Source organism: Lissotriton helveticus, chromosome 1_1, assembly GCF_964261635.1.
Source record: "Lissotriton helveticus chromosome 1_1, aLisHel1.1, whole genome shotgun sequence".
Taxonomy (NCBI): Eukaryota; Metazoa; Chordata; class Amphibia; order Caudata; family Salamandridae; genus Lissotriton; species Lissotriton helveticus.
This window is the reverse complement of record NC_136057.1, coordinates 1,936,710,860-1,936,782,948: the sequence shown is the minus strand read 5'-3', so window position 1 is coordinate 1,936,782,948 and position 72,089 is coordinate 1,936,710,860. Positions and strand designations below refer to the sequence as shown.

The following is a 72,089-nucleotide window of genomic DNA, read 5'->3' as shown; positions in this document are numbered from 1 at the left end:
AGCATTGATGATATTTCTAGGAGTAAGAGGTGTAAATGTTTGTGATTCATATGTTGAGGAGGTGTTGGCGGTGGAGTTTGCACAAATTCCAGAGAATGTCCAAACTGCACCAGCTGGAGAACCCAAAGATCCGTTGTGATCTGATTCCAATTTTGAAGACAGTGGGATATTTTTTCTCCTACTTTGGAAGGTGGAAAAGAAATGGAGACTGGCGGTAGAGAGAAGTCATTGGCGACGAGCGGAATCCTTCTGTCGTCCGGCTCTTCCGCGAAAAGAAGACTTGTTGTATGAAGTCTGCGCCTGTTCTCTCTGCTGAAATTGCGGTCTGTATTGTTGGTTAGAGGAGGAGTATGAAGACCTATATTGCTGATAGCCTCCTCTGGTAGAATATTGCCCTTTACCCCTTGAGCCTCGAAAAGGGGTGCTTTTATATTGAAGGGTACCCAGAGCTCTGGACATATCTGTACCTTTTTTGATACCCTGTAGGGCCTCATCAATATGGGTACTAAAAAGGAGTTGTCCATCATAGGGCATGTCAAGGATCTTGGTTTGAATTGCAGGCCTGAATGTCGTTGCCTTAAGCCACCCTTGGCGCCGCAGGACTGCCGCCCCAGCCACTTGGCGGAAACCAGTGGATGCGATGTCCATCGCACAGTCTACAATTTCAGAAGCCGACCTTTCACCCACCAGAAGCACCTTTCTTGCTTCTTCCTTAGATTCTTGCGGCAAGGACTCCAAGTACTGTGCAATATCTGACCACATCTGCCTGTGGTAGCGTCCCAATAGCGCTAATGAGTTCGACGCTCGTACTGTTAGCGCTGACATGGAGTAAAAAGGCTTTCCAATATTGTCCAGGCGTCTGCCCTCTTTATCCGGGGGTGCTGAAAGTGGGGCAGAAGGATTTTTCGATCTGCGTTGAGCTGCCTGAGTAATAACTGAATCAGGCTTGGGATGTCCAATGGGGCAGGCTGGAGCGTTGTCTGGAGCCTGTATTTCTTGTCCAATCTTGGCAAGACTGGAAGAACTGTAGAGGGATTTTGAATTATCTTGATGACTTGATCCCAAATATAGTCTATAATAGGCATAGACCTAACAGATTTTTTTGAAATCATAAAGGAAACAGTCCTGTTGGTGAGAAGGCATTGGCAATTAGAACCGTTGTGCTGCTCTTTCCAGAAGATTATGGAAACCTATATCTTCGGGAGGCGAGTCTGCCTGTGGAGGCAACGGCGATGCTGGAAGAGGGATAACATAGTCGTCCCATTCGTCGTGGTGTGACTGCGTATCCTGAATCTCCCCCTCTTCTTGTTGTTCATCATCGTCATCATCCGTAGATGGAAGAGGCGGCACAGGCACCTCAATGATAGAAGGCGGTGGAGGGGGGGACTTGCTTTCTCTGTGGCAGAGAGAGAACTGGAACAGGAGACGACGCAGAGGTAGGGAACCTCTTTTTGTAGTCAGAGATCATAAATTACAGTTCAGAGACCAAGGCTGAAGGAATACAAACCATCTGTGGCTGTTGATGATGGCTGTCCTCATGATAGTACGCCTGCTCATCCATGTCTTGATCATCATATTCAGAGTCTTCCTGATACTTAACATTAAGTTCAGAGGGACTTCTTGCAGCTCTAAACATACTGTTCTCATCCGAATCATCATCCTCATCCAAAAGGTGAGAGGGAAGTAATGGTTGAACCCTACTGGGTGAAGTAAGAGAGGGCGTCAGCCTCTGTTTCGTTATTTTTTGTTGAAAAGATGCAATTTCTGCCCTTGATTTAGGCGTCGTCGACGAGGCCGTTGTCGGTATAGACATCATCGACGAGGAATCCTCGATGGTTACGACAGACACTACCGTCGATGAGGGACCTCTTGTCGTCAAAGGGGTCGTCGACGGAATGGTCGGCGATGGTATACTCTTCGTCGACGGACGTATCATCGACGAGGCACTTGTCGCCGTCGAGTGAGTCGTCGACGCTGTTGGCGCCGTCGACGAGGATTTCTTTATTTTTATCGTCGACGACAAAGGTATACGTGCCGTCGACAAACCTGTCATCGTCGTCGACGAAAGGGATACCCATGAGACTGAAAATGTAGAAATGGTCGTCGTCGACGAAGTCACTCCAATTGGCTGTATGAGGAGATATTGTCGTCGTCAAGGCCATCGTCGACGAGGTGGTAGTCGACCGGGCTGAGGAAGGCTTTTTAAAAGTGTATTTCACTCTCGGCGGAGGAGTTAGAGGATCTGAAGCTGCTTTTTTCGACCCTTGAAGGGGAGAAGACTCCCTGGCAGGTAAATCTTTAAGCTTCTGAAGACTTTGAGCCTCTGAAGACTTTTGCTGCGTCTTCTTTTGAGGTTGCTGTGTAGAAGGACCTGGAGAAACATCTCTGGGCCTTTTCTGAGGAGTCTTTGAAGAGGATTTCGATGAACTCTCACTCTCCTCAGGGGACAAGGGGTCTTTGTCCTTAAGCCGCTGCAGCCAAGTTAAATGCCTTCCCTCACGATCTTTTAAAGTCTTCGTAGAAAAAGTACCACATACCTTGCAGTATTCAGGAGTATGGTCTGGATAAAGATAGTAGAGGCAGTCCTTATGCTGGTCCTCGAAATGCAATCTCTTCTTTTTGCAAGTATCACATGGCCTAAAAAGGCCTTTTTTAGGAGTATTCGACATGAAGACAGGAAAGACTTCACTCAGATACAGAAATATCCGAAGAAAATACCTTAAATCTAAGAGATAAGGAAAACCTGAGCAGAGCTCAGTGGAGACTCCCTTAGCACGACGTGCGGTAGAACATCTGAGGGACTGGAGCTCCTTCCAGGAAGGTTCCAGAGGGTGGTGGCAGCCGATTGGTTGCCCTCTAGAGTTTGGTCCTTATTACAAAAGGACCTGGATATGTCACTAATGTGAGGCCTTTGGCCTTTTACTCTATATGTCTAATGGGACATTACTTTATTTATGCACCGGGGACTCCCATCCGGACGACAGGGAATGATTCAGGCATGTGAATCTATGAAAGATACCCAAATACTGGATAACTACACAATCATTGAAAGGCACAGATTCCACCTACTCCTCGTATGCCGAAGGAAACTAAACTTTGGGCAGTGAATCGTGTCCTCAACAATTCACAGTTTCCAACGGGAGACAGGCCCAGTTAGGCAAGCCCTGGCCATTTTGGATCGTAGCTCAGAACCCCACCTAATAGGCATCCTACAAATGCATGTGTTAAAGATAAAGCGCATGATAGGTCACTGGCAAGACAAGAGCAAGAACAAAAGAGCCTGCCCCATTTTAGCCATCTGTTATTACCCCCTGCCCCCCCAATATGAGCCCAATACTTTTCTTAAATCCCAGAGGCCCTTGCTCTTTCTGGTTTACATGAGGTGGTATCAATTTTCACTATTAATAGTGAATGGCCTTTTAAGGTAAAAACAACACTGTGATGAAAGGACTCTCCCCATGCTACCATTGTTTTAGCGGTTAGGACAGCAGCATGGGCATGCTCAGCTCAGCTCTTTTCTGATTTGTGAGTATTGTGAAAAAATAGCTTTTAGATCTGTTTTCACAAGGTACTGTTCATTCTGATTTGCTCTGCCTGGCCACTCCCCACTCTCCACTTCCCCTGCCATTAGCTCTGCGCTTATTCCAGCAAGAGGCCTTTTATCCGAAGGCCGATGGGTGCCATTTCCTTTTCTAGACATCTGCTAATTCAACCTCTCTGTATGCCGCCTCAAGACAGCAAAGTGTGTTGATTGTGTCTGCTGGATACTGGAACTCATTTCTGCCCTGCTTGCCTTGTTCATCCAAGTACTCAGGCCTCGGACCCTGTACCCATATTTTCCAGAAAAATCAAACTACACCCTACTGCTTTAAGGCTCATCGCAATGCCTTGGGCTAACCTACATGATTCCTGCGAACTCTGTCTCATCCTGCTGACTCTTAGCATTACAAAGACATTACAATCTGATTTCATCAGAAAACAAATCATGCCTTTATGATCCATTCGTTATATTCTTCTTGATAATCAGAAATTCCCAATTCCCTTCATAGGTACCACATAATATATCCAGTACCTTCATAGTGAACTTCTAACCAGCACTAGCTGCCTGATACTCAGTAATCCATCCTGCACTCTCAATAATACTCCGAAACACGTTGTGTGGCTTTGTGGTGCTATGGAATACCAAACTATCCTCACCCTGATACTCAAAAACCCCTTGAAAGCACCCTGATACTACACAGTCCCTCAGGACCCGGCCCACTCTCGGTTTCATAGAAATCCACTAACCCTTCCAGGACCACGTTACTGATTCCATGCAGTCGCTTTATGACACTCTCCCTTATACTCCCAAAACATCAGCTGTTCTCTGGATGGTATTATGCAAATCGCTGTGTGCCTGTTTGCTAGGTTAGATCAGCAGGACCCTGTAGCTAGTCCTGTGCAATTCTTTCAGTTACCTCTCCCTGTAACCATACTGTCCCCAATTTGCCCTCTACTATTAATGTGCGTTCCTCTTCACCACATTGTTGCTGAGACTCAGAAATGTATTAAACAGATTGATGCAGAAAGAGAGTGGATAGGGAGCAGGATAAAGGGCTACGGTTCGAAATGGGTGTGATACATGTCTTTGAAGAGCAAGGATTTCCAAATTGTGCACAAAAAAAGTAGAAAAGGACAGATTCTAATGGCAGGGGAAAGCAAGTTCCAGATCACTCAAGAGCCGGCACACAGTGTATGAGCAGAAAGCTTTGTTTGGCAAAATGTCAACATTTTAAAGTGAAGAGGAAGAGCATCTTTGCTTCTAGTCATGGTGGAGGCTCCAGCGGGCAGCATTTTGTGGCTGTTTAGGAAGGGTAACTAAAGACACCTGCTTTGTAGGTCATGAAGACGAGTTTGAACGCTATGCAGAGATAAAGGGTTTGAAGTCTGTTGACTCGCAGCTTCATCTCAAAGAGTCAAACTTGCAAAGTTTTTTTTTGTTTGTCTTTTTAAGAGGGACCTTTCCTATTACCTCAAAGGGCCACTCGGAGGAGTGGAAACACTGCTGACGTTTGGTAAAAATCCCCTGTCCACTGCTGCAAGCCTGCATCTGTGGGTAGACAAAGTCAAGCCTTTAACACACAACTCTGCATCAGGTGGTATCACCCCCACACTCTGCTGTCCCACCGCAACAGATGAAGCTACCCCGACTGCGGCCACCCCAAGCCAACTTGTCACCAACACTTTTGGCTTCCACGTCCCTGCACCTCTTACCTGCACAGATGGTTGTAGCAGATGCTATCTGCTTTTCCCATGCACCTCTCCTGCCTGCGAGACATTGTGACAAAAAAGTCAGGTACACTAGATACCCTGTGGCACTAACTACTCCATTGGCTAGGTCGGCTATACCCTGGAAACTTTGATGACACCGCGGAGGCAACATTTCCCAACTTCATGGGTATAGCTTCTCCACCCCTAATTTTCGTAGTGAGCAGGAACTAGTGTTATAAGCTCAACAATTTCAGGTCCCAGAAACAGAAAGGTCACAGGCTGCAGAAAGAAAAGAGAATAGCACTGCCTCGTCCAGTCTGATAAGAACAAGGGCTCAAGCAGTGGTACATAAGCCAGACAGGGAAGAAGATTAAGCTGGAAAGAATAGAATAGCCAGATATAATTGACTGATTTTGCTTGGAGAACTCAGTGAAGAATCATTGAAATCCAGAGATTTTATCAACACAAAATTAGAATTAACACTCAAAGTAGCAACAGACGAAAGCCAGAGAGTCACCCAAAGAAAGGTGAAAGAAGAAACTCTGTTTTCGAGAATATGAGCTTGAGAAACAATATGCAGTCCTATATGGCATCCTTAAAAGCATTAAACATCAACAAGAAATGAAGCATAGCGACAGATCTGGTGTACAGAGGTGCCTTTTCTGTGCAGTTCTGTAATAGCATTACCATGCATGAGTGGTAAGACTGAGAATCATGGCAAAATTATAAATGTATTCGCATGGGCGGATGTCTATGTGATAACTGTACCCAAGTTATGCCCATGCTTACAAAAGTCACGGGAGATACAAGCTCACTGTAATTTCCTTACGCGCCTTGAGACCCCTACAGGTAGGTATCCGCGCTATATAAATTGCTGATTGATTAATTGATTTCTAAAGTAACAGAGGGAACAAAGTTCACACAGTACATTCTGCCATGTCACAAGTCCAGTTTCACAGTTACTGCGAAAACCTGGCTCAGCAAGCAAAAATTAAGCATAAATAAGGAAGTTGGAGAAAACAAATGTTAAGCGATATAAATATATATATATATATATATATATATATATATATATATATATATATATACATAATCCATTGATCAGGATTTATGAAAAATGTTGCTTGTTTTTATACAAATCTCACCTTAGCCTAGAATTGGGGTCTGACAAAGCCATGGAGCATGCGAATGGCTAAGAAACTCCGATCTCCTTTTGAACACACTGAGTGCTTCTAGAAAGAACAGCAGAAAAACACCCCTCCCCCACCCATCCATACATGTACAACCCCCAGTGGCTCTATTAATTCACCACAATCATTCGAGTAACCTACGACAGATATTAAATTGTGTCTATTATTCTATAACTGGATCCCTGAATGTTCTTCTAAAGCCTCTATCTGATATCAAGAAACCCTTCAGTGTTTTTTTCACAGATATCCAGCATTCTCTGCAGTGCTTCCTCAAATTTACTAGAACACATAGAGATAATACAGTGCTGCATCTGTTCATTCTTTCACTGTGACATGGAAAACATCCTAGACCTGTGTCCGTGGCTGAATATATAGTTAACACTGGTTTGGCATTGTTGATTTAATTCGGGTTCCTCTTGGAACATCTTCCGTGATCCCATCATACACATCCTTCCTCTCCCAAGCTCACGTCTAACAATTAGAAGTGCATTCTGCATTTGCAACTTCCCATTGTCGCCTTCCCCAATCAACACAGGAGCCGGGAGCAGGTTACTACACAACCTTTATTCAGCCCTGCCTGCTCATAACTAACTTCCCAGTCCCGGTTCCCTGCTCCTCCCTTTCCTGCTCCTCCCACCAGTCTATCCCAACCACTAGACTGCTGCACACGATACTACATCACCCCCTTTCTTAACAAAATAGAGTTGACTTCAAACATGTTTATAGTTTCTTGACTGGCCGCACAGGTCTGCGGATTGTCCGCATGGGTCATAGACACGTTGCCGTTCCAGGCTTGGTCTCAGTCAGCTCCTCAGGCACTGGCAAGGTATAGTCTGTTGGAGACACTGCATTGTTCGAGCTGTCGGCTGCCTTGACAAGAGTATCTTTGACTGCGGGAGTGCGCCTTTGAAAGTGCGAGACATTGTATGTGATCCTCTGGTTCTCAGATTCGTTGCGATTTCCAATAATCTTCCGAGTTATCCACTCATTTACAGATTCTGATGCGATCGTGGTTGCCTTTTGTGAAGTGACAGTTGGTGGCTCAGCTCGATAGCGGTAATCTATCTTTCTTGGTAGCTCTCGTTCGACTGACGCTCGATCTCCTTCACGAGTGGACGGTGTTCTGGTTCTCTTCCTTTTGTCTCTTCCAGTCAGGGGCAGCAATGTCCTCTTGTTCCGAGTTGTGCATACCAGTCAGTAAGGCACTATCTGACATGGGTGGCTCGGTTTGGTCTCGGGACTCATTTGTTGACCCTGTTTGTCTCACCCACTCCCACTTGCATTTGAGACTGGTGGACTCTTTGATCATCCGGGCATGTGTATGTTTCTTCCTTATCCACCCATTTTGCCTTCCTTGCTGAGTGACAGAGTAGTCCTTTTTCACCCGGTGGGTGCTGTCCCGTATATCTGGTTTCCTTCTGCAAGCGCGTTGAGTCAGCCTCGCGGACCCCTTCAGGGGTGCCGGTATATTCTTTGTGTCTTGAGATGACCGTGACTGACATGACGTGTTGTATTGTGGGGTGATCAAATATTTTGAGTCATTTACGTGAGATATGCTGCTCTGGACGGGGAGAATGTTCTCTGATTCTATTGTGTATTTTGGTGATTGGTGCCATGAGCATTGTAAGGACCTTGACTCGGTTGACCGGAATGACCGTACAGACATGTTTTCTGAATTGGAGGAGCCTTTTGCTGATTTCCTCCGAGAACGTTTCTTTGAGAGCGTTTTGACAGATACATTTCTTGAGCTGGTAGTCTGTGATGACATGCTCCTGGAGTCGGAGTTATCTGTAAGACATTTTTGTGAGTGTAGCTTTTGAGGTGTCTTTTGTGTTACTGCTGTGGATAGGTTATTTGCTAGCCACGCATTTATTTCTTTGGTCTGGTCGTGGAGCATTTGGTCACTGTCACTCTCACATGACATTAACTGTCTCTCCCCAGTTTTCTCATTGTCGTGGATGTCTTTAGTGCTCATGCCTAACCCTTTCCGGTGCCTGAGTGGTTTACCCTGCCTCATGTGATTTGTGTCTTCTTCTCGTTTGTTGGGTGCACTAACGGCAGTGGCACTTGTGTAGTGTGTCTTTCTGCTTGGTGCCTCTTCAGAAGTGTTTACACCATTTGATGGGCAGTGGGTTGCTCGAGTGTGTTCGTATACCGGTGTCCAGAGTTGGCGTGACTTGTCCACTCGTCTGTATTTGGTCCTTTCCACATATCCATCGAGCAGACTGTCATCGGTCTCCTTTGTGTGGTCTGTCTCACTTGATGCTTCATCCGAATAGTTTGTGATGTCTGTTGAATGATTCAATGAAGACGTATTAGTGAGGCTGTCGTAATCATCTTTCACTGCCTTTTGTATTGTTAACTCAGGGTGTTTCACGACACTTGGTTTCTTCCGCTGTCTTGTCTCTATTCTGCCTTCGCCCTCCCTCTTTCTGGTTTTGATTGTTGCTTGGGCTTTTTGCACAGACATGAGTGACGTCTCCATCCCTTTATCTTCATGACTTGCATTCAGGTGCAGTTCTTTTGCTGATTGTCTTGCTTTAACTCGCTCTCCAACGTCAGCCCTCCTGATGATTTCTTGTAGCGAGAACTGCCCTTGAAGGATCTTGCGTTTTGTTTCAGGTTTTGAGCAACCATCAATTACCCGGAGTCGAACTGCTTCCTCATCTGTAAATGTGTTGAAATGGCAGTGGTGCACTAGACTTTGTAGCCTTGTTATGAAGTTTGGTTATGATTCTCCGGGTTCCTGCCGTGACGCGTTGAAGGCGATGCGTTCATGATCCACGTCGTCCTTTGTGTCGAAATGAGCGCGTAGCGTCTTTTTGTGTTTTCCATAGGACTCTGTGTCTTTTGCTGAAAATGCTCTGATTAAGCGTCGGCCTTCGTGACCTATAAGCTGACGTAGCAATAGTAGACGTTTTCCGTCCCTTCGCTCACCGGTTGTTTCAAGAAAGTCATCCAGTGATTCCAGCCACCTGTTCCATTGGTGACCCAAACTCTGATTGTTGGTCTGCGTCACTGGGGGTGGTATTTCAATGCACGGTTTGGATGTGTGTGTTTCTTCTCTCACCGACATGATGGTGAAATGTATAACAATGTCACATGACTGTTCCCTTTTTTTCCTGTCTTCTTTTGCTGACCCCCCCCCCGGCCGATAGTCTTTGTTTGGTCGTTTCCTTTGATTTTGGTAAGATTCGCTGCGCTCGGGTGACTATTGTATGTTGTCTGCACCTGGCGCGACTGTCTCGGTATGCTTCAGCGAGTTAGGCTTGGATCTCCTGAGGTCAGATGGCCACCATTCAGCTGCACCATGTGTGACTCGTGGCTCTGCTAGTTCCCGCTTTCGCTTCTTCTACTTTTAGTTATTTGTCTTCACGTGGTTCTGAAGTTTACTTTGGTACTTGCCTTTGCTCGTGCTTGTTCCGTTCGGGATCCTCATTTGCTTGTGTTTGCTGTATTCGAGGTTTTGTATTGGCTTGTGTTTGCTGTGTTTATCGTTGCCGTGACTTGCGCTTGTTGCTAAAGTCGCTTCGATTCATCACAATTCTTGTTGCTCGTATCAGTTATTGATTATGCTCAGGTCGTCTTTGTTCGTTACTTGTGCTTGTTTTCTTCTTTCCTTTTTGCATTTAATTGGGTTTGTTGATTTTGCTCTCTTGCAGTCGCTCGTGTTTGTTCACTTTATTTTTGTCCGTACTCGAGCTTGTTTGTCTTTTTTGTTGCTTTTGCTCGTGCTTATTTTCTTATTCTGTCCCGTGCATTTGCATGTGCTTATTCTGTTTGCTATTGCCAGTGCTTGTTGGTTGCATTTATCAGTGCTGGTTTATTCTGTGCACCAATGCTTGTTTACTATGTTTCAATGTTCACTTTCAAGCTCTGCTTGCCTGACTTAAAAATGTCCGCTTGGGCATTTGAAACAGGGGTGTCTCTACAGGCTGCCTGAGTTCAAGATGGCCGCCGTCACTGAAGTCTCAGTTCACACGAGACTTCCTCCCCATTCATTCCAATCAGTGCTGATTCGTCCAGGACTCTCCGACAGCCGGTCTCAGAGGCAGCAACTCTTCTCCAGGTCCCTTCACCTTTTTGCAGCGCTGCAGCATACAGGTGAGGTCGGGGTGGGTTACCACCTCACTTTTCTTCGGTCGCACGCTCACTCGGCGACCACATACCTAACCTCACGCATCGGGGGTGAGCTCCCGATTTTGGGCGCCAAACAGCGCTCGGCTTCAGGCGGCTCCAGCGCTTTCTTTGGGACTCACCCTTGCACCGCCGATCGTGGCAGTTTGTCCTCGGGCGCTCTGTGGCTTCTGGGCGCTCTCTGGCTTCTCTGCTGCTTTCGCGCCGTTTTCTTTATTTCCGGCTGTTTCTCCCGAATCAGGGACGCTCCGGGTGGCCCTCCACCAGTGCAGGCAGCTTATTGCGGTCACCGGTCGTTGGATACTGGGGCAGCATTCAGGTGCGGCGTGCGGAGCATTCAGTTTTTACGCTCTACACACGCTGCGCCGACACAGGCTGCAGGCTCTCTGTTCTTTGGCCGTTCACGGCAATGTGGGCTTCAGTACTTATCCCACCCTCGTCGCCATTGTCGCCTTCCCCAATCAACACAGGAGCCGGGAGCAGGTTACTACACAACCTTTATTCAGCCCTGCCTGCTCATAACTAACTTCCCAGTCCCGGTTCCCTGCTCCTCCCTTTCCTGCTCCTCCCACCAGTCTATCCCAACCACTAGACTGCTGCACACAATACTACACCCATGTACCAATCCAGTCAATCTCAATTCCTCATAAATATGTTAGGCTCTTGAAGCACAAGTGGTAATATCTTCAACAACATCCACTACATGGCATCTCTTGAAGGACTGACAGATGGTGGCCAGGAGTCTGTCTGCAAAGTGGCTGCAATCAGGCTAGGATTTCCATCTGAACAGGCCTTCACACTACAATGAAGGACATCCTCGGACTTGGAGGCTGAGGATCAGTCAATGACTCTATTTGAACTCTAGTCAGAGTCGCTGAATTCCTAGCATTGATGCACCGTTGACGGCGGACTTTCTCAAATGACTGTTGCTTGGTGTCAGTAAGATCCTGAAGTGCAGGTGTATATGGCAGAGAAGGTGCTTTGAGCTGACCTGGCCTGCACAGTGATGTAAGCTGAAAAAACTCTGCTCTTTTTGCCTGTTCTCGGCGCCTGTGAAGCTTAAAGCGTGAAAGAGATAGGAACCTCTGGAGCACTAACCATGCGAAAATGTGTTGGCTACCTGCTGGATCATTTTGTACTGCAAGCTGTCATTGGATCTATTGCTGCATGACCACTAAGAAGCCAACACACATAACGCCGGAGATAGAAAAATATACCCAGGCTTTATTCATAAAACTTACAAATCCATCATAGTATTTTGTCTTATTTTTTATTTGTTGCTAACGTAGCGAGAAGCCATCTTGAAAGCTTCTCTGTTGCATCAACGAGAAGCCATTGTGTGCTTTCTCTGTTGCTGTTCTTTTAAGGAGAAACCATTTTGTGGATTCCATATTTCATAGCATAGGGGCCGGAGAGGCTACCATTTTAAACTACTTTATATTGCTTTTCTGGGAGAAATGCTTATCGTAAATAATGAGACGTTTGTGCTCTTTAACTACCTTGTGTTGTATTTTCTAATATCTTCATATTTGCATGTTTTCTAGTCCTTCCTGTTAGTTTCTTGGCACACATTAAACCGATTCTTGTAGTCTATTAAAATATTGTTTCTTTTTTTATAAACCGTCTGTTTACTATCTTTTTTTGAAACTATATTAACTTTTATTGTTTGTTTTCTTCTTAATTGCACTTGTCTGAAACGACGCTGTGTGCGGGCCCAGATACCAGAATAATATAAATAGCTTGCTTACTTTAATCAGTTAGAGTCCTCTGTAGGGGTTGGCAGTTGGTCCGTTGGTCTGTCAGAGCAGTGAAGGGATTTACTCCGCTGCCCTTGCAGAAGACCACTATTTTAGAAAATCCTCGAGGCAGGTGGAAATCTTTACAACAGATATCTATGACAAGCTGGGAATTGTCTCGAAGAGTGTGGATACAATTTTTTTTAGCTTTCCGGTTTGGCACTGCCTGGCTTGCCATGGTGGTCCGAAAAGGAAAATGTATGGCAGAAAGTCCACCCTAAATATGGCGGATGGTCTGAGGTACTTTGACTAATGGTCCAATCTCAGTTGGGCCATCGGTGAATGGTTTCTGTTGGCAGAGGCAGTGTAATTTTCGCCTGAATAAGCATTGTAGCTCACCTGACTCTAAATAGAGAAGGTGGACTGCAAGTTTGGGTGACAGGGTACTCTGCCACATTTGTGGGGGAGTACCCTGCTCACCAAACTCTAAATACACCCTAATACTCTAGACTTAGCTGAATTCCCACTGGGCTCCGAATGACAGTCAAGTAGATTCAGTGAGAGCAAGGAGATCAAACAGAACCCAGTGCCCTCTCTCTAGCAAGCCCTTCAGTTCTTCATCTTCAGTTTCCCCAGTGCCGTCTTAGTGATACTCACCCATCATCTCGCTGCCTTCTCACTGAGGCAGACAGTTGTCCTTTGCAGCTTTCTTGCTGATGATGAACAATTCACTGCAGCACTCCTTCACCCTTAGTTAGAAGTCTCCTGAGGCCTACCAGACTGGTGGACTGCAGACACTTAATCCCACTTCACTTGCACTCAACAGTTCCCCCATTTCCTCTCAGTGCTATTCTCCTCTCACCTTCAGCACTGAAATCCCCATGGTTTCTCTCATTGATCTCTTGTTGCACTCTTCACTGACAGGATACAGTTCCCTCAAGCTCACCATAAATGACTTCAGGTATCCCCATTAACCCTCGTGCTTAATCCATTCCAGTGGTTGCAGGCAGTGGGCACTGCCACTCGTGTTTGATGGCTTTTTATTGTCAGGCCTTGACCCAGAAGAGTGAGAAAGGCAAAAAAGAAAGAACGGGGAGGAAAAGAAAGATATGAAAATGGACAAGGGATGAAAAAAATTGCAAGAGCGAGAAAAATATGCACAGAATTTAGGGTGGTAGAAGAAATAGTCATGATGAGGAATTAAGACTAAGAAGCTTTGGTGTTCAGGAAACCTGACTTTTAATAGTTCTGGGAGTGGGCTCCCAAAAAAAAGCGTGACCCTTCTCTTGTATTTTTTATATGAGTTCAGCACTGGTGATTTATCCCTGTTCCTCTGTTAATACTCCATATTCAAGCTCTCTGCCACAGTGGTGGAGGGTGATCAGAAATTCAAAAGCTGTGCTCCTTGAGTATGTATGTGGACTCTTTTAGGATGGTGGTATATGCAGGCTATCTGAACCTACATTGATGTTGAGTTTTTTTCCTTTTCTTTTCATTGCTCCCTCATCACCTTCCTCCCACACTGTCTTGTTCTCCTGTATATGCACTCTCTGCTTCCCTTCTTTCTGTAAATCTCTCTACACTCTATCACTCTTGCTGTACTTCCTTCTACACTTACTTCTCTTTTGGTACCTGCTGTCCATTTCCTCTGTGGGTATATCTCTCTACAATCTAATACTCTGTTGTAACCCCCACCACACTTGTTTTTCTCTCGGTACATGTTTCTACACATTCTCTCTCTGTACATATCCTCTACCTTTACTTCTTTCTCTGTACCTCCTTTCCCCCCTTGCTTCCTTCATTCCCTCATTTGGATCCCGTCTGTACAGAGATCCCTCAGTGCGCTGGCTGCAGTCAACATATCTTGGACAAGTTTATCTTGAAAGTCTTGGACAGACACTGGCACGGATCCTGCCTGAAGTGTGCAGACTGCCAGGTACAGCTGGCAGACAGGTGCTTCTCCCGAGCAGGCAGCGTCTACTGCAAGGAAGACTTCTTCAAGTAAGTACTCCTTCCCTAGCTCCATCTATTTACCACAAAAGAAATAAAAGCTTGTAGTCTTTATAGGCGTTACTTCAAATACCATTACTTCTCCAGGTCATTACCCTGATTCTCTCTTCCTAACACTGCAAATACCATAACTTGTGCCCATTCACTTCAACCTACCAACACTTCAACTCCTCATCCCTAACTCTATCTCTAATGTCACCTTATCCTGAATGTAATTACATATTATTTTATTTGAATAGTAATGCTAACCCTAAACATACTATTACATTGAATAAATTCAAAGGAATACATAAATAACTTAACTTAGTCTAGGCAGAACACTCAATTACATTATATTTTAATAAATTGAATGAATAATAACCACAAAACAAAATGAAAGTACACTAGATTATATAATAACTGAAATATTAGTAATCATAGCCCTCATTTATACAAAAATAAATTTGACATCTATACCAATGCTAATCATACACCCAATTAAAAGTGATAGTAAATTAAGTCAATACAAGCTCTAAACCTATTGTATACTAAACCAGTACCATTAGTCTAATCCTAATGCTAACGCGAACCTCAGCATAAATTATATTATTTTACATTAGTCTAACTATAGATTGCTTAATTAAATTACAAGAAGTTAAATTAAAACTAACCCTAGCCCTTAATTAAGGACATGCATATTAAATGAAACTAAAAAAAGTGGATATCATTAAGTTCACATGCGTTGACTGAAGTAACAGGATGTCTCAGTAAAGTCAAGTCAAACTGTAGAAGAGACAATCGGTGGAAAATGATGGCCTGATAAAGTCACGAAGGTGAATTAATGGAGAACAGTGCATATCCACGATATGCAGCACAGTGTAAAGGCTGTATACTGAATGTGTCACATTCATCCTTCAATTCATTCTCCATGCCTCACTCTCTTATCGATCTAAACTGATTTGCGCATGATGTACAAAGAGCCAAAGTCATGTTTTCCAATTAGTTTAAAACTGAGATGACAAAGAAAGTCACTAGTATCCAGCTGCTTTTCAGCCTCAAGAGTTCGAAAAAAATGTAATCTAATCTCGAAAAACCTCAGACAAAGAAATGTGTACGTGTCTTACTTGTTCTGAATTGTCAGGAAATAGTGGAGGGCTACGGATCAAGCAGAGGTCCGGCGAGTTGTGAGGGACCAGAAAAATTCCAAGAGAAAGTTAAGTAGTGGGGTGGGGGGCAGGGGGATGTTCTGCTTTGTACTTCAAGCATGCCATGACACGTCATATGGTCCTCAAATCCAATGCTCCAAGCACAATAAATGCTAATGTGGTGTGAAGTTTTCTGCAGTCAGACACTCGGTAGAGTATGACGGCTAAGAGTAAATGAAAAGTTTATGCCTGTTTTTGTAGAGGTGTACACTGGCCCTACAATAGGTGTGTACAAAACAATGTATGCAAACGGTACTCAAAACAGCAAAAGCACAGATTATCATTCACCCAATTGATGCAGATTTGCATAAAGACTCTGTATTTTCATCTGTGATCACACAAATCTTAAACAGGAATCCACTCGCTTAAAAAGGATATTTGAGGGGTAACTAGACATAATATCGAAAAAAAATATAGAATGGACAAAATTTCGAAGTAAAAATATAGAATTGACAAAATATCGAATGGGCACAATATAGTGGTTAAAAATATCGAATTGAAGTTAAGTAATATAATATCGATTGTCAAAATATAGAAGTCAAAATATCGAAGTATATAATATAGGCATTAAAATATATCGAATTTTTAGTAATATCAAATTTTTTAGTGTTTTGTATGTTAGTATATGTGTGAAAAGTGTATATTATATTTGTAATGTATGTTTAATTTATTTTAAGTAATGAATTTTATGTTATATATATTTGGACGTAATTTAATTCTGTAGCGGGTTGTGGGTTTATAGGGTAATAGGGTGGGAAGTAATTTATTTATATTAAATAATAATTTTTAGAAATTACTAATTTTTAATTTAATTTTGCTTTTTAGTTCTGTAGTGGGTTGTGGGTTTATAGGGGAATAGGGTGGGAAGTCATTTAATTGTAATTAATTAAATATTTTAATTTATTGGTATTCATTTTGAATTTATTGGTAATTAGTTTTTATTAATTGAGAATTATGTTTATTTTATTAATTTATTTTCCGTAGCGGGTCGTGGGTTTACAGGGGAATAGGGTGGGAAGTAATTTAATTATAATTAGGTAAATAATTTTTATTTATTTATTGGTATTGCTTTTTCATTTATTGTTAATTTGTAATTGGTAATTAATTTTTATTAATTGGTAATTAATTTGTATTCATTGGTAATTAATTTGTATTAATTGATAATTATGATAATTGTATTTATTTATTTTCTGTAGCGGATTGTGGGTTTATAGGGTAATAGGGTGGGAAATAATTTAATTGTAACCAATTACATAATAAAAATACTTTTTGTGTATTGATAATTTACTGTTAATTATTAATTGGTATTCATTTTTATTATTAATTTGTTTTTGTTATTGAAAATTAATTCGTTAATTATGAATAGGCAATTCATTTTACTAACTAATATTTATTTGTATTTCTAATGGATTAATTATTACATAATATTAAATTGGTAATTAATGTTAATTAATGTTTTATTGGTATTGATAATTAATTTATTTTTATTAATATATTAAATCATTACTTTCCCTACTGTTAAACTTACTAGAGTGGGAATAGTCATTTTTACCCCTAGGCTATCCAACGCTTTCCATACTGCTGCACTCACTGGAGTGGGAATAGTAATTTTTACCCCTAAGCTATCCAATTCTTTCCCTACTGTTGCACTCTCTGGAGTGGGAATGGTAATTTTTACCCGTACGCTATCCAACGCTTTCCCTACTGTTGCACTCACTGGAGTGGGAATAGTAATTTTTACCGCTATGCTATCCAGCGCTTTCCCTACTGTTGCATTCTCTGGAGTTGGAATAGTAATTTTTACCCTCCCGCTATCCAACGCTTTCCCTACTGTTGCACCCTCTGGAGTGGGAATAGTGATTTTTACCCCTAGGCTATCCAACGCTTTCCCTACTGTTGCACTCACTGGAGTGGGAATAGTAATTTTTACCCCTACGCTATCCAATTTTTTCCCTACTGTTGCACTCTCTAGAGTAGGAATAGTAATTCTTACCCCTACGCTATCCAACGCTTTCCCTACTGTTGCACTCACTGGAATGGGAATAGTAATTTTTACCCCTACGCTATCCAATTCTTTCCCTACTGTTGCACTCTCTGGAGTGGGAATAGGAATTTTACCCCTACGCTATCCAACGCTTTCCCTACTGTTGCACTCACTGGAGTGGGAATAGTAATTTTTACCGCTATGCTATCCAGCGCTTTCCCTACTGTTGCATTCTCTGGAGTTGGAATAGTAATTTTTACCCTCCCGCTATCCAACGCTTTCCCTACTGTTGCACCCTCTGGAGTGGGAATAGTGATTTTTACCCCTAGGCTATCCAACGCTTTTCCTACTGTTGCACTCACTGGAGTGGGAATAGTAATTTTTACCCCTACGCTATCCAATTTTTTCCCTACTGTTGCACTCTCTAGAGTAGGGATAGTAATTCTTACCCCTACGCTATCCAACGCTTTCCCTACTGTTGCACTCACTGGAGTGGGAATAGTAATTTTTACCGGTATGCTATCCAACGCTTTCCCTACTATTGCACCCTCTGGAGTGGGAATAGTCATTTTTACCCTCCCGCTATCCAACGCTTTCCCTACTGTTGCACTCACTGGAGTGGGAATAGTAATATTTACCCCTACGCTATCCAACGCTTTCCCTACTGTTGCACTCACTGGAGTGGGAATAGTCATTTTTACCCCTACGCTATCCAACGCTTTCCCTAATGTTGCACTCTCTGAAGTGGGAATAGTAATTTTTACCCCTACGCTATCCAACGCTTTCCCTACTGTTGCACTCTCTGGAGTGGGAATAGTAGTTTTTACCCATACGCTATCCAACGCTTTCCCTACTGTTGCACTCACTGGAGTGGGAATAGTAATCTTTACCCCTACGCTATCCAACGCTTTCCCAACTGTTGCACTCTCTGGAGTTGGAATAGTAATTTTTACCCATACGCTATCCAACGTTTTCCCTACTGTTGCACTCACTGGAGTGGGAATAGTAATATTTACCCCTACGCTATTCAACGCTTTCCCTACTGTTGCACTCACTGGAGTGGGAATGGTCATTTTTACCCCTACGCTATCCAAAGCTTTCCCTACTGTTGCACTCTCTGAAGTGGGAATAGAAATTATTACCCCTACGCTATCCAACGCTTTCCCAACTGTTGCACTCTCTGGAGTGGGAATAGTAATTTTTACCCATACGCTATCCAAAGTTTTCCCTACTGTTGCACTCACTGAAGTGGGAATAGTAATTATTACCCCTACGCTATCCAACGCTTTCCCTACTGTTGCACTCTCTGGAGTGGGAATAGTAATTTTTACCCATACGCTATCCAATGCTTTCCCTACTGTTGCACTCACTGGAGTGGGAATAGTAATCTTTACCCCTACGCTATCGAACGCTTTCCCAACTGTTGCACTCTCTGGAGTTGGAATAGTAATTTTTAGCCCTACGCTATCCAATGCTTTCCCTACTGTTGCACTCTCTGGAGTGGGAATAGTATCAATCAATAAAACTTTATTCGGTTATTTACAACTATGAAAGTATACAGTAAGCAGCATATCAAACAATAAGATATCAATAAGAACCATAAAATATACAATACAATTCTTAAGCTTATAGTTCACAGATCCTTAAAAGAAGAAATAAATATCTTAAAAAGATTCTTTTAAAAACAAGCTGCCCTTTCTTGCGTCATTTCGACCTTCAAGTATGTCTTGTGCCATACTTCTATCCATAAATACTTCATACTCCCAATCGCTTACAAGATCTCTAATTCATCAATGCTCTTTACATTTAAGGAACTCTTTAACTTTAATCAGATATTTACCAGTTGCACAGGCTATCTAAATTCATCATTCCCACTAGGAGATTTATAGCTTGCATCCTATGTTTAATATCAAATTTTTTACAAATCGGTCCTAAAATCTCTTTTCGTAAATCTACCGTCCTTCAGCAGTCTAACAGTATATATAAAATATCACACGTAGTGCCTAAAGTGCAAGTGCATTTTCCATTACTGGTTATCAAAGTTTTTTACCCCTTTGTTCATATAACACGGGTTTATCCCAATTCTCAAACGTAGCACTTCACGCCTTAACTGGCAACTAGGTAACCTGTCAATGTACGAAAAATGTAGGTCATTTTTCCAGGCTGAAGCCATATGAGAGACTGAACTTTTCCGTGCTAAGTACTCTTGATCAAGGATTTGAGAGACTTCTAAGCCCAGGTTCCTAAGCTCTTTTTTGTCTAACTTAGGATCAAGGGACTGGGGGCCCCACTTTAGGTGAAACACACCATAACCTTCGTTAATTGAGGCTCTCGTCTCTTTTGCACAGGACAGTTCACTATTAGCAATTTCTTTCTTGCACCACTGTGAGATTTTTAGGTCCTCACCCAAACCTAGCCGCTGCCAGAAACGTAAAAAAGACATACAGGCTATGATACTCCATCCAGTTGTTCCCATTTCTAATCTTGCCGCCTGTACCATAGATGAACTTGGTAACGCAAACAAACATTTAAGGATATTTCCCTCCTCTTTATCCCAGCTATTTTTGCCACTTATATAGAGTATCTCTGCGTCATAAAAGAATTGTGGAGGGACCATTGCTTGATAAGCCTTTAACATCGGTCTATCAGACATTTCACCATATACACTGTTAAATCTTTTTAAGCCCTTCACTGAAGCATAAGCCCTCATTTTTAATGTGTCAAGATGGGTATGCCAATTGAGACTACTCGCGAACCACGTTCCCAGATATCTGTATTCCGTGACTTTTTCCAGCAACTCAGTGCCCAGATACCATGAGAACTTTCTTTTACTTCTTCCAAAGCACAGGAATTTGGTATTTTCCATGTTCACAGCTCATTTTTAGGTCTCGCCTGTCGATGCGCATGCGCATCGAGCTTGCGAGCCTATTGCGGCTTTAACAACGTTTAACTAAGAAGCAAGGAATCGTGGCGATTCCTTGCAGTGCCCGTGACTTTTAAGCTCAATGCGCATGTGCATTGAGCTTAAAAGCGCGTGCACAGCCACAATCTCCCTCAGCCGCATTCCTCCGACACCTTTTGAAGTGAAGCTTAGCTTCACTTCAAAGGCCCCGGCTTCTTGACACCGACATGCCGCTCTCCCCGCTCCGCCCCCTCGCCTGCCCGCCGTGTGCATTTCTCCTCCACCCCCTCCCCACAGCAATGCCCTCCGTCTTGTTTGGCTTTGAAATTCTGGACACCCTACTTCAAAGCCCCAGGCACCCCATCTGCTGCCTTCCGCCTGGCATGTGTTTGGTGGATCCCAAAGGCGACGCTACACCGGTTCCCTCTCTTGCTCTCCTCCCCCCTACTCTCTCGTGCTCCCCTGATACCGTCACTTGTTCTGTCTCCTCAGATGCGGCTACCTACTCCTCCCCCCTGCTTGTTATTCGAAGGATGCGTGCTTTTTAACATGCACTCCACTGCAGATAAAAAATAAATAAATAAACGTGGGATGCCGTATCTCCCTCTGCCCCCACCTGCCCTTTGCCTGCCTCGGTTTACTTATGGCGGTGGTATGTCAGGTCTGTTAAACCTTTCCCCCTCTGTCGATACTTTCAACAATGCGCACAGTTATACACAGGGTGCTGCCGCTTTAAATTACCCCTGCACAAAGCTCGCTGACTGCCTGCAGATTTCAAACTCCCCCCGGCCGTTCAATAGACTTGGCGGTTATCATGCAGTAAGAATACTGTAATTAGTTTCACTTTACAAGAGGAGGTAGCTGTATGCTTTCAGAGTTTGGGCAATTATTTTTAATAGAAGTCTGCGCACCTTTTAATAGCAAGCACTCGCACAGCGGATCAAAATAAAAGCCTTGTAGCGCTTCTCACAGAATTTACATGGTTGGGTCAAGGGACTTTTAAATATTTCTGGCTTTTCACTATGACGCCTGCATGTGGCTCACGGTGGGCTAATAGGTTTTAATCCTGCACAGTGGTAAACACTTCCACTTTCAAACAGTGCTGCTGGGCGGCAGCTATCAAACACGTCATACGTGTCCACTATTCACTGTAAGCATGGGTTTATCACTCTGCTTAGAGCATCACTGGCATGTTTTTTTTCCCATTTTGTATATATTTGTGATAGCATGAACACACACACAAAAACACACACAGTTTTGGCACTGACTATCGCAAGCGCATGTAAAACTCACGGTTATCATTAACAGAATGGATTTTTATAAAAGCACAACAAGGGTCTCTTTGACTCTGTAACCTTTTGGTGCGCACACACGGACTATATCGCTTCTACACAGTAAATTTTCTGGCTGCACTGTCAGCACAACATATAGATCGTGATTACCAACGCCACTCATCCATTTGCAAAACGAAAAATGTAAAACTCTTCTATTGCGAGACCTATTGGCTATGCCAATGCTTGTTTCATTTGGCAATATTCTTTAAACATGTTTAATGTTCTTTGGAGACCAATCTCCGTCTGATCCATAATGACCAGATTATCAGCATATAATTAGCAGGGTATATGGTTTCCTCCTATTTTCATGCTAGCCCCTCTAACCTTTCTTAACTCTAAGGGCAGGTCAGCTATAAACAGGGAAAAACCAGGGGGGCCAGCACACACCCGTCTTAGCCCATTACCAATCTGAATCCTCCTGGATAATCCTCCATTCACATCCAGGATTATCTGGGCCCAATTATTAGTATGAAGGGCTTGAATCAGGGCCAGTAAATAGTTTTGAATTTTGTACCCTAACAAGGTTGACCACAGCTGCCCCCTGTTCACCAGATTGAAAGCTGCGCGGAAGTCCACAAAGCAGCAGAACAAATTGCCCCTCTGCTCAATCGACTTCCGCGCAATGGACCAGAGAGCAAAACAGTGATCAACAGTCGAATGACCCTCTTTAAACCCTCCCAGTTCTGGGGGCACTATCTGTTTTTCTTCTGTCCAGTAATTTGAGCAGACCCAGGATTACTTTAGCAAACACTTTTTCGCCTATGTCCAAGAGATTTATTAAACTGTAGTTTTTAGGGGAATTTACGTCACCTTTCTTATGTATAGGTCTTATAATTGCCCCTTTCCAACTATCTGGCATAAACCCTGTATTAAGAATCCCATGGGGGACATATTCGAAAAGAACTCGGACCACCACTCTGGGTTTGTTTTTATAATCACAGCCGGCAGATTGTCTGGACCGGCTGCTCGGGTTAGGTTTAACCTGGATATTATACTTCTAATATGGTTGGGGGAGAAGTGCTCTTTTATTTCTTCCCTTACACCTGGCCAAACGAAGGTATTTATTTCGTCCATCCTTGGCCAATTCCCATAGATTTCCTAAAGATAATCCGCCCACTTATCCTCCGGCACCGAGCACTGCAAAGACCCTAGTAATTTACCAGTGTTCTCTTGTACTAATTTCCAGAAGCCTTTCACATTTTTTTCTCCGATTACCTCGAGTAACTTCACCCAGCATCTGTCCTTATAAGTTCTTCTTGTATCTCTAATAATTGCTTTATATTTTATCCTTATTTTCTGGAGGCTAAGTAACAGATCGTCATTGTATCTCCCCCTAAGGCCTCTTTCCTTTTGCCTAATACTAACTTTTAGTTTGCGACAATCCTCGTCAAACCAAGGCTTATTATTAGTGTGTTGATTTTCCTTACTTACTAACCCAGGTTTACCCCATTTCATTTTTATCCTGAGACTTTCTACCAATTGTCTTATTATATCTTCATACCAGGTAATGCCCTCTTCTGGTTGCAGTTTTTCTAGTATGAATGTCATCTGGACTTCCCCCAATTTTTTTTATATGTTCTTCTGTGATACGAGTTGTAAGTTGCTTTGGGTATTCTACCTGTAATTGTATGGCTTTTTGTATCCGAGGCACCCTTTTTGCATATAGTTTAATCACTAAAGGGTAATGATCACTGCCTTCCACCCCTACTACTTCAAAATGTTTGACTAGTTCAAAGCTCCAAGCTTGTAAAAACATATAATCTATCGGACACATTTGCTGCCCTGTTGTAAAAGTACGCTTAGCAGGTCTATCCGCCTCCTTTCTACCATTTACACACACCAGGCCTAAAGCACACAAAAGTTGTCCAAGTGCCACATCTTGAGGCGAGATGTCACTGCTAGGGAACTTAGCGGTCTCTATATTATAGGCTCTTAACAAATCTCTAGACCATGAGTCTGTTTTTGAGGGATTTAATCTGTGATTAAAATCACCCAAAATCAAAAGCACATCTCTCGGGGAGATATCGCAAAGGCCCTCCAAATCCTTTTTTAGACTTTCCAGGTGTACCTTGTAATCTTTCCCTTTTCCCTTCTGTATATACACGTTGACAATACATATGCCTTCGTAACATGGATTCTTATTCAATGTCAACACTCTGCTACCTAGCACCCACTTACATTTAAGTTCAAGGGATTCTATTTTCCTAGCGATCTATGTAGAAACTAGTGTCAGCTGCCCCCCCGATGGTCTACCAGATGTGTTCTTGCTTGCTGGCTTTACGTGATGGGTGAATCTTTCAGATATTAGGGTTTCATCGCACAGCCAAGTCTCCTGTAAACAGACTATGTCAGTATTCTTAAGAATCTTTTTGAAACTATCCTGGAGCACTATTCTTTTATAGACATTAACGTTCCAGGATACTATGGACAGGCTGTGCTACGACCCTAACTCCTAATCAATATCACTCAAATACCCATTTTCTTCACAGTGGGAATAGTAATTTTTACCCCTACTCTATCCAACGCTTTTCCTACTGTTGCACTCTGGAGTGGGAATAGTAATTTTTACCCTCCCGCTATCCAACACTTTCCCTACTGTTGCACTCACTGGAGTGGTAATAGTACATTTTACCTTCCCGCTATCCTACGTTAAAAATATTGTATCTTTTGTATTAATATTACGTTAATATATATATATATGTGTTAAAAAATAAAACTGTATGTTTATTTTTTTTACTTACATTAATTATGTATTAATTTTAAGGTTATTTAAGTATTTTAAAGTATGTTTTAGTTAATTATATTTATTATTTCATTAATTTCAAATTACTTTTAAGACATTTAGAAAAATTCGATATTTTGACTAACTATATTTTTTACAACGATATTTTTGATTCGATATTTTTGTACTTACCTGTTTGTAGATAGGAATTCGATATTTTTTCATTCTATATTTTGTCAATGATATTTTGGTAAGTCTATATTTTGGTATTCTATATTATGCCAGTGATCCATTTCAGAGTATATTTACTAACGTTTGGACAGGCTCTCGCATGGCGGAACGCAATGCTGCGCTCTACTCCACTCCACTCGCAGGCTTTATTAATGTATAATAAATAGATGCTACTTTTTTGTTGCAATGTGTTGCATTGAACAAAGTGAGCCCCCAAGAAAATATTGAGCAAATATACCCCTTCATGTTTTTATAAAACTTAAGTCCATATTTGCTCAGTACAAAGGAAGCACATACTTGGGAATGGAAAAAGGGAGGGCATAGGGTGAACAGTGGTTTCTCTAGCAGACAGGCCGATGACTCTCAACCTGCTAACTCCCACTCTCTCAATTCATTATCACCCGCTATGTCCTCACAGATCTAGCATTATAACATGCTGTGTGGTTTAATCTGCTAGGTCAACAGATGACGCTGTTGTCTACTCATGGTCATTTTGGATGAAAATCCTCAAAAATGTCCTATCTTTTCTGTACCTTGCTGAGAGGCTTCAGTTGTTACTGTGCAGTTACCTTGGCTGGATTATTGCATAGTCCTTTATCCGGGTGCACTAGCATATTTTAAAAGGGCTCTGCAGATAGTTCAGAAGGCTGCTGCTTAAGGGTCTCATATGGGTAGCACAAGGAAATATATGTATCCAATAATGCCCTGCATCAACTCTATATTGCACTGTGTATTGCATTTAAAAAGAACGCATACGCTACACAAAATAAAAAGTGCACCAGCCTTATTATGATGTGTTTTTACCAAGTTTAAGGGTATGACCAAATTTTCATAAATTGCATTTTGAAGATTTTTTCCTCCGCTTTCACCATTTCAGTGTCTGTAATACAGTGACATTTTTGTTGACTTGACTTTGCTGCTGACACATCTGTAGACGGCTCAGTCCACCTGGAGGCAGCAGATTACCAGTACAAACAGTGGAGACAAGTGTACAACTGTGATGTTATATACAAAAACCAGGCCAGCGAATTTGCAGTCAACATCATATTGAAAAGTACTCCGGAGTGCACCCAAAACCCAGACCGATTTGCTAAAAATAAGAGATGTGTGGTGTAATTAAATAGAGCAATGTGATGAAATCAGCGGGTGAAAAGTGCGGATAAGAATCTGAGTAATGTGATAAATCGTATCACAGCTAAGCACTGAAACCATGCTAGTGAAAGGGAAGTCTGGAAAACACAACATTCTGAAATGAACAAGTTGAATTATAAACTGTTCATGTTCTGGTACAGGCTGTGGACAGTGGAAGAACTTGAAACCTATTGAGAGGCTTTGTCTGATATTTTTTAATTCCCTAAGGCTACATCGATCAGGTGGTTCACTTCCTTACGGGAACTACTGGGGAGTTGGGGATGAAGGCATTCTGGTCCAACCCGGAAAGTATGGCCCGAATTCAGAGGGCAAAGTTGAAAGAAATGTATTGGGAACTGATACTTGCAAAGGACCTGGTAAAACCTGTTACCAATCTGACTAATGAATTTTGAATTTTAAACCTGTCCCCTGTTTCGAGTTTAGCATTGATGAACAAAAGTTCCTTACCTGTAAACTGTGGTTCTCCAGTATTGGTGTCCTTCATAGATTCACATGCTTGAATATTCCCCGTCGTCGAAGTGGGAGTCCCACGGTAAATAACATAGCAATGCAGCCATAACACAGGCATATATACAAAGAGAAAGTAAAAACCATAGAGTTGTTCCTAGATAGACAACATATCACTTCTATGATATGTCTTAGTCATTATGTTTTGGTCCAAATTCCGGCCAATCAGGCGCCAGCACCCTCTTAGAATGTTCTCCCCAGAGGCTCAGGCCCTCAGATTTTTGTAGCACAGAGTAATATAGAGCCAGGAGATAAAGAGAGAGAGCCTCTGAGGGGAGGAGGGTGGGTCGCATGTGAATCTATGAAAGACACCAATACTGGAGAACCGAGGAGGAGCTAAGCTACGAATCAAGATGGCCGCGTAAGCTCCCGGCTCCGCTGACCTCCGCCAGCAGCTCGATTATCCTGTCTTCAATCCTGACCTTACACCTGATTTCCTTGTTTATGAAGGTCTACTGCTTCTAAAGGTGCAATCCCGAGATTTCTACCTCATCGGCTGACGAAGATACGCCGTGTTTCCATTCTCGGCCTAACAACGTGTGGAAGCCGGGGCCTCGATTTCTAGACTATCCGGGTCAGAGTTGAACAACATCGGCCGTGAGACCTGGACTGAGCCCGGTCTCCCGAAGAGGGCCTGAATTGTAGACTTTTTGTGACGATCCTTTGAACGATCTACACCGAGGACACACCAGCGTGCCACGCCGGCTGCTGTGGTGGGGGTCCGGTGCCTGGAGACCTTGCTGTCCTCCCGGGGTCGACGGGCTGGGGCCCTCTCTGACGGCGAAGGTGTGTTCTGTAAGACGAGGAGCGCCCATTACTTGATATCAGATTTGCGTGGCCTGCGACTCCGGAGCAGCCGGCCTCCGGGGTTCAAGTCCGGCTCTGTCGCCTATTGAGAGGGGATGGAGCGGACGGAAGGCGTGCCATCGCTGCAGGCCGTTGTGGCCGCCATTGGGGCGCTCCATTCGCACACAGTCGCTGTGTTCCGGACACTGATGGTGAAAGTGGACGGTATCCTGGAACCTGAGGACGACACCTCGATTGGTTTCCAGCTAGAGATGGTATCAGCGGTGCATTGCACATCAGAGGTCGAGGTCCCCGTGCATAACTCGGAGTTCATGAACCTTGACGGTCCCCTATTACCGACAAGCCAGCCCGTGCTTCTTGCTAGCGTCTCTTGCCTGATCCTGCTGCCGCCTAACGCATCTATAGACGGTCTTCCATGTGGCTACGAGTTCCTTGATGATGGTTTGGGATACTCGCTGTTTTTGGACACCTTTCCTCGTTCGAGCCGTGAACTTTTATCCTGTATTCGATCCTCCTGTGCTGACTTTTGTGGACGCTTTGCCTTTTCCTTCAAAATGGCGGCTCGAGTGGCAAAGACTCTTGCGACGGACCGTACTGGCCAGGGCTGAACTTTATCGCTGGGTTCCGATAAAATAGCTTTTAGCGATGCCGGGGTTGTGCCTATATTGTGACGAGAATTGGGTGGTTGTTGTTATTCTCCCCTGACTGGTTTGTATAATTGCTAAATATTGATTTTACCATGTCTAGGGGTGGTCGCTGTTGGTGGGGGGTACGGGAGACCGGGAGTGTGTTTGCTTTCTCCTCCTCCGCTTTCTCTTTTCCCTTCCTTTAGGGTAGTTCTTGGGCGACAGGCACGCTGCTAGTGGGGTTAGGCCGTAGCCATTGCAGGGGTGCAGGGTGGGGGGTTAGGGGTGTTTTTTTTGGTTTTTTTTACATTTTTTTATTTTGCCTTCTTTTGTTCTATGGCCCCTTTTGTCTTTTCTTTTTCCTTCTACGAGAGATGGGCTGTTTATTTTTCACGAATCCTTTATTGTCCCGGTGTCTTCGCTGGCTTAATTATCCTGTAACATTGTGGACGAGGTCACGCGGGTGGGATTGCTTTGATTGCTTAATGGATTGCTTATTTCCTATTTCCGTTATGTGTACCCGTGATGGGCCTTTTACTTCTTACAGTGATTATTGTTTGTATATTTCCCCCGCCTGGCCCTGTTCTGTATTTTACTGCGAAACACCTGATATCTGTATTGCCTGCTCTTGTCTTACTGTTAAAATAAAAAAAATATATTAAAAAAAAATACTGGAGAACCACAGTTTACAGGTAAGTAACTTTTGTTCTTCTCCAGTATTGGGGGTGTCTTTCATAGATTCACATGCTTGAATAAGAGTAGTGAGCAGTAGAATTAGAATAATACAAGGTACTGGTCAATCATCTTGATAATAATAATATAATGATAACGATAATCATGCACAGTACAAAAGACTGAAGTATTTAACAAAGAAAAAGAAAGTACCTTGTATATAGGAGGAGGGAAGCAACAGAGGCTCACCTTATTTAAAGAGATTTCGAAGTACTGCTTGTCCCACAGCTGAATCAGCGTTGTCCGCAGCATCTAGACAGTAGTGCTTCATAAAGGTGTGCCTGCTGGATGTTGCAGCTCTGCAAATGTTTTGAAGCTGCACACCAGCAAACAGCGCCGTAGAAGTGGAAACTTTTCTAGGAGAATGCGCTCTGACCGATGCAGGAAGTGGTTTTCCCGCTTGTTGATGGCAAAAGGTAATAGCAGAAGATATCCAGCGTGCAATTGTTTGTTCGGTGACTGGATAACCTTTCTGCATCATCCCATAGGCCACAAAATGCTGGTCAGACTTCCGTATAGTCGCTGTCTTTTGAAGATAGAATTTTAGACACCTTTTAATATCCAATGAATGAAGAGCTCTCTCTGCTGGTGTCTGAGGATTAGGAAAAAAAGACTTTAAAACAACTAGTTCATTGAGGTGGAAGTCCGAAGGCACCTTAGGGATGAAAACTGGATTGGTGCGTAATAAGACTGAGTCCTTAGTAAACTGAAGAAAAGGCGGCTTAGTAGTAAACGCCTGAATGTCACTGACTCGACGTGAGGAAGTGAGAGCCAGAAGCAGAGAAGTCTTCCAGGTAATGTATTTAAGATCAGCTGTATGAATCGGCTCAAAAGGGTGTCTCATTAGTTGTGCCAAGACAATGTTTAAATGCCAAGGAGGAGATGGTCTACGAATTGGTGGGAACATCCAGAAAAGACCTTAAAAAAATTGTTGGATGATTCTGGAAGATTAAAGAGAGCTAGAGCCATCCTGACGGAAATGTGAGATTGCTGCCAGAAAAACTTTTAAGGTGGCAAACGAGAGGCCTGAATAGCCCATTCCCAAATCTGTTGAGCCTGACGGGATAGTCGGACGGATCTTGTGCCCCCCTGCTTGTTTATGTAGTGCATGCACGTTGTGTTGTCCGTTCGAACCAACACCGATGCTCCCTGAATGATAGGACGGAACACCTTTAGTGCTAAATAGATGGCCAGTAACTCCAATAGATTGATGTGCCAGGTCTTTTGCTGAAAATTCCACTTTCCTTTTACTCTTAATCCTTGAAGGTGGGCACCCCAGCCCTCTAGAGATGCGCGTGTTGTGAGAGTGAAACTCGGAGCGTCCACCAGGAATGAACGGCCTGACAAGACGTTCCTTTCGAGAGTCCACCATTTGAGACCTTCTTTTATTCGAGAGGTGATGTTGACTATATCGTTGAAGGTTCCTGAAACTTGAAACCATTGTTTGTCCAACTCTTCCTGAATGGGTCTCATCTTCAACTGGCAGTGAGGGACAAGAGGGAAGCAAAGAGGATAACATCCCTAGGAAAGATTTCAACTGTCGAACAGAAGCTGACTTTTTTAACAGGAGGGAGGATGCTAATTTGTGGAGACGCAAACGTCTTTCTTGTGACACAAAAACTTTTGCTTGCTTAGTGTCCAGAATGGCTCCCAAGAATATTCTGTTTTGAGCAGGGAGAAATTAGATTTTTCCATGTTGAATGTGAGGCCCAGGGACTGAAAGAGGGACTTGCAGATTTGAGTGTGTTCGGAAGCCTGCTTGAATGATCGTGCCTTTAGCAGACAGTCATCTAGGTACGGAAAAATTTGTACTCCTTGCAGGCGAAGGTAAGCTGCTACCGGTGCCAGAACCTTGGTGAACACACGGGGAGCAGAACGTAGCCCGAAAGGGAGAAATTTGTATTGAAAGTCTTTCCCGGCTATCCTGAATCTGAGAAAATTCCTGTGCCTTTGAAGAATGGGAAGATGAAAATAGGCACCTTGGAGATCTAATGTGGTCATATATTCTCCTTGGGCGAGTAATGGGAGTACTTCCTGAAGGGACAACATGCGAAACGTCTGTCTCTTGATGTATTTGTTTAGGACACGCAGGTCCAGAATAGGACGTCATTCTCCTGATTTTTTCTGAATGAGGAAAAACCTCGAATAAAAACCCCTGCCTCTTTGGAGTTTTGGTACCATTTTGATCGCACCTTTTCTTAATAGAACTGAGAGCTGGTTTAAAAGTTCTTTGAGATGCGTAGGAGGAGGACCTCTTAGTGGACAGTTGGGAGGAATCTTTAGGAATTCTAATGCATGCCCTTTTGGTACAATATCCAAGACCCACTGGTCTGTAGTTATTTGTGACCATTTTGAATAAAAGTGTGAGATTCGACCTACAACCCGTGGACACTCGGTGGGGTGATAAAGGGTTGAAGATGAAAGTCATGTTTTCTTGGAGGAATCCTTTCCTCTGTAAGAGGATTTACCTCTGTACTGCCTGTATGATGAAGAGTGCTGCCTGTACGATTGTTGAGTCTGGAAGGAGTATCGCTGCTGATCTTGCTTATATTGGATTGGACGAGCCTCGAAAAGAGGACGAGGAACTACGACCTCTTGAGCCTCGAAAAGTTTGCATTTTAAATTGTAGAGTCCCAGGAGCACGAGCCCTGTCGGTGTCCTTTTTTATTGTTCGGAGGGCATCATCTATATGTTGGCCAAACAAAGATTCCCCGTCATAAGGCATATCTAATATATTTGCTTGAACTTCCTGATTGAAAGATGTCGCTTTGAGCCAGCCCTGCCTTCTGAGAACTGCAGCACCCACCAAAAGGCGGAAACCAGTAGAAGAGATATCGATGCAACAGTCAATCATCTCAGAAGAAATCTTTTCTCCCTCATGCAGGATCTTTAATGCCTCTGGTTTTGAAGACTCCGGTATCAATTGCACTAGAGCAGAAATATCCGACCACATTTGTCTATCGTACCTGGCAAGTATGGCCATTGAATTGGCTGCACGGATCGTTGTTGCAGCCATTGTTGAAATTTTTTTGCCTATGGCATCGAGACGCCTACCTTCACGGTCTGGCGGTGAAGCTATTGGAGACAAAGGGTTTCTTGATCGCCGCTGTGCCGCCTGAGTAATTATGGAATCAGGCTTTGTCTGAGAAATCAAACATGCAGGTGTATTTGTTGGAGCCTTATACTTCTTGTCCAGTCTGGGTAAGACGGCTGGAACAGAATTAGGATTTTGCATAATTTTTAATCCTTCTTGTCAGATAAAATCAATGATTGGAATAGAGCGAACTTGCTTTTGGGGCTGCTCTTTAAAATCATATAAGAAGCACTCTTCTTCAGTTGCTGTCATGGGAAGTTGAAATCTTTTAGCTGCTCTTTCCATGAGCGCATGAAAAGTGCCTATATCAACTGGTGGGGAATCTACAGGACCTGGAGGAGGAGAAGGCGTTTGAATTTGAGAGTTGTTCCATTCTGAAAGTATGGATCTATCATCCAGCTCCCCTTCCTCTCTCCCACCGTCATCATCATTATTGTCATCATCGTCGTCTTCAATTACCACTTGAGGGGTCTGTTGTTGAGACCTTGTCGCAGAATCCGAAGGTAACACAACTGGGTCCTTAGCGACTTGAGTAGGTGGTTGAGGTGCTGGAGAGGCTTGTACCGATCTTGGAAACCGGCGATTATAGTCATCTAGCATATATTGTAGATTAGAAATAAGAGTCAGGGGAATTTGTGTCATGAGAGGCTCAGGCTCAGGGTGTGAGTAATCTTCATTTTCTTCCTCTTCCTTCCTCCTCTAGGTCTTCTTCAACTGAGTCATAACATTTTATCAGTAATTCGGAAGGACTTCGAGCCGCTCTGAATCGCTCGTCATCATCAGAATCTTCATCACCTGAAGAAAATAATACTGCTGGAGGTTGAGAAGGTGTTTGAATCGGCAGTAAATCTTGTAAAGAAGAATGGCGTCGTTGAAGAAGAGAACTTGGTGACTTCAGGGGAACTAAAGCCATCGTCGACGCAGCCACCGTCGACGGAGCCACCGTCAACGCAGCCACCGTCGACGAAGCCACCGTCGACGAAGCCACCACCGTCGACAAGTCCACCACCGTCGACGAAGCCATCGCCGACGAGGTCGCCGTCGACGACGAGGTAAGCGCCGACGAAGCCTTTTTCTTCTTGTGCTTGGATGGCATTATCGACAATGTCAAAGGTATCGTCGACGAGATAGGTCTTACCCTAACTGATACCACCGTCGACGGCGAAGATGCCGACGACAGGATCAAAGCCGTCCTCATCGGTGATGATGTCGATGTCGTCAAAGTAGACTCGACGACGGCCGCTCTCGTCGACGGGAGAAGAGATGATGGAATCGTCGACGAGGATAGCAGTTTCTGAGGTAAAAACTGCGTAGACGGAGTCTTAGATGCCTGAGAGTCAGATCTCGAGGGCGAAACAGGAGAAGTAAGACCCTGAGGGGGAGAACTCACCCCTCTTGAAGTAGAAGGCTGGTCTTTGTGATGTTTTTTCACCACTTTAGGCTTAGGAGATGTCTTCTGATGTTCACTGCTTCTCTTCAGAGATGAAGAAGTTTTGATGGAAGACACACTCTCCACATCAGAGACAGGGTTCTCTGAAGTCTTCAACTTCTGTAGCCACAGAAGGAGACGGCCTTCTCTATCCTTCAAGGTCTTCTGTGAGAAGGTCCTACATATCTTGCAATCCTTGACTTGATGTTCAGGATACAGACAATAAATACATTTTTTATGAGGGTCTTCAGAATTAAGTCTCTGCTTTCCACAGCTACCACAAGGCCTGAAATGGGACTTCTTGGTGGCAGACATTCCAAAACTAGGTTCCTGAGAGATTTGAGAAGAAAAAACTGAGCAGAGCTTAGGGAGACTCCCTTCACACGACGTGCGGTAGAAAATCTGAGGGTCTGAGCCTCTGGGGAGAACATTCTAAGAGGGTGCTGGCGCCTAATTGGCCGGAATTTGGACCAAAACTTAATGGCTAAGACATATCATAGAAGTGATATGTTGTCTATCTAGGAAAAAAACTCTATGGTTTATACTTTCTCTTTGTATATAGGCCTGTGTTATGGCTGCATTGCTATGTTATTTACCATGGGACTCCCACTTCGACGACGGGGAATATTCAAGCATGTGAATCTATGAAAGACACGCCAATACTGGAAAAGACATAGTTCCTCCCTTGGCACGCTAACTTTTCTTACATTTCCGTTATAAGACTTTGCCCACCAGACTGTTCTGTTCCAAGTGGTGCCGTAGTGCTTTTACTGACAATCTGTGCCCTGCGTTTAAAGCCTCCCGGAATCCATTGTTCATTTACTTTTCTACTGCCCACACTATTCATCTCTGAGCAAAAATGGATACTCCCGCTGTGTAGATTTGCAGGTCCGGGTCATTATGTCGAGGTGATGAGACTCTTGTGTACAGATACTCTAAGAGTAATGGTTTTTGGCCTCTCAAGATTATGGTATGCAAGGTGGATCAGGCGTGGGAAATCCTTTGCATGAATCACTTTACTTTCTTCACAGTCATTGTACCCTGTATTTTGCACAACTATTTTATGGAACTGTTTTTTAACATGTTTATCTGATAATGTTTTTACACTTCTGTTTTTTATACTTGTGCTTCGTACATTTTTGGATCTGTGTGATCGAAATAAAGTTATGATGATGATGATGATGATGATGATGATGAAATGAACCAGAGGAAAGTGCGGAAGTGAACATTGAAACATGTTGCCAAGAGTAAAATCCTGAAACACAGAAAAGATCAAAAAGCATTTGAGGAAGTGTTAAGACCATGTAAAGGAAAGTGTTTAAATAAGTCACAGCAAAATGATAAGCTAGGCAAGAGCAAAGTACTTAACCGAAGCAGAGCCTATTCCTGTGCAGTTACATAGCAGGTTACAAAGAATAGACATATGAAAGATGTTATTAATTCCACTCAGTGGCACTCAAGGTTTAGAGAGGTCTGCGGTTTTCTTTCTTCCTCACAGTGACATACTGAAAAAGAAGGGCTGGAACCATTTCGGTCGTTTTTGATTCTGCATGGTGACATAGGAGGGTAGGCATGCCTAAGTGTCATTTATTCAATGCAGTGATACAGTTGAATAGAAAAGATAATACTAAACCTGGGTAGTACCATTGGACCCTATCAGAAGACTTTTTAACAATAAAAACACATTTCACCCATCATTGGCTTTTAAGAAGTGTCATTCAGTCTTCCCTATACATCCAAATTTAAAGGGTATAATCTTCATACTCTAAAAAAATAAAAATTGGTCATTAAAACCCAGGTAGCATAAAAATAAATATTTCAAAGCGCAATCTGAAAATTGTTAATAGACTCTGTGATATCAAATCCCAGGGGTGTTCGATATTCTCCTGTAGAGCTGTTTGCATAATTCATTACAAGAGGCAACTCTCAACATTAACAAATTCTCGTCCAAAATTATGCAGATTTGAGTAATTATGCTGCTTCGCTCTACTGGCAAACTACAGAATTGAACACAGGTGATGTGGAAATATTTATTTAAGTTTCTTAATAACATAATTTATTTATACGATTGCTTTTTCAGGCGCTGCCTTGTGACATAGACCTTTGTGTAGTGCTGCGGTAGCGAACGAGGGAGGGCAGGATCGTGCCTGTGGTGCCTTGGTGGTCTCCTGGATTTTAATCCAGGATCAGTATACCTCCGGGGTCATTCTGCAGTCACACTCGTCCTGCCCTAAAATAGCGGAGAGAGAGCGGCAGTTCGAGGCATTTCGATGAAGGCGGGAACGCTTTCTAGAAGATGCAAGTTTTCAGTTTCTTCTTGGAAGCGATATTGCTAGATGGCTAAATGTCCCTGTGTGTCCACAGAGTCTGGTCAATGAACATAGGCAAGAAAATAATTTCACTCGTGTAAAACATGTATCCGAACAGAAATCTGGAGGGAGATACACGGAGAAAGTCAGTATAAGTAAACAGTATAGGAACAGAAAAGACAAGGGATGACAAAAAAGAGAAAAATAATGGTGAGCAGTAACTTGGTAGGAAGGAAAGTAGAGGCAGATGAAATTGATAGACCAAGAAGAGATGAATGAGAAATGTGAAGTAGGGAAGAGACAGGGTGACCGTCAGAGGAGGAGAGGAATCGACAGAAAATAATCCCTGGGGAAGGGAAGAAATTGCGAACTGGGGTAGGTCCTGAGACAGAGTCACGCAACTGAGTGCAGTTGGTGGATGTGCCCTTAACTCTTTTCTCACCTATTGGTACCTGACCAGCTGTTTCTCTTTCTTGCAGGCGCTATGGCACCAAGTGCACAGCCTGCCAGCAGGGCATCCCCCCTACGCAGGTGGTGCGGAAGGCTCAGGACTTTGTCTATCACCTGCACTGTTTCGCCTGCGTCATCTGCAGCCGACAGCTGGCCACCGGCGACGAGTTCTACCTCATGGAGGACGGGCGGCTCGTGTGCAAGGAGGACTACGAGACGGCCAAGCAGAACGGTGAGTCAAATGACTGGTGATGGACATAGTACAGCAACGGAGAGTAAAGGCCAGAGAATGCAGAAAAGGTAAAGAGGAAAAAACAATAGGTGTGGGCAAAATGTTAAACTCCTCCACCAAATCTGGGCAGAAATAACGAAAGTTGCACTCTGAGAAGTTAGCTGAATTCCCCAATTCACCGAGCTTAGCTCGCAGGATAAGTCTGCAACAACAACTAAAACTTTGCATGAGATTTTTTTTTTATAGCAAAAAGCTTTTTGCAATAGGCTTTTCTGATGAACAATGTTTTTTTTCTAGTTTTGTTCTATTAAACATACCATTAGTGGACGTTTTCCCTTGGCATTGTTTTTTGTAAACTTTGGAAACCCTGGGAAGACTATCAAGTTTTAAAATACTTTTTCAACTGTGAAGGTGAAAGGACAGTGAAGGACACAAGAGAGTAAATGAATAAATAGAGCAGAGCAAACAAGGCTCTATTGACGAAGAGTAAAGGCAGATGACCGCAGAAAAAGGTAGATAATTTCCTATGGATCTGTTGTAACAGGACAAGGGGGAATGGCAGAAGAAGAGGGCTACCAAAGAGCAGGAAAGAGAAGCACAGACCTGCTTTCTTGTAGTCTCAAAAGTAACAGCACAAAGAAGGACCTGTGGAGTCAGTCAAGTCAAGTCAAAGGATTTATATAGCGCACTACATACCCGTAGGGTTTCAAGGCGCTTAGGAGGGGGGGGAGAATTACTTGTCAAAAATCCACGTTTTAAGTTGCTTTCTGAATGCTAGGTGGTTCTGGGTAAGGCGAAGGAAAGCGGGGAGAGAGTTCCAAGTTTTAGCAGCCAGGTATGAAAAGGATCTGCCTCCCATGGTGGTCTTGTTGATGCGAGGTACAGTGGCGAGGGCTTGGCTGGAGGAACGTAGTTGGCGGGAGGGGGTGTAGAAGGACAGTCGTGAGTTGAGGCATTCTGGGCCGATGTCGTAGAGTGATTTGTGTGCGTGGGTAAGCAGTCGGAAAGTGATTCTCTTATTGATGGGTAGCCAGTGGAGGTCTTTAAGGTGACCAGAGATGTGATCGTTGCGTGGGATGTCTAATATGAGTCTGGCTGAGGCGTTTTGGATTCGTTGGAGTTTCTTCTGGAGTTTTGCGGTAGTCCCTGCGTAGAGGGTGTTTCCGTAGTCCAGTCGGCTCGTGACCAGAGCGTGAGTGACTATTTTCCTTGTTTCGGAGGGGATCCAGCGAAATGTTTTTCTGAGCATGCGAAGAATGTTGAAGCAGGAAGAGGATACGGCGCTGACTTGTCTGTTCATTGAGAGTGAAGAGTCCAGGATGACGCCATGGTTCCGTGCGTGGTCTGTCGGGGTGGGTGCTTTTCCGAGGGCTTCCGGCCACCAGGAGTCGTCCCATGCAGAGGGGGATGTACCTAAGATGAGGACTTCTGTTTTGTCTGAGTTCAGTTTCAGACGGCTTTGTTTCATCCATTCGGCAACTTCTTTCATTCCTTCGTGTAGGTTGGTTTTGGCGGTGCTGGGGTCATTGGTGAGGGAAAGGATCAGTTGAGTGTCGTCAGCGTAGGAGATGATGTTGAGATTGTGTTGGCGAGCGATGGCCGCCAGGGGGCTCATGTAAATGTTGAAGAGGGTGGGGCTGAGTGACGATCCTTGTGGTACGCCGCAGATGACTTCAGAGGCCTTGGATTTGAATGGTGGAAGGCGGACTCTCTGGGTTCTTCCGGTGAGGAACGAGGTGATCCATTCAAGTGCTTTTCCTTGGATTCCGATGTTTCTGAGGCGCTGTAGAAGGGTGCTGTGGCAGACTGTGTCGAAGGCTGCGGAGAGGTCGAGGAGGATGAGGGCGACTGTGTCTCCATTGTCCAGTAGAGTTCGAATGTCGTCTGTTGCTGCGATGAGGGCGGTCTCGGTGCTGTGTTTTGCTCGGAAGCCAGATTGTGAGGGGTCGAGGGATTTGTTGGTTTCGAGGAAGGCGGCGAGCTGGTTGTTGACAGCTTTCTCGATGACTTTGGCCGGGAAAGGGAGAAGCGAGATGGGGCGGTAATTTTTGAGTTCGGTGGGGTCCGCTGTGGGTTTTTTCAGAAGGGCGGTGAGTTCAGCGTGTTTCCAGTCTTCCGGGAAGGTGGCGGAGTTGAAGGAGCAGTTGATGACGTCTCGGAGGTGCGGTGCTATGACGGAGTCTGCTTTGTTGAAGATGTGGTGAGGACATGGGTCTGTGGGAGATCCTGAGTGGATGGAATTCATCAGGTGGATGGTGTCCTCAGTGGAGATTGGGTTCCAGTCGTTAAGGGTGTTCACGGGGGGAAGATGATCAGCAAATGGTAGGGTGGGTTGGTTTCCGGGTTGGTTGTCAAAGCTGTTGTGGATGTCTGCAATCTTGTTGTGGAAAAATGAGGCTAGGGAGTTGCAAAGGGTTTGAGAGGGGGTGATGTCGTTGGAGTTGGCCGAGGGATTGGAAAATTCCTTGACGATGTTGAAAAGTTCCTTGCTGTTGTGGGCGTTGTTGTCAAGTCGATCCTTGAATGCTGTTTTCTTGGCTTTTCGGATTAGTTGGTGGTGAGTGCGGGTGGCGTTTTTGAAGGCGTCCTTGGTGCTGGTGGTTGGGTCTTTTTTCCAGGCCTTTTGAAGGGAGCGGCAGAGTTTCTTGGACTTCTTGAGATCATCGTTGAACCATGAGGCCTTCTTGCTGCTAGGTTTGTTTTGACGTTTTTTCAGTGGTGCTAGGGTGTCAGCGGTGTTGGATAACCAAAGGGTGAGGTTGGCGGCGGCTTCATTAGCATTAGAAGAGAGGGCTGGGGTGTTTTGAAGGAGCGATGCGGAGATCTGGTCGGTGGTGATCTTGTTCCAGTTTCTTTGCAGAGTTGGTTGGAGGGGGTTGGTGGGTTTTGGTTTGTTGTAGGTGAAGTGAACGCAGCTGTGGTCAGTCCAGAGGAGGTCCGTAGTGTGGCTGAAGGAGACATTGTTGCTGGATGTGAAGATGGGGTCGAGTGTGTGACCTGCGATGTGGGTGGGGGAAGTGACTAGTTGTTTAAGTCCGAGGTTGGTGAGGTTGTCCACGAGGGTGGCGGTGTTGCGGTCGTTGATCTTTTCGAGGTGAAAGTTGAGGTCTCCCAGAAGGATGTAGTCTTTGGAGGGGAGCGCGTGTGGGGTGATGAAGTCTGTGATGTCTTCGCTGAATTTTGCGCGGGGTCCTGGTGGTCTGTAGCTGGTGTAGACCCCACTGGAGCCTTATGAGTGGGCCAAGAACAGGGATCACAGGTACGATTGACTGAGTTATATAACCAGGGTAAAGCACAGGAAGCGTTGGGATGGACACGATTTTGCAGAACCTGGAGTGGAGCGATTAGGGATCAGTATGCTGTGTTTTGCGGGTGATAAGGGGTCAGCTTTTTGGAGGGTTAAGAATTTGAAGTGATACCACCAGAAACACTCAAGAATTATCGAGTTTTCCGAAGCTAAACTAAGTAACTCTTGGATGAGGATCAGTTGGGTGCCATTGAGCTAAGAGGAATAAATTGACATTGGAATGAGTTTCATAGCTCGGGTGTACGAAAGTGTACCGTCTGACGGAGTCCTTCCACTGGGTAAGCAGATATGATCCTAGCAAATGAGCTCTTGGGTAACCAAAGATCCTGGGGAGGTTCCCTTTGGGCCTCATTCTGATTTCCCTGGCATTTAGCCCATTAGAAAGTAGGACTTAAAAGGTTACTCATGGAAATCAGGAAACTGCATCCAATATCCACTGGTTATTTCTCTTTTCTCCTATATATATTTACTGGAGAGTTCTGTTGCTGTAGATGCCAAAATCGTTGGGAGCAATGCACCCACCAGGCAATGAAAGAGAGGTCTATCTAAAAAGATTAAAAAAAGGGAGAGAGCTTCTAACCTGGCGGCATGGGAGGAGGTCGCTTACGGGTAATGGAGTCTCCAAGAATGGATGGAAGAGGAGTTCTAACATGATGGTTCTCCCAATGCTGGAGCGAGGAGGGAGTCTTCTATGCAAAGAGTTAACTGTTAAGGCCAGTGGCATAACAATAGCTCCCACAGTCTCCCCGGTGCAGGGGGCCTATTTCCAGGGGGCCCCTTCCGAGTACCATGCAAGGCAGGCCTAAGAGCTCCTGACTGGTTCCAGAGCATGGGGCCTCCCTCCATGCACTCTGCAAGGGTGGGGGGGGCTCAAGCTTCGTTATGTCATTGATCAAGGCTTGAGGGAAAGAGGTCAGGTTGGTACAAAGAGATTTCTCAAGGCTGTAGGAAAGAGGAAGCCAGGTACAGACACAGGGTTACCAAAGGAAGAAGAGAGTCAACTACGGACCAAGGCATCTCCACAAGTCTGGCGGACGAGGGGGTCAGGCAAAGAGAGTTCGCCTAAGAATGGAGGGTCTGTGTATCAAATAGGAGATAGAAAGTGCCTAAATATGGTGGGAACAGAGGAAAGGAAGACTGAACACCTCTTTGCTTTCAGGGTGCAGACAAATATTCTTCTTCCTGTCACTCGAGTTTGACAAACTACCTTGTTTAAATTGTGTACTACTACCCATCTTTGTTTCGGCCCACAAGAGTAAAGACTACATTCTTTCCTTTTTTTTAAAAGACGATTCTGAGACAGGAGCAAAGAGACCGCGCACTACAATCACAGCCAAACAGCTGGAGACTCTAAAGAATGCATACAAGAACTCCCCCAAGCCTGCCCGTCATGTAAGGGAGCAACTGTCATCCGAAACTGGCCTGGACATGAGAGTTGTGCAGGTGAGTACAACCCAATATTTCTAAACTACTTGACCATTTCCAAACTTGTGAATTCTACAAGCCAGCAACTGCTGATAAGTTGCTCAGGATGACACTATGTCAATGATGAAGGAGAATTATTGATCAATAATCCTAACTTTGCTGCTAGACCAAACTCCCCTCCTTTTTACCTCTTGTTCTAGGTCCATGCACAAATCAGTGTGAACCAGTGTCATTGAATACAAGATACACCTTATCACATCATTTCAAGTTAAGTCTAACATCTGCCCTTCAACTGGAACATACACTCCTGTCGCAGGATGCTGAAACCGGCATCAGCTGTGCACATGAAGTGGTCGGCCTTGATGCAAGGCATGCATAAAAACTACTGTTGTAACATCCAGAGTCATGCTCTCTAGTCTCTTTTAGGGCATTTGCATATTTAAATTAAGCTTATCGGCGTGCTGTCTATCACAAATAATTGATACAGTGTGATATGCTGGTTAGGGTTGGACATTAGGGGTGGCTCTTGGTGAGTGGAAGAGGCCCACAACATTGGACTAGGGACAAATCCTGCTACTTCTGGTCTCAAACCTGAAGGAGTACTTGATCATGTTTGGTGAATATGTAGCACACGTTTGCCAAGGTCCAGGGGTTTCTGATTATGAGTTATACATGCTACTTCTGCAGGGCAACAAGAGAATGATTTATACTAAATTTGTTGTGTAAAAACAATCAATTGAAAAAGGATTTAAATTTGATGAAAAGTTAAAGCCTCAGTGTGTACGAATGTGCTGACCATTTGCATGCAACTACATAACAATAGGCACTAATCTCAGTGTAGAATTTAGCAGGGTTTGATCCTGGAATCCTGCAAAATTCCTAAACTACAGTAACCGAGTCAGGGAGCTTGATGACTCTTACTCAAGAGAAACGCTCTTGGTGGGCCTTGCTCCAGTTTGTCGATAAATAAGCAAAATGAAGTGGGCATGGTAAGGCATTTGGGTGTATGGCCTGTAATATTGAGCATTAATGGATGGGGAACCCCTTCCATCATAGACATAGAGTTACTTTGCTAGACAACTTGGATTAGTCGTGGTCCACAATCGTAGTATTCAATACACTAGCTAATATTTAAATAGTTTTAGCAATGCATAGTGTGCTTAATACCTTACATTGTTCGACACGAAGACTGATACATTATCAATTGCCCAAAATAAAAAGTTTACAAAAGTTTACATACCGTATTAATTGCCCAATATAACACGTTTACAAACAATTCAAATGGTGCTTCAATACTTCATAATATCTGCAGTCGTCAACTGCAAGGAGAAAAAACACATATGAGTAACAGAAATGAGTGAACATATATCACAGTGGCAATACATCTTTTTTACTGAACAGGGCAATGTAAATAAATAATAAAAAATCGGTCTAGGTAATGGACCCAATGTGATGTAGGAGTCCCTTTTGAAAATTGAGGGTATAGAATTAGGGGCGTCTGGGGGTTAGCATCTACTTTTGGTACAGTCCAATTCATGTCTCCCAGCAAAGTAACTCTCTACGATCTATGGTGGAAGGGGTCCTCTAAATTGGATGTGATTCAATGAAGCCCTCAACCATAATGAAAGGAAATGGAACCATTTGGGCATCAGAGGTGATGTAAGGCAGAACCTATACAGGACCATGTATTAGAGTGAGGACTTTGAAGACAGAAAGAAGTCTAAGGCTTTGACGGGGGATGTCTTTTACTATCTCTAAGAAGGAGGTGCATAAATAGGGAAATTAACATCAAATAAAGTCTCTGTTGGGGCTGATAGTGTCTAGACAAAGGCTCAATATGGATTCTGAAGTATAGCAAGTATGTGGAAGTGCGTCCTTGATAAACCTGGTGAGTAACTTAAGAAGTGAAAGCAAATGGAAGCTAGGTCTGTTCTAATTGTGAAACGTTATGTTTAAAAAAATTATAGAATACTACTATGTATTTTAATCTTAAGAAAATGAGATACCCACATACTAACTGGCTCCTTGAATGGTTGGCAAGTAAATGCCTTGAGATTTTACCGAAAGATCATGTCCTGTGGCCTTTTGAGCTGCCAAAGTTGAATGTTCACTTGGCAATAGCAAACGTGAATGAAAAACACGTGTTAAAAAAGTTAAGAAAAGTCAGGCTGATCTCTCTGCCGAACAAACTGATAAAGTCTTGACACCAATATTCTGAGGGAGGGGTTGCCAGATGCCACGAATACAAGAACACAAATTATTTGACACACTTTCAAAAACCCAGTGGATATATGTTTCCACATGTATTTTCGTTAGTCAAATCCTTGCTTTTGAAATTTCTGGACACGAACATTTGCCAGTCAAAAAACAAGATAGGCGATTTTCTGAGATATAAAAGGGTTCAACACCGTTTGTGATTTACGGATTCACATGATAGCTCAATCTTACATTTATTTGCCTAAGAATAGCATAATCATTGTGCATCTGTCTACACAGAATCCAGTTTGTCAAATTTACATTTTAATGTGCACTGCCTACCCCGTGAAAGTGATGTTCATTGAATCTCGATATGTGACATGTCAAGACAGTAGCCTCAATTTAATAGCCCATGACCATATTCAGTACTCCACTGCCTCTTGACTAGGTTCCTTCTAAACAAATAACACATACTTACATTCATACATACAGCTACGTTGATGATATAGAGTCAAATCAATGGGCTGTTCACTTGTTATCTCTGTCCTATGCCCAGCTGATTATGATAACGTTTTCATGGATTGTAAATTCCCCTGACTAGGTCAATGTCCATAAACCTAGATATATACAATCTTTGTAACTCGCTATATAAAACTTTATAAATAAATTCGGAGTACCAGCAATCTTGAAACAGACCGTATGAGACTTCTTTTCACAGGCACCGTTAACCAGCATGCAGTTCTTTATGACTGGTTACTTACTATCAATGCCCGACTGCTATTGGAAATGGGGAACCTGTTGCAGTTACTAGATCACGTAATTGAATCGGCTATACTGGATTGAACCAATTGTGGGATTGATTTGTGTCCAACCAGGCTCTACAAGCACAAAACATGCTAATCTTTCTATCACAGATGGTCTACAAATTAGTTTCTTCTGCTGTTCGCTTGAGAAATGTAGCTGGGAAATAAGCAAATAGCTGCCATTTATGTGGTAACATTGTTGGGATTATAATAGCACAATGCATAAGACACTTTATTTCTCTGCCTACAAAGACATAGTATGAGGTGAGAGTTCATGAAATATGCTTTAGGATCATACAAGGACTCTGTGATATCTGTTTGCACAAGCATAAGGCTCTTTGCAAATGGGGGTATATATCCATAGGTCGGAACTGTATACTTTGCTTTTATGTTTGTTTTTATCGAATGGTTGGAATGCACCACTTTGTGGTTCCACCTTTACATTAACTTTTACAAAATCATTGTTTGCATATAAATTTGTGTGTCAAGATATTTTGGTCTGATCAGCTGTAATGTAGTCATGAGAGTATTTTTATTCACAATTTTCCATGATTTTAATGTATGTATCTTTTATGGTTTTATGCTTGAAAACCGAATAAAGATTATTTTGTTTTCGTACTGCATGTATAATAGCTTCTCAGTACATTATCGTCTAAGTGTAAAGCATGTAAATAGTCACCATTAGAAAAGCCAAGCTTCAAAAGTGAAACTAAAATGGAGACTCAAAGTGGGCCTTGATGTACTTCACTACACTCTTACTTACTCTACAGCATTGTACTCCACTCTATGCCACTCAACTCTATGACAGTTTCCCACACTCTAAGGCATGCAATTCGACTCCACTTAATGGCACTATACTGTACCACACAGCACATCACTCTGTGATAATTCACTCTGCTCTATACTACTCAACTCCACTTTATGACATTTTACCTCACTCTATGTTGCTGTACGACAGTCCACTTTATGCCGCTCCACTCCACAACACTCAACTCTATTCAAGTCCACTCTAGTACACTCTACCCACTATGCCACTGTAGACACTCTGAGACTTTCCAAAAGTCTACAGCACAGCCCTCTACTATCTTAGACAACACTCCAATTTATGACACTTTATTCGACTCTACGCAACACCACTCCATTCTACTCTATGTCACTCTACTCTAGGACACGCAAATCCACTCTATTATACTTCACTCCACGCTACCGTATGCCACTCCAGTCCAGTCTGCTCCACTGCACAACACCTTACCTTACTCTAAGCCACTGTATAACAATTCACTTTTCACTGCTCCACTGTATGACACCCTACTCTACGCAACCCCACTCTACAAGGCTCTACTACACAGTATGCCACTCAGTGGCACTGCTCTACTGTATGCCCATCCACTCTATGCCACTGTACTACACTGTATGACACTATAGGATACGTCACCCCACTCCTCTCTGTGACACGCCGCACCACTATGTGATACAGCACTCCACTGTATGACACTGGACCACATTCCACTATACAACAGACCACTCTAGAACACTCCACTATACAACACTACAGTGTAAGAGACTCTCCGCCACTTAACTGTATGACACTCCATTCCAAAACACTAACTATACAACACTGTACTCCACTGAAGTCCACTCCATGCCATTACATTGTACAACACTCAATGCCACTGTACGACACTCTACTAGACGACACTCCCCTCGAGAAAACTGGACTCCACGACACTGCAGTAGACGACACAGCACTGTAGACAAGCCTCTTCACTATACAACACACCACTCTACTAGACTCCACTCCAATATAGGACATGCCACGCCATTGTATGCAATGCCACTCCACTGTATTCCACTGTAGAACACTACACTCTAATACACTACACTCTATTACACTGCCCTCCACTATACTCTATGACGCTCCACTTACAAACACTCAACTGAATGAATATCAACACTATACTTTCAAACACATTTTATTAAAAACCAAAGGTTAAAGGTAAGCTATAGTTAAGAACATTTTAATTATCCTTTCTATATAAACCCAAAACTCAACTTAAACTATACAAACTTTAGAAATTCGAAAGTTATAGTTTCACTAAAATTCATAATGTATGCACCACCTTCAATTAACTCTAAGTCACACACCTCCATTCACAACCTTATCACCTCAGTAGCTACCCATTAACTATCACTCGCCACTATACCATGCACTGTGTTCTCAAAAATAATGTCACTTAAGATGTCATAAGTGTTGTTATGAATGCTCTGATTTCACATGCTATAAGTTATATAATATGCAAAGGTATAACCAGTGCATGGAGAAAGCATGGAGTGAGTTGTAGTTAATGTAGTGTGGCGAGTGAGGTGACAAAACTGTGTGTTAGTGCGCGACTTATACTAAATTGAAGGTGATGCATACAATATAAATTTAAATTATAACAGGTGGTAAGTAAATTATAAATTTAAGATGGAACTATAACTTTAGAATTTCTAAAGTTTGTACAGTTTAGGTTGGGTTTGCATATAAATAACAAAGTTTTCCGAACTATAAATAACCTTGAAAACCTTTTTTCATTAAGATATATATATATATATATATACATACATATATATATATATATATATATATATATATATATATATATATATATATATTTATTTATTTATTAATAGTATTTATTAGGACCTAGTCACCCAAAGGAAAAGCATTTTTGACTTGTCTGTATCTTTGGTGCCAGTTGACGAAGCTTCATGAAACGTTCCCCAGAAAGTGCGCAGTTGATTCTAGTTTTGCATGGAAAGTTTTGGAGTGATCCGTCCAGCGGAGGGACGAGAAAAAAAAGGGGAGGGGGGTAAAAAAAGTGTGTTTCCCATGTTAATTCGCACAGGGATTTTGAACACGACTTAAGCCTAAACTGGACAGAATTCCACCAAATTTAATAGAAAGCAAGCTATTGGTCCAGAAAGAGTGCTTTTTGTTATTTGGTGTAAATCCATTCAGTAGTTTTTAAGTTATTAAATGAAAACCAAATATGTATATCTAGAGACTCTGCAAATCTTGCCAATCTTGTGAAGAGATCGGATTGGCTGCCAACACTTCAACCCGCAAATAAACTTAAAAATAAGGAAAGGGGGCAGGGTAGGAATACCATGGCCCCCTAACCTTGGTGCTGGGATCCTCCCGGGTCCCCAACAGGGCCAAAATGCATTTTTTCACATTTTTGCATTACAAATTGCAACAAATTAGCGGCAAACTTAAAAAAAAAACACAATTGCAGTCTCCCGCACTTGTTCACAGTAAAGCCCCCGGGTGTACCATGTCCCGGGGGCATGAGGGTAATAGAAAAGAAAAGCAGGGTGGCACTCTGCTTTTGAGCCTCAGGGGCCACCACCTCCCCAGGGTTTTATTAATATATTGAATGCTGGCTGCAAGCACCCTCCTCGATGGGCTCATTTGGGCCCTCGGGACACCCACATCAGAGGGTCTTTATATTAAAAAAAGGGAGGGTGGCCACGTAGACCCCCTCCCCCTCCCTGGGGCTGTTTGAAACCCTGAGGACCACCACCTCCCCGGAGCTAAAATAAAATATTTAAGGGGGGGCACATGGACCCCCTTTTCTGGTACCACCACCTCCCCGGGGCCTATTAACAAAATAGTACTGGGAGGGGGCCTCAGGGACCATTAATGGCCCTGGGTACCGTCAAGCTCCCCCCCCTTCCCAAGGACGGCTCCCATCTCCCAACATGCCTACTCTTGGGAGATAGTTTGCTTTCGCTTGGCAGGGCAAACACAAATTCTGCTCCCAGCAAGCAAGAGCTGTCAAACTGCTCCGCTTGTTGGGAGTTTTCATCTGTCCCCCTGCTTGCTGTCATGCGGGCAGGGAAACTGATGACAGGATGGCTCCCACGAACAGGGAACAACACTTTTGGCTGGTCCCTACGTGTGGGAGCAATGCTAGCTCACGTTGGGAGCCAGCATGGACAGTGAGGGCATTGGGTGGGCTCCAGGGCACCCAGAAGCAAAAGGCCAAGCCCCGGGGAATGGGGTCCCAGGAGCCTAAATCTGGCGGGGGAGGGGCTCCTTGAATTATGGCCGGGGCCCTTGGGTAAGTGAGTGGCTGTGTGTGTGTGTGTGTGTGTGTGTGAGTGAGTGGTTGTCTGGATGTGTGAGTGCCCGTATGAGTGCTTATGTGGGTGTGTGAGTGGTTCTGTGGATGATATAATCAGTGAAGTCATTTATGATGTCATGAGTGATGTCACTGATCATGCCATGAGTGATGTAATATGTGAGGTCATAAGAAGTCACATTGTGGGGCGTAAGTTATAGTTAGCTCAGATAATAGGAACTGCTAAATTTTACTGGTTTGAGTGCAATCTGAGACTAACAATAACGTCCCCGTAACCTTTTTGTTTTTCAGTGAAAAAAAATAATATATATATATATATACATAGTATATAGTGTGTATATATATATATATATATATATATATGTAGATTGTGTGTGTGTGTGTGTGTATATATATATATATATATATATATGTACACACACACAATCTACTATGAGTCTTCGGCAACTGGTAACCACCCCCACCCATATAGCCGGCCACACGTTAGACGGCATTTTTACTAACATGCAAGGCGTAAATATAATAAACATCTTACCAATGCCATGGACCGACCACTTCGCCATCCTAATAAAAATATCAGTCAAATTAAATAGAATTAGGCCCCACTCCGCACTGAAATCACAAACCATTAAGGTTTGGAAGGACATCGATCAAACTGAGCTAACAGCCCTACTCGAAAAAACTCTCCCTGTTTCAACCTCTGAACCAAACTCGGCCACCCGACAATTTCAGGAGTGGATAGGTATCGCCACCGACTCCTTAAAACTCTCAAGAAATAGAGCAACGCCATCAGCACCGTGGTTTACAGAAGAGCTACGTATCAAGACACAATTCTGTAGAAACAGGGAGAGACACTGGCGCAGATCCTATAGCGCTGAAAGCAAGGCCAGTTATAAGGAAGCACTTGGACAATATAAAGCCCTTATTGTTGAGACAAAAAAATCCTACTTTACTGAACAGATCAATACTGCTAAAAACTCAAGTAAAAAACTCTTTGAGATAACTAAGGTCTTAGCGGGAAACGCATCGGACCTGAATCCTCCCCAATCCCAAGTCTTCTGTGATTCTCTGGCCGATTTCTTCTTCACAAAGGTGAACGATATATATCAAGCATTCTCCACGAAAACAGTAATTAGCTCCCTTACATCTAACAACGGGACTAATAATATCGAACTATCTCAGTTCACAAACCTTGAAGAAACACAACTCAAGGAAATAACGGCCACAATTAAATCAGGTTCAGCATTAGATCCCTGTCCTCTTAAAGTCATTCGCCCTATCATGGACTATCTCACCCCGGACATTGTATCAATCTGCAATACAATGTTCAGAACTGGGATATACCCTGACTCCCTTAAAAACACCTTGGTCAAACCCCTACTTAAGAAAGCTAATTTGGACAAGGACCAACCAAAAAACTACCGCCCCATAGCCAGTCTCCCCTTTTTAGCTAAGGTAGCGGAAAAGGCTATGAACATACAACTTTCAGAGTTCATAGAACAGCACCAACTACTGGACAACACTCAATTTGGTTTCCGCAAGTACCATGGAACGGAAACTGCCTTAATAAAAGCTACAGAGGACATAAGAGTGATCCGGGACCAGGGAGGCACAGCAATACTGGTATTGCTTGATCTGTCTGCAGCCTTCGATACGGTCGACCACAAGATCCTGATCGACCGTGCCGAAAACCTGGGCATCCGCCACATGGCTAAAAATCTGCTTTCCTCCTTCCTGGCCGGGAGATCACAGGTGGTCACACTGGGGCCCTTTCTATCGCACAAGCTGTCACTACCGTGTGGGGTTCCCCAAGGCTCATCCCTTAGCCCGACACTATTCAATATCTATGTGTCGGACCTGGCCTTTGTCATCAAGGCCCATGGGATGAGCCTTACCTCATACGTGGATGATACTCAGCTTGTGCTGGCCATCAACGGGAATGGAGACAAGGTAGCAGAAAATTTCCAAGAGGGCATGCGGGCGATCGGTGAGTGGATGACCTCCAACTGCCTAAAGTTAAATGCTGAAAAAACGGAGGTCGTCATATTTGAACATCTCTCCCCCGGATGGTCAACCACTTGGTGGCCCCCTACGCACGGAACACCACCTACACCAGCCAGCACCGTTAGAAATCTTGGGGTGATTTTTGACGATAAACTAAATTTTATGGCCCTCTCAAATAAAATAGCAGCAACAGCCCACCATAAACTTAGGTTGATCAAGAAAATCATGCCGTTATTACCAACCTCGGCAGGTAAGACGCTGGTAAGCGCCCTCGTGTTGTCATCTCTTGACTACTGTAACGGCTTATTCATCAACGCCCAAGCAAGAGTGACCAACAAAATGCAGACCATCCAGAATGCTGCAGCCCGTCTCCTGTCTGGAATCCCAAAGTTCTCACCAATTTCTGATACAATTAGGGACCTGCATTGGCTCAAGATTCGAAACCGGATCAAGTTTAAAGCGTTGTGCATACTCTACAAAGCGTTGCACAACTGTGGTCAGCATTTCCTGAAATCCCAACTCAAGTACCAGTCCTCCATAAGATCACTCCGATCTAACAACCTTAAAATCCTGCATATACCACGAACAAAACCAGTCAACTGGGGCGATAGACGCTTCCTTGTGGCAGCTCCCAGATTATGGAACTCCCTGCCAGCTTCCATCAAAGACAGCCCGTCCCTGATGCATTTCCGCAGAAAGATAAAGACATGGCTGTTTGATCAAGAATAGTTACTGGCCCACATTCACAGCTTCTAGCGCCGAGACGCCTATGGGCAATTGTACGCGCTATATAAATCTAAAAAATAAATAAATAAATAAATATATATATATATATATATATATATGAGCATCCGCCCTCCAGCCGTGTGAAAGGAAAGAGCCACAAGCAGGGAATTTCAGGTGAGGATGTTTATTGGAAACTGGACAGCGTAGGTATAATGCATTTCGGATTGCTCCTTCGTCAGACACCTCTTGCTGCCGCGCCTCATGTCCATGTTGCCGAAATTGTATCACCGCAGCATTTAAAGCGGTATGCTCACAAACGCCTCCCCAGCCATGTGATCATCCGCCCTGTTGTAGATGTAAAAACTCCAACACCCAGAATGCTGTATGTCTGGGATGGCGTGATGTGGGAAACTGCAGTTGTATCTGATAGTTTATAGGCGTTGTGGGGCTTGACAAACTTGATGAGGTCGCTTTTTAAAGTCCTGGCCCCTCGAGTCCCTGCATAACGTTCCAACCCGCAGGACGCCATAACGCTGGGTCATAGGATGGCGAGATTGCACCAACACTCCCGTGAAGTCACGGTCTGCATATTAGCAGTGTCCCTCGCGTGCCGGCGCACAGTTGGTGGGCTGCCTGATAGCCCATACCTGAGCACAATCCATTGCTCCACTTGCGTAGAAACCAGAAAGATAGGCAGCCTCTTAGCAGAACGGGGCTCCTTAACGTGTCTTCTGGTTGACACGGAATATCAGCATCCGCCCTCCAGCCGTGTGAAAGGAAAGAGCCACAAGCAGGGAATTTCAGGTGAGGCTGTTTATTGGAAACTGGACAGCGTAGGTATAATGCATTTCAACCTTAAAATCCTGAATATACCACGAACAAAACCAGTCAACTGGGGCGATAGACGCTTCCTTGTGGCAGCTCCCAGATTATGGAACTCCCTGCCAGCTTCCATCAAAGACAGCCCGTCCCTGATGCATTTCCGCAGAAAGATAAAGACATGGCTGTTTGATCAAGAATAGTTACTGGCCCAACCTTGGGAACACATTCACAGCTTCTAGCGCCGAGACGCCTATGGGCAATTGTACGCGCTATATAAATCTCAAAAATAAATAAATATATATATATATATATATATATATATATATATATATATATACACACACACACACACATATACGTAGATATATCTATAGTATTTATAAATCTACATCTGAAATATTGTTTATGTACATGCAATTTGTCAGTATACAGCTAAGTTGCTGCCTGGGTTCGTCACAAAGGGCCTCATTGTGATGGGGGTCAGAAAACCATCCAACTGCTGTAGATTCAGTCACGAAACTGTATGACAAGGAGTTGGTGCGACTGACGTTCAGACAGTTGTAAAATGCTTTTCAATATGGCAGCTTGTGCAGCGGCCCAGGAAAAAGGCTGCTGCATAATCCGCAAGAGTCAAAAGCATTTTTCAAATATCCATGCACCATGTGCCAGGCTCCATGTGTGCCTGGCACACAGTGAATTGGTGTTTGGGGGGCATCACATGTGCCTGCCTGGCCACTTAGCAGTGGCCCACGAGGGACGGGGGCACTGCTACGGGCCCCCCCAAGACCCTTTCCAACAACCTTTTCATGGCGCTGGGACTCCAATGAAAAGGCTGTCGTAAACTGGCATCCTAATCCCTATGGCGGTGTCTATGCAGGCACCGCCTCCATTGTAGGGAGTAGGCTCTGACCGTCACCCCTATGGGCTCCTTGAGCTTGTTGGAAGCGGTGGTCTTCCCCCCCGCCTAAATCGCTCTGACCACTGGTATTGTAATCCGGCTGTCAGACTAATACCCTGGATGTTGAGCAAACCTCCACAGACAACCTGTTGGTGGCATTCCACCCTACATCATAATCAGGCCCAAAGTGTGAGCCCGATCATATTGCTGCATTTGTAGAAGTTAAACATGTGCAACGCTTAATTTACAAAATTTCCAACTCATCTCTTCAGGTATGTATTTAAAAAAGGTAGCACTACTGCTTAGAAATACGTTACAGGATATTTTTTATTACATATAATGTATGTGTTTGGATACTTCCATGTTGTGGTGATGATGATGGACGGAGCGCTGAAACTTTTCAGACACTCACCACCAGTCACAGATCTGGGTTGAATCCATCATCGTTCTTTAGCTCACTTCGCCACCCCAGTTCAGACCTAGCTACATACAAATTAGTCTTGACCATGTGCCTCATAGGAATAGTCCAGCTCGAACTGCCAAGCCAGGTCTTCCTTGGACCGGAAACAAGCATTCTGGGGCCGGTTTTGGGGTAACACCCCTCATCAGCCAGGCTAGCTTGAATCCAGTGGCAAAGTGAGTAAGGGACCCACATCTGGGCATACCCTGCCAATTTGCCAACTGCCAATTTGAACTCGAGGTTAATTAATTATCCTTGAAAATCTTTCTGGTGTGAAATACATGATAAATATAAGCAATAAAACAGTATGCGAGAACAATGTGTGATGAAGCAACTTTACTCAGATTAGATGCTTCACATATTATTATTATTATTATTATTATTATTATTATTATTATTAACAACCACATTTACAGAGCGCATTGCTTTCCAATCAACGGTTTCCCAGCATTGTGTCAACAGCATAGATACCCAGAGAATGTTATAATAGCTAATCCTGAGGTACATGGTTAAAAAAGCCACACTTTAAGCCTCTTACAGAAAGTTGAGAGTGATCAACATGCTCTAAGATCTGGGGGAGAGAGTTCCAAAGTTTTGGGCCCAAGAAATAAAAGGCTCAGTCTCCTTGGCTGGATCTCCTATCTCTAGGGACTGCAGCTTGGTCCAGGTGACTTGAACGCAGAGATCGGTAAGGTGTATAGGAAGACACCAAAGATCTTAGGTACAAGAGATCAGAGAATAGTTTGACTATATAGCTTTATCAGTAAAACCACATGTCAGTGGAAAGTTTTGTGTCCATTTCAATGTAAAACCTGCTGATTGCAAATGAATGTGCTACCACTTCAGGTATATATTTATTAAAAAGTGATTGTTTTTAAACATGATTTGAAAAACATTCCTGCCACGTCCTGATAATTCTGTTAATGAACTAAGATGCAAGTCAGCAGTCATGTGTATCCTGTATGGGGCTAGATTTGTAGTATATATGGAGCAAACGTTTGTCGATTAAATCAAATAAAAGTGTTATTTGTACAGCAGACATGCTGAATTCGCACCTTTGAAGGTGCTTTTATATGTGATAAAGAAGAAAATGGCAGCTCCGTGAATTAAAATATTTGCCCACAATCAGATCATTTGAAACCAGTTATGGGGTCAAGAGCATTATAATTAGGTTGAGTAGATCATTTAAGTCACTAGACCTGCAAGTCTAGTAACATTTTTATGATTTCTCGAGGCATGGAAAGTATGTCCGATTGGAGTATTTTTTTTATATCCTCTTGGCTACTGGGGAAGGCCGATATTAGGAGATCCCCCCAAACTCCATTCTGACCACAACCCCTTAATTGTAGAAATATCTGGCTTATGGATAACTAGGCGCCAGGGTAAGTGGACCTTTGCTAGTAAGCTGTTTCTCAACGTCCAGTATGTCGCCCACATGAGGAAGCGGATAACGGATTTCCTGGAAATTAATAGACATAACTTATCAAGGGGGGTGGGTTTAGGATGCATTAAAAGCGGGAGTAGGAGGAGAGACCATCAGCTTTGTCTCATATATTCTGAAACAACAGGCTGAGAAGGTTAGCGGACTGTTTGATTGGCAGAGCTGAAAAAAAACATATGGAGATGATTTCACTAGGTTACGAACATACTATAGTTAATTATTTCATCTTTACAATTGGAGATATATAAAACACATTTTATGTTGAGTTGTTTTCACGTATTCACATGGCTGTATAGTGCATCTTTAGTTTATGTGATGAATTAAGGGACTGTGCCATTTCAATCAAAGGAGGTCCTACAAATTCCTATAAATCCACTCCAGTCGAAAATCTCATTAAATCACCTACTGTCAGGGTTATCAATAAATTCACTCCTGCCCCTTACTCCCTCCCACATCTCAACCAGAGCCTTTGCTACTGCCAGCGCTAATTGTACAACTACATCTGCCAGCAGCCCCATTGCTACCAGCATTATTGCTACATTTATTATTATTACTCCTACACCTATTAGTGGGACAATTACTACTTCAAGTTGCAACAGCTATGACCATACCTGTATTATTGGTACTTCTACTGGTGTAACAACTGGCGATATCGGTATTAGTACTACCAAAATTATTACCATTAGATTTGTGCCCTTTCTGCAGTGCTTGGTAAGTTTCAAAATACATTAATCATATGAATACTAGGAATTACATAGTACCTGTGAAATTAGGGATATATCTCATAGGCATGGTATTATTTGCATGTATTATAGTTTGTTAAACCAGATCAATAGCAATGCAATGCAGTACTCTGCTTTACAGTGAGTCCCGACCATAAAGGTGTAGTTCTTGGTCTCATCAGATCACCTGGGGGGAATTCCTTGGAGGGGCTTTCATATTTATATCTTGTGCTACAGGTCTGGTTCCAGAACCGTCGGGCAAAGGAAAAACGTCTAAAGAAGGACGCCGGGCGCCACCGTTGGGGGCAGTTTTATAAGAGTGTGAAGAGGAACCGGGGGGTGAGCAAGCATGAGAAGGAGAGCTCAGCAGAGGACTGCGGAGTGAGCGACAGTGAGCTGAGCTTCCGAGGTAAGCCCTAGGTTTGTGTCTAAAGCCCACATATGGGTCTGAGGGGTTAGAAAGAAATTATAAGAGGGAAAGAGGCATCTGGAAACAACTAAGAATGTTTTTTGCAAAAACAGTGAATGGAAAGAGATCCTTTTAGCTAGGAGCAAAGAATGTATGGGCGAAGAAGAAAGATTATTTATGAATGGGGAAGGAGGAAGACCATGGAAAAGGAAGAGGTCTATGGATTGGGGAGGTGGCACTGGAATGGAAAAAGAGAGCAAGGACATGGAGTATGGAGGGGAAAGCAGACATTGTAGTATACATAGTGAATGAAACAAAATGGAGTAGGTATTTTAGAATGGGAAGAAAATACTTGATAGACAGCCTCGGGTAGAAGGGGGTTGATTAGGGGAAGGAATTATGGTAGAGGGATCATAGATTTTAGAGAGCAAAGGAGAGATGTTGGAGCAGGAGGGAGACAGCCTATGGTGGAAGAATGGCACTGACTATACAGAAAAGAGAATAAAGGCTATAGGGTGAAGGGAGAAACTGTACTGGAAACAAAGCCATGAGGAGAAGCAAGAACATCTGGGATGGCAGAGGTGAAAAAGTATGGGTATGATGCCATGGAGAAAGTCAAACATTATAGTGGAGGAGAGAGAAACTAAAATAATGCGAAAAGGCCATGTAAGAGGAATTAGATGGATAAGGAGAGAAAACATGAGTTTGGGAGCAGAGAATGTGTAAAGACAGGGAGCATGAGACTACCGTGAGGAAGGGACAAGATCGTGGGCAAGGAATTGGAAGAGACTGGAGAAACGAAAGAGACCAAAGGGAGGAATGAAAGTAAGAATATTAGGGAACAGGGAAATTATAGAGCTGAAGCAGTAAGAGTGGAGACTATGGAGAATAAAGGAAGAGACTGGATGGGAGGAGGATGGCAGTTAGAATAAAGAAAGGAGCAGATTGGGAAATCATCACAGAGGAAAGGGGAACAGACTGACTGGTAGGAGAATGAAGAGAGGGCACAAGGGAGATAAAGAGAAATGGAGGTGATGCAAAAGAAGGAAAGGAGAGAGAACATGGTGGAGGAGGCCAAGTGATGGTGATAGAGACTGAGTTACAGGAGATGGTAGACTGTGGATGATACTTTGGCGGGAATGAGGAGAAACTAGAGATAGGACAGGAGAGATCACAGAGGGGGACACAGCAAGATGATTTAGGAAGAGAAGCTGTGTGCCCTCGGAAATAAACCTACAGTGTGGGACAGGATGGAGGGAGGGAATGTGGTACGATTAAATGTTTTGGTGTGTAGATCCTCCTTTGCGACCGCTGTGATCATGTGATGATCATGTGATTTGGCATGATCCTTTACGATCATGCCAGAGTGTTTTTTCCAAGCACACAATACAAGAGCTGATAGTGTGACCTGCATCACCAATGCCTGTTGGATTGATAACAGGGGCTGTATGATCAGTACTTGCTGCATTCCTTAGAAGTTCCATTTACCGAAGACACCAAACTATGAAACCAAGAATGTAAGATCCATTACCTGCTTGCAGTGACCCTCCCACGTGGGGCAGAATGGAACCCATGGGTTTTTACATTAGTTGTGTTGTTTCCTGAATTGGGCCTGGAAGTGATGTTATTGATCTGTTAAACGTGCGCCTAAACCTAGAGTACAAACATTCCATTTACTAAATGAATAACCAGGCTAGAGTGATAATGGCAAATAACACGTTTCCTCTATTCGTGCCTGCAGCAGTATTTTATTAAGCATTGATCCAGGTTTCTGTGAGCATGTTGCATTCCATACGTCTATCCCACATTTGTAATTCAAGCCATTTCGCTGTGCCCTTGCCACCTTTCTTTCTATCCTTGCATCTCACCCTCTGTTACCAGACCCCTTACTCTTACCAGTTATTCCTCTCCCTCTTACCATCTCACTGTCAAGTCTACTCTCGCTTCGTCTCAATCATTCTTTTCTCCAATTGCTCCCCTACCTTTTATGTCTGTCTCTAGCCTCGACTCAGGGCAGGCAATGGCTACATTAAATCACTGGTTGCATGATGTCCTTTGGCACCCTAGCAGTATTAACTGGAAAACCTTGTTATGGTGGCTGGTTATGAGCTTCTCCTTCATACCTCTTTTCCTTCCTTCCACAGAAGACCAGATTCTCTCTGAACTGGGCCACACCAATGGAATCTATGGCAGTGTTGGAGACATCTCAGGTGGTCAGCTAATCAATGGAAGCTTCTCACTGGATGGAACAGGACAATCCTACCAGGATCTTAGGGACAGCAGCCCCTATGGGATCCCCCAGTCTCCCTCCTCCATATCTTCCCTTCCTCCACACACCCCTTTACTAAATGGACTGGCATACTCCATGGACAGCTCAGTGGGAGTCCATGCACACGGAGGACAGGCAATGGGCCAGACACTGCGTGCCCTAGCGGGGGGCCCCACCTCTGATCTCTCCACAGGGAGTAGTGTTGGCTATCCGGACTTCCCCACGAGCCCAGCCTCCTGGCTAGATGACATGGACCACACTCCTTTTTAAAAGCTGCTTTCTCCTTCGCTTTCTTGGCTTCAGGAGTCAACAGAGAGACACTAGTCACTAGACCACCAACGGCCTTGGAGAACCCTAAGAGTCCCAGCTACCGGCCCACTTTCTCTGCTAAGCAGTTTACACGCATGAAGGTGTTTTCAATCAACCTGTGTGAGAGGCGAGTCTGCTGTGAGCACTGCACACTGCCCACACACCTGCACCTAGCCAGCTCAGCTCTAGGACTATATTGACCTTTCACCTAACACTGTTAATACCAAGACAAACCGCTTCTGAGACATCTGACACCAGTCATGGGTTCTGGAGCTTGGGAACACTGTCTGAGCATTTGAGGATTCCTAGGTCTCTAAAAAGCATGGGTGCTTTTCATAAGAGCTATCCGTGATGATAATTCCAGTACTCCAAAATGGAAGATGGAAAATGCAAGATAAGGGTCTTGGACAATCACATCAGTTAACCCCTTTCCTGCAATTTCCAGTTGTACCCTCTGGCTTTTGACATGATCTATGATGAAGCAACAAACCTGAGGTAACCTGCAGCAATTTTGAGATTGGAGAACACAGCTGCTATTTTCTCTATTGTAGCACCACCAATAATAAAGTGGGAAGTTGTATAACTCTGCTGCTAGGATCTGCCCCACACATGCACATGCAGAAGGGTCCAAATTGATCCCGGTCATATAGGACTGCACTGGCTACCTGTTTTTAAGTGAATAAAGTTTACGTTTCTCACACAAGGCACCATGTGGCAGGGCTCCACTCTTCCTACAAGACTGGGTTTTGCAAACATCTCTTCACTGAGCTTAAGTTCCTCAATCAAATAGGCGCTACAGGTACCACGAATAAAAAAACAGTAAAGCATGTGGACAAACCCATCTTTACTGGGCATGTACACTTTACAACAAGCTTCTATAATCTGATCACAACCTCTACTGGAGGACTGGAAGATGCTCAAAAAGCATGTCTCTTTCATGGCTTGTGAGACCGACAGTCTTACACTAGAAGGGCAGAGAACATGGGAGGCCCTTCTGGCGTATTAGCACTCTATGAACATCTCAAACATTAACATTATATTCCCTTTTTCGGTGCCGATAATATATCCACTAAAATACGATGGCACATAAGTTCACTCAATTCATATGAGTACCTGAGGGTCTACAATGAGCTGCATTACTGTGTTGGCCATTTTACAACACCAGTAAATGTTCGACACATGGATGTGCGTGATATGAAGAGTAGTGGCCCATAGTGCAAGGCACACTCAAAGGCAGTTTGCATTTTGGCTCAGAGGCAAACACTACATGTAACATGACTGCAAGATTCCACCACACAGCCACTTTTCCTCAAAGACAAATTCAATCAAAAGGTCATTTGAGGAAAGTCCCACATGCTTATCTAAGAAATATGTTATCCCCTACCTGCACATCCACAAGAATAATCTACACATATTTCTAATCAAGAGTAGGGGTCTACTGCAAGTTCATCCACAGGAGACTTCAACTATAGGACGGTCTACGGGAAGAAGCAGTCATAGGTCTACGAATAAAAGGGATACAATACAGGTTTAGCCACGAGCATGGCTCTTGCAGGAGAATACAAAGGATGCATGACAGATGTCTATCTAAAAGAAACCTCTTTCACAAGTCTAACAGAGGTTGTTTCTTACAATGGGATATAAAAAAGACATTCCAAAAGACCACCAATTTTAAGCAGGATTTGCCACTATTCCACGCTGAGGCTGAAACATCCCATGTACAAAAGAGGGAACTCGAACTGGTGTTCACAAATGCATAATCTTAGAAATGTATAGGAACAGTCCATCTACAGGGTCAATTTTGATGTAATAAGGAAGGATCACTTGAGGGATAATTTCAACAAAGACCCTTCTACCTGAGAGAAAGCACAGAGACAGAGTTGCCAAATCAATCCCAAACTAGTTAATCCAAAGAAGCCTCTCTCACAGCAACATCTTCAAAATTAGATCTCTCATAAGAAAATCCGTACACAGGATTATTTACAAATGATCCCATAAGAAAGATATCGGATAGGTGACAACATCCACGGGGACTTCTATTAATTGTGTCTTAATGTAAGATCTGTTCCTTTTATCATTCCAGAGAAGGGACTCGCCTTTCCTACATATATACAGAAAGTCTCCTGTGAATGGTTTCATGAAAATGATCTTCCAATGATGTATACATAGGAGGGATCCAGTCTTGAAGGGACATGCTAAGCATTAGATGGAGAGTTTTAGGTGTGTTCATGAACTTGAGTTTCTGTAGGTACATTAATATAGGCATAATCAGACAAGTTTCCTCCTCATAAAAGTAGTTTAATCCGAGTAAGGAGTATAGAAGCCTGGGATTAGCTTAAACTCACTGAGCTCATGGTATCATTTGTGTTTCAAACTCACTGATCTCATGACATAATGTGTGTTACCCTTACAGCTGTCAATTAGATTGCTTGTTATCACTGCAGAGTTTGATGGTACAACATCTTCACCCACTGCAGAAAGCAATAGGAAAGTGTGGTACCTCTGCCGAGCTTTCATGGTAAAGTTATTGAATATCTTCTTTAGAGTGTCAAGGGGAAGTTTGCGATCACCTACTCCCTCCAGAGTGGCATCGGGCTGTTGCTTAACAGTTGACAGTCACAGAGAAAATGACATGTAAAATCCACAAAACAGACAAGATGGTGGTCAGTGGGGTGTCTTTGTGAGAGGACCAGGTAAGAAGATGTATATGCAAAAGGATGATTGGTAAAAATGATGGAGAAAGATGCCAAAAAGAAATGCTATTGAAGATGTTACTAAGAACAAGTAGCAGGACTATTGAGGGCAACTTAAGAGGGAAGAAAAGTGAGGTGCACTGAAGAAGCGGACTAGTAAGGACTACTGAAGTCATGAGGAGGACCACAATGGAGGAGAGTAGTTGGTAATGGCTCACTGAAGGTTAGAGATGACCACTAAAGATAAGGATTCATAAGCACTGATAAAGAGAAGGCTTCCAAGTGGAAGGAGGCAGAGGAAGGGATTCTGAGAACATCAGGTGGAGATGGTGAGGAGCACGAAGTGGGGTGTAGACAAGTAATTACATGAATAATTGGTTGTGACCAATGGCAGTGGTAATTTTCAAGTCTGTAAAAATGGTGTTGCTGAGGCTAGAACAGTAGAACAAGTGAGAGTTAAAGATGAGGGGGGGTTGCTGAGACTACTGAAGACAATTAAAAAGTTTTAAGATAATGGGTGAGCAGTTAAATAGACTGGTTGCTGATGTGAATTATTTGGGAGAACCATGGAACAGGATGGCTTACGTGAAACACATGCACTTTAACATATTGAATTGGTGGTTCACTATAAGCAGCAAATGGAAATGCATTCCACATATAGAGTACTAGACCATCACAAGAGCACACTACTTAACTCTATTTCTGTAGTAAAACATACACACTGACACAATAAGCGTTATGTCTTTGGAGCTAGAAATATTTCACATTTTAAAAAAATGTTTGCATGACTGCAGCTCCATGAGGAATACCTGATCTCTGTGACTGTATGTCAAATGCAATCTAGCTGCTTGCCTCTCCAGATGTCCAGGATCATCCCCAGTGGGCACAGTGTCCTATTGGCAACATATTTGTTATATTTGTGTATATTTCATTTTGTCCTCTCCACCAACTTATTGTAAAGCGCTCTGATATCCTTCGGGATCTTGTTTGCGCTATATAAAACTTTATAATAAATAAATATTTGTTAATCGAGCCAACCCTGGCACAGTTCTCAAGGCATTAACGACAACTTAGCACAAGACCTTTCCCTGACAGGCTGTCCCACAACATGGCGACAGATCAATTTAAGACTGCAAATCTCTACAGTCTGTAATCACCATGACTTGGGAGAATGAAGCTTATTTCTACCCAAGGCTTGATGAGCTCTGGCACGGTAGTGTAACCAAATTACAAATTCACAAATACAGTCAGATCTCTGGTGGCCACAACAACACATAGGGCACATTTACAAGATTTACCTCAATTCCACAGGCCCCTCTACCTCTGCCGATGTAAGGCATAAAGAATTCTAAATACCCATAAAGAGGCATGAGGCATCAATAAAAAAAACTAGAATTCCAACCTCGTCCCCACAGTCGCTGGTATACAAATGACACATTCACAGGTTGTGCTGGCACATGAAGCACATCATACATTGAGTTGATATGCTACAGATCCCACTGCCTTTCCAATAGAGTTTAGAGACATCGCTTGTAGCTCGAGCACCAACTGTCATGGCTATTGAATAGAGATACGGGACCCCTCTCTAATCTGCATCGGACCTCATAAACCCTGGCCATCTCTAGAAAGAGACAAGAGGCCTACATGTAAGGCTAGAATACCATAGGCCAGTGACTCTCTAAGAGATTTTCCCAATCAACCATAATCATTTCCACTGGAGAGAATAAATCACCATACTGGCCTGAGCTTCTTGGCACTGGGATAGTTTTGAGAGGTAAAGCAGCCCAAACACGAACTGTTCGATCTTCTCAGGACTAGTTTGGAACCTGGCAAAGTGTTCTACTCTAAGCAGGTTAATACGTTCATGAAAACTGCCACCAAGCAAAATCTTCAAACTGTATACTACATTATATATCAGGTGATTGGGGACAACTTGCAAAAATGTCATAATATTGTGCCACATAGAAAGGACTCTGCGGAATGTGATATGCCCTCTGATGGAACTAAAGGTAGAGACAGATCTATCTGGACTATTTTTGCAGTGAGACACAAAAGGGAAACTATGTCTACATCAGATCCTGAATTTGCACTGGCCAGCTTCAGTACTCTGTTATGCACCTTTCAGGCTGTAGCTCAAGTGAGCCCTGTTTAATCCACATGGTTACCCTATTGTACGAAACAGTCACAAGCACTCTCCCAACCCCAGCCGTCCCTCCCCGCACTATTCCTTGTGTAAATTTTGTACAGTTCAGACAAAAAGTCAGCGTCTTGTTTCCTGGATAAATATTGAAATGAATTGTCTATTTATTGCCATGTGTCTTTGAAAATAAACCTTCGTCACGGTGACCGTTGTGTTTGCAGCAGCTCCTGTGCAAAGGCATGAGATGTGTTATATGGTTACAAAACTCTACATGAAATAAATATGGAACCTACTTTGTACATTCCCGGGTGCTGAGGGTGATTTAATCAGCTTTCTAGTTGTGCACTTCTTTTAAGTAATAACAGACAGGGTATAATGCATAAGCTTTCGAGGAACACATAACAAGGAAAAGGACTAAAATTTATCTCGTCAAAACTTGGAACCTATGGCAGATGATTTACTAAAACTTTGAGCAGGCGCTTGGGTGACGCAAAAAGCATCGTAAATTTACCAACAATTTTTAAAGGTTTGCATGCGCACTACTAAATTACGTTTCATCGCGTAGACACCTGCTCAATATTTAGTAAATAATGGCTCTGTAGAGCAACAGATGATGAAGGATCCCTCCCCATCATGCCTGGAGAAATCTGGGCTACATGAAGTAGGAAAAGGACACTAATGCACAATGCCTTTTGTCTAAGACAAGTGTCAAGATGCAAACTGTGACGGTATTGAGAAGCTAGGCAGCATGGCCAGCGGATAACAGCGCCGCAGAAACTGAAGTACACATTTCCATTGGGCAATTCAACCATCTGCACCTGCCTGAACGGCAAGGAAACAACACAGTAAGACCCAAACTTTGATGTACTTGGGGTCTGCAAAACAAAGCAGCCAAATAGGACTGTAGGGTAATGCAGAAATAAGAGTCTGTTACTCGTCGCAAGGTAGACTCTGAGAGGGGATTTCTGAAATTAACATAATGTTTTTCAGGGTTTTGGGTAGAACTATATGCTGCAATTAAAGGTATAAGAGGGGAGGCAAAATGAAGGCCTTCCGTCGCCTACGATACCTGACTAGAGAGGGTGCGGAATAAGGCAGTTTTTTCATTTGTTCCAGTTATGCATCAGGTAAAATGGTAAGCTGATGATCAACTATAAGCAAAGACTAACTGCTTACTCCAAGTTCATCATCTCTTCTTAGAGTACACTCTTACATCACAGAACATCCACTCACTCTGAGCTCGTAAATAGCAGTAAAACACACACCCCTCTACAGAAACACAAAACACAGGACACAACAAACCTTTCCTTCACATTTACAACACCAGATGTGCACTTCGCTTACTGTACCAAAAGCAAACCCAAACCTAGAATCACACCTCATACCAATACACACTTTCAACCAGATACAATAAGAAAAAAAACACTCTTTCCAACCTAGTACAAGGATACCATAGATATAAAAGGTTCAGGCCACCTCACATTCATACAACCCATTTAGGTTTGGTTCATGGATCGGGAATACATCCCAGCAACACAGCTAGCACACAATACACTTTTGAACTTCTAATCAGGAACAGGAGCACCACCAAACAGACTAACTAACACGCAATACACCGATACCTTTCCAACCATGAATCGACAATGAGCCCTCTCCTTCCAAACAGAAACACGGACATAGACTAAAAAAGGCTAGTCCATAAGTCACAGATCGCCCCTCTGAACAAAAGCCCCATGAGTATGCAACTCATTACCTTCCTTCCAGACACTAACAAAGGCTTCACAAAAAAGTAGCAAACAAAAACACTGCTTACAAACAAGAGCCATAAGCAATGCCAACATCAAGGATTTCCAATCGCACACTACATAAATAAAATATATTCAACCCAGACCTTAGAACCAGACAAAACAAAACACAGCTGAAGCACAAGTTACTTACCTTCTGTAACAATATATCTGTAAGAAACAGTTGTTAGTGTTAGATTCCTTACTTTAGAATATCCCCAGGCTTCAGGCTGGATCCGGAATGTTTTCGTCAGCAGTACCCCTGCGCGTCGGTAGGCGTTGTCTGTGGCTCCTTGTCCGTCGTCGTGATCGCCGGAATGATGTCATCGGAGTACTTAGACGCCGCCTTCGCACGCTGACATCAGTTCTGTACATAGCTTTCCGCACCAGGAACGCAGAGCCATGATAGAAACCGACACTGGTGCCATGAAACTAGGGCCCTGAAAGGGATGTCCTTAACCCTAGATATCGGTTCGCAGAACGGGGGGGATGGGTGGGGCGGTAAGGAATCTAACACTAACTATTGTTTCTTACACATATATTGTTACCGAAGGTAAGTAACTTGTGCATCTGAAAGAAACAGGTTAGTGTTAGATTCCTTATCTTAGAATAGATACCCTAGCAATACCAACCCCGGTGGTGGGTCTGCAAACCAAGATCACACCTGAAAGTCCTGGAGAACAGAACAGCCAAAAAAGCCATCTCTCCGGACTTGACTGTCCAGGCAGTAGTGCTTAGCAAACGTGTGCAGCGAGACCCACATAGCTGCCTGACAGATGTCCGGCAATGGGACTCCCCAATCCAGGGCATTAGTAGCCGCCGTTGCCCGAGTGGAATGGGCCCTCAACCCAACAGGAGGCTCCTTTTTCGCCAAGGAGTAACAGATCTTGATGCACAACACGACTCACCGAGAGATGGTTCGCTTGTGCACCGCCCGTCCCTTCTTAGCACCCACGTAACCAACAAAGAGCTGGTCGTCCACCCGGAACTGGCGTGTGCGGTCTAGATAGAACGAGAGCGTACGTTTTGGATCCAGACGGTGGAGCCTCTCTTCCTCTTTCGAGGGATGCGGAGGCAGAAAGAAGGTGGGCAAGGTGATAGACTGCTCGATATGAAAGGCTGTAACCACCTTGGGCAGGAAAGAAGGACAAGTTCTCAAAACAACTTTGTCCGGATGGACAGAGAGGAAAGGAGGCTTAGAAGATAGAGCCTGGAGCTCACTAACTCTCCTGGCAGAGGTGATGGCAACCAGGAATGCAGTCTTAAGAGTCAGAAGACGAAGAGGGCAATTGTGAAGTGGCTCGAAAGGAGCGCACATCAAATAGGTAAGAACAAGGTTCAAGTCCCACTGAGGCATCACGAAAGGAACAGGAGGGAACATGTGCGTGATGCCTTTCAAGAATCTATTTATAACTGGGGACTTGAAAAGAGAAGGCTGATCAGGAAGCCTTAAGAAGGCTGAAATGGCCGAGAGATAGCCTTTGATAGTGCCCAGAGCAGAGCCCTGCTGGGCAAGAGAAAGAAGGAAGAGGAGAACCTCTGAAAGGGGGGCAGACAGTTGATCCACAGCCTTTGCCGTGCACCATGCCACAAATGTGTTCCACTTGCAGGCGTATACCGATTTTGTGGAGGGACGCCTGGCTGCCAGAATCACATCACAGACTTCAGGAGGCAAGTCAAATGGCCTCAACTGTCGCCGTTCAATCTCCATGCATGTAGGTGGAGACTGGACAGGTTCGGGTGGAGTACCATCCCCTGCTGCTGTGACAGAAGGTCCTCCTGAAGAGGCAGACGAATCGGGGGATCGACTAACATACTGAGTAGCTCGGGATACCAGTACCTTCGTGCCCAGTCCGGGGCCACAAGGATGACTTGGGTCCAGTCTCGCCTGATCTTCTTCAGCACTCTGGGCAGAAGTGGCATAGGCGGAAAGGCGTACAACAGACCTCAGCTCCACTCGCGACGAAAAGCATCTCCGAGCGAGTGCCGCCTTGGAAATGCCAACACGCAGAACTGATGACATTGCGCGTTCTCTTCTGTGGAGAATAGATCTAACCAAGGCTCTCCCCTCTGCTGAAAGAGACCTTGAGCCACGTCCGAGTTCAGACGCCATTTGTGATCCATCATGCACCGACGGCTGAGTTTGTCCGCCCTGGCGTTCAGGGAACCTGCCAGGTGTTGAACCACCAGGGTGATGCCCTGGCATTCCAGCCATGTCCAGAGCTGCAGAGCCTCCTGACAAAGGGTACACGACCCCACTCGCCCTGTTTGTTGCAGTACCACATGGCGGTGGAGTTGTCCGTGAACATCTGCACTACACTTCCACGGATTGAGGGAAGGAATGCCTCCAGTGCAAGCCGGATCGCCCGCAGCTCCAGAAGGTTGATATGGAGCCGGGACTCAGCCGGAGACCAGAGGCCTCAGATTTCCACCTCCATGTGGCCCCCCCCCATCCCAGGAGGGACGCATCCGTCACTACTATGCGCTCCGGTTGGGGTAGGGAGAGGGATCTGCCGTTGACCCAATCGCGGTCCGTGAGCCACCACTGCAACTGTCTTGCAGTGCTCTCCGAGATCAGGAAGTGGTCGGACAGGTTGCCCTGATGCTGTGCCCACAAACTTCTGGTCCCACTGCAGAGCCCATATCCGCCACCTGGCGTGATGCACCAGTAGGATGCAGGAGGCATCAGCCCCTGGAGTCGCACCGTCAACCTGACCGAGACCCGTGATAGAGGCTGAAAGATCGGAATCAGAGCCTGAATATCCCGAACCGGCTGCTCGGGGGGATAAACCCGAAACTGCGCAGAGTCCAGAACCGCTCCGATGAAGTGGAGCTTCTGAGAGGGGCACAGGTGTGACTTCGGCACGTTGATGGAGAACCCCACCAGGTGCAGGAGGTCGGCCGCAGTCTGGAGGTGGGAGATGACTGGGGGAGCCCGCCTTCAACAACCAGTCGTCGTTATAGGGGAAGAGCGGAACCCCTGATCTGCGCAGATGAGCTGCGACCTCCGCCATCACTTTCGTGAACACCCGAGGTGCGCTGGTAAGGCCAAAGGGGAGCACTGTAAACTGAAAGTGCTCGTGGCCTACCGTGAATCGCAGGTAGCGCCGGTGGGCCGGCAGGACGGGGATGTGGAAATAAGCGTCCTGCAAGTTCAACGCCACCATCCAGTCTCCAGGGTCTAGGGCAGCTAAGACCTGAGCCAATGTCAGCATCTTGAACTTCTCCTTCCGGAGGAAGTCGTTGATGTTCCGGAGGTCCAAGATAGGGCGTAGGCCTCCTTTGCCCTTCTTGGGGACCAGAAAGTAGTGGGAATAACAACCACACCCTACTTCTGGCCCAGGAACGCGCTCAATGGCCCCCTTGGCCAAGAGGGCCGTAACTTCCTCTTGCAGAAGTCGCAAGTGATCCCCCGACATGCTGTGGTACTGTGATGGCATGGCTGGAGGGGTCTCCTCGAAGGGGAGGGAGTAGCCCCTTCAGACGATTTGCAGCACCCACCTGTCCGACGTGATGGTACACCAGTGGAGGAGGTGATGGTGAACCCTGCCCCTCACTGGCGTCGAATGGGCCTGAAATGCCAGACTAGGACGGCTTTGAGGCAGATGCTGCGGGGGCGGATGTGGATTGACCCTGCCGTTGTCCCCCGGCACCACGTCCGCGACCGCGTTGAGGTTGGTTCCGCGGCCTGTGGCTGGCTGGACGTGTGGGGGCACCCCTACCTTGGCCATGAAAGGGGCGAAAAGCGAAGGTTTGCTGGCACTGGCCTAGACCCAAGGACTTGACCGTAGCCGTGGAGTCCTTAAAACGCTCTAGCGCACTATCCGCTTTGTCGCCAAAGAGGCGACGCCCATCGAAGGGCATGTCCATGAGCGTGGTCTGAACATTCCCCGAGAAGTTGTCAGACCTCAGCCAGGCGTGGCGACGAATCGCCACCGTCGTGGAAATCGCCCTGCCCAGCAAGTCCGTGGTGTCAAGTCCACATCTAATTGAGTACCGTGCTGCATCCCGCCCCTCCGTCAGGGCTTGGGCGAGCCGTGTCCGGGCCTACTCCGGACACTGTGGCAGCACGTCCGCAACGGTATCCCACAGAGAGTGGGTGTAACGGCCCAAAAGGAAAGCGGTGTTGACAGACCGCACCCCAAACTCAGAGAGGAGAACAGTTTTTTCCCAAACTGATCATACCTTTTGGATTCCCGATCCGGTGGAGCGGTCGGGAATGCGGTCTGGGACGTAGAGGCCTGAATTACCAGGCTCTCGGGGGTGGGGTGAACGGACAGAAAGCAGGGGTCAACCGGAGCTGGGCGGTGGCATCGGGCCACGTTCCGATCCACAGGGAGGCCTGTAGAGGGCTTGGACCTGGTGCCCATCAGAACATCGGTGAGGGCTTTGTTAAATGGCAGTAGAGGCTCCTAGGAGCTTGCCTGCGGTTTGAGCACCTCAGTGAGGAGTTAGTCCTCACGGCCGCGACAGGGAGCTCAAGAGCCAAGACCTTGGCCGCCCTGTTCAACACCATGCTATAAGTAGCCCCCTCCTCCGAAGCCACGGAGGGAGGAGAGATGAATCCAGTGTCGGGTGAAGTGTCCAGACCACTGGCCTCCCCCAGCTCATCTGCCCAGTCCTGGCTTAACTGGCACTGCTGTGCCAGAGGGTCCTCCGACCCCTCCCAGTCCTCCTCGTCATCCATCTCCTGAAAACCAGGCAAAAATGATGGAGCAGGGTCGTAGGTGAATTGGTCACCCATCGGCGTCGGAGATGGCGCCGAGCAGCGCCACTCCGGCGTCGCACCCGGACCGGGGCTGAAACTGGGGACGGTGTGGTCCGAAGACTGCACCAGGAGCGACACCCTCGGGGTCGGCGCCAGCGGAGGAGTCGTGAGGTCGACTGGCGATGACCCGGATCCAGGTCTGGATTCTGTGGGGCCCTGCGGCGCCGGGACCGGAGTCGACATCGGCGCCAGGGCCGAAGCACCCTTCGGTGCCGGGGCCGGAGCCGCCGGGCTGCTAGGGCTCCCAGTCGGACCCGCAGGTCCCGAAGGTGCCTCAACAGGTTCCGACAAAGGGAAGTGAGTCCTCATGGCCACGAGGAAAGCACTTATCTCCTCCAGTGTCGCGTGCAGCCCAGGGACCGGCGGGTATGGAGTTGGACGCGGCGCCAGCGGCTCCGGCGGAGCCGCGCGGGCGGTGTCGCCCGAACCCCCGGTCACGTCGCGTGAGCGTCGGGGGAAGTCGGAAGAGCGATAACGCCTCTTCGACTTCTTTTTCGAATGCCTCGACTTACCGGAGGACTTGGAGCCCGACGAGTGGTGGTGATTCGGCGAGCGGCGATGACTGCGGCTGCGCAACCGGTCCCTCGACTTCCTCCTCGACCGGGACCTCGAGCGGCGCGGAGCCGACTGCCAGAGCTCCAGCAGCTTACGGGACCGCTCCAGTCTAGCCTTCGAGGTCAAGGCCCGGCAGTCGGGGCATGACTTGTCATCGTGGTCGGCCCAGAGGCAGTAAAGGCACCGATGGTGGGGGTCGGTCACTGACATCAGGCGGTGACAGGCGTCGCAAGGTTTAAAACCGGGCATCCCTAACGGCACCGCGAGTCGAACTCGACTCGAAAAGTGATCAAAAGAGATCCAAAAAGTTAGTCAAAAAATTACTAGAGTACTGCTCTTCCCGGATCTGCGCTTGCTGGCGCGGAAAAAAGAAGAACTGACTTCAGCGCGCGAGGGCAGCGTCTAAGTACTCCGACTACGTCATTCCGGCGATCACGATGCGGACGACGGACGTGGAGCCGCAGACGATGCCTACCGACGCGCAGGGGAACTGCTGACGAAAACTTTCCGAATCCAGCCTGACGCCTGGGGATATTCTAAGGTAAGGAATCTAACACTAACCTGTTTCTTTCGGATATAATGATTTATAAGTGAGAAAGATTTAAGATGTCACTAAGAGAATTTGTTTATAAGGCAGAAATAAATATTTGCTGCATGACTCAAATTAGGGCACACAGGTTGAAAATGATACCTATATGATGGCCTCCAACACCGCACACCCCTAGTTAAAATGTTACAACTCATTATCAAATTCCACTCTCAAGCTGCAGCAAAATATGTTTGGATCTCATTCATCCAAAAAGTTTCTCATGTGAAAATTTTGAAATTTACTACGTAGTGTAAACGACCCTGGAGCCAAGTTCGAGGCTCAGTAATCATCTTCAATAGGACGCTCCCCAAAACATTGGTCGAGCATGTACTTGACTTCTGCAACTGAGTCAATTCAGCTGATCAGTTCATAAGGTCTTTGCAAGACCAACAGTGCCATTTCTGTGGCTACTTCTCCTGAAGTATACGTTATTACATGAAACAGCGCTTTCCTAACAGTGAGAACAGTTCCTAGTCTGTTCACCAAGTGCAATCTATGCATGAGTTTGATCCCCTGAACTTTCTTGCGATTATACAGAAAGACATCCAAGAGAGGTAGTCAGGGCCGGTATGGCAGTAGAGGGCACCGGGCAATCCCCCGGTGCGCCGCACGGATGGGGGAAGATTTTGGACCCCTTGGGGTCGTTTTTGTTACTGGGGCATTTTTGCAGCATAGCTAACCGGCCCTGGCAAAGAGCTCGGCGGCACTCCCAATCCCCCGTGGGGGGAAGGAGGGGGGCAGCCGAGCATTTTGCCAGGGCCGGTTTTGGTTCTCAGTCCGGCCCTGGAGGTAGATGAGGAGTAAGTAGGACTGAGGATAGTCCATCGTGATATTGGGCGAGTTGCTTAGGGTTGCACCAATTGCAAAAAACACAGTTGATGGACAGAATGTAGAACAATGTCATACATTCACCCCAGTACAAGGATCTGGGCCTAAATCCATCGTTTTTTTGCACTCCACACCACCCTGGGTTAGAAACTGGCTGTATGCAAATCAACTCTGACCCTGTGCCTCATGGGAACAGTCCAGTCCGAACTACCAAGCCATGTCTTTCCCAGACCGGAATCAAGCATCCAAGGACCGGTTTCTGGCTATCAGCCTTCATCAGCCTGGATAGCTTGACTCCAGTGGTGTGGAGAGCCTGGGACTCACGTCTGAGCATCCCCAGCCCACTCGGGGTGAAATTGCAAAAAACACAGTTGATGGACAGAATGTAGAACAATGTCATACATTCACCCCAGTACAAGGATCTGGGCCTAAATCCATCGTTTTATTGCACTCCACACCACCCTGGGTTAGACACTGGCTATATGCAAATCAGCTCTGACCCTGTGCCTCATGGGAACAGTCCAGTCCGAACTACCAAGCCATGTCTTTCCCAGACCAGAATCAAGCATCCAAGGACCGGTTTCTGGCTATCAGCCTTCATCAGCCTGGATAGCTTGACTCCAGTGGTGTGGAGAGCCTGGGACTCACGTCTGAGCATCCCCACAGAAAAACATCCAAGAGAGGTAGTCAGGGCCGGTCTGGCAGTAGCGGGCACCGGGCAATCCCCCGGTGCGCCGCACGGGTGGGGGAAGATTTTGGGCCCCTTGGGGTCGTTTTGGTTATTGGGGCGTTTTTG

The 72,089-nt window shown here is 44.7% G+C and overlaps 1 protein-coding gene across 1 annotated transcript; it reads left to right on the top strand.

Annotated features, from left to right (window-relative positions):
* Positions 1-14,003: 14,003 nt before the first annotated feature.
* Positions 14,004-58,636, top strand: LHX4 (LIM homeobox 4; the record flags this gene model as incomplete). Its single annotated transcript, XM_078650343.1, has 5 exons — positions 14,004-14,314; positions 35,816-36,018; positions 40,614-40,768; positions 55,187-55,358; positions 57,503-58,636. Coding segments are annotated over 5 exons (1,236 nt in total), but the record flags the coding sequence as incomplete, so codon positions are not given.
* Positions 58,637-72,089: the final 13,453 nt, after the last annotated feature.